The 72,089-nt window shown below is 36.7% G+C and overlaps 1 protein-coding gene across 2 annotated transcripts; it reads left to right on the top strand.

The window, feature by feature from the left end:
* Positions 1–32,724: 32,724 nt before the first annotated feature.
* On the top strand, positions 32,725–69,069 carry CRISPLD1 (cysteine rich secretory protein LCCL domain containing 1). 2 transcript variants are annotated; one of them, XM_086884402.1, is made up of 15 exons: positions 32,725–32,829; positions 33,672–33,994; positions 50,533–50,651; positions 50,758–50,890; positions 52,334–52,449; positions 53,332–53,432; positions 54,525–54,704; positions 54,797–54,857; positions 54,983–55,049; positions 55,660–55,790; positions 58,721–58,764; positions 58,851–58,923; positions 60,991–61,066; positions 65,450–65,580; positions 67,481–69,069. In XM_086884402.1, exons 2-15 carry the CDS (start codon positions 33,737–33,739, stop codon positions 67,530–67,532), a joined length of 1,542 nt encoding a protein of 513 aa, XP_086740528.1. In that variant the 5' UTR covers positions 32,725–32,829; positions 33,672–33,736; the 3' UTR covers positions 67,533–69,069. The 2 variants fall into 2 exon arrangements, with proteins under 2 accessions (XP_086740528.1, XP_086740536.1); XM_086884410.1 differs by having other exon boundaries at positions 32,760–32,829; positions 33,672–33,866.
* The last annotated feature ends 3,020 nt before the right edge of the window (positions 69,070–72,089 follow it).

Here is a 72,089-nt window from a genome sequence, read left to right as displayed (position 1 = left end):
AGTAAGAAAGTTAACATGCAAATAGGGCTTAATGAGGGTCTTGGCTGTGAGACTTTTCCCTCATCCCAGGCACCATTCCATTGTTAATCCTTGCTCCTGCCTAGCACAGGATAAGCAAGTGCCTTAGCTCGTGTCCCCAAGAAGCCTGATCAATTCTTCACTCACTGAAGGCACCTCTGTAGCAAGTCTGGTAATTCAGCACAGCCTGCCTGGAGGGCTTTTGGGCTGCTCACCCTTTTACAAGACAGAGAACAGCCCACTGCCCTGGCATCTACAGGGACCATGGTACTTGCCAAGGATGTGCATCAGTCACTGGTCACTGGCCCAGAGCATTCAGAGTGACCAAACTCGAAGCTCTTGAAGCCTAGACAGAAACAAGAGGCATTGAGTCCTGTGCACTGAATAATAAACTCATACATTCAGGCTGTCTTTCATGCAAAAAAAAGCAAAAAACTTCTTTCTCATGGTGTATTTGTGGGAACCCAACACCTCATCTCCCCACATCAGCCTGGAGCCAACAGATTCACTCCTAGCAGAAACACACACCTTCAGAACTACCATATTCATAGATGCATCTACACTGTTGAGCAGAAAACATAATTCCAAAATAACTATTTTCTTTGGATCATGCATTTTCAAAGTACCCAAAGAAAACTTTTGGAAATGTTTTGCTCAGACAATACTCATATTTGGAAAATATATTTAAAAAACTCTTTCTTTACATCCAGAAGAGAAGCTAGAAGTTTTTGGCAGTAGAAATGGCCCCTTCCTCCTCTCCCATTACAGCAAAACCCACAGATCCAAAGATTTCACTAACCAATAGGGAAACAGCCTCTAATTGTTTTTATGATACTTTGGCCCTCTTTAAATGGCTTATTCAAAAGGATTAAACATAACAGCCTCACTGCCTGTGTTCTCCTGACAGTTAGGTTATTTCTATTTACATGTGCTGGAGGCTGGAACATGACCAGCACAGTTTCTAAAGGCAGGTTTCCTTTTGCTTCCTTCAGAATTTCTTCTGGATTGAGTAAATGGCTCAGAGGTGTTTTATGATGTTTTATATTCTGTCTTTTAAGAAGGAAAGCACTGAACTGCCATGTATATGCTTAGTCTTTGTTGAATTAAAGTGTTTACTTAAAAATTTAAGACTGCATCTGGGTGTTCTAGATCAGGATGAATATCATATTAATGGAGTAGGTAAGGCTGGTACCATATTTGAAATAAACCTAATGGCCACATAAAAAAATAAGGGCTTATGTGCATAAGCCCCCATCTGTAAGGAAAGATAACCTCTCCCTTAATATAAATGTATTTTCTGTTGGTTTTGTCATAGGCCTAACTATTTTTTAACAGACTTTGGGATAATAAAATCAATTCTTGAGCCATATCTACTCTACTACAGATGTAGATAATGTTAAACAGCTACCTCAGGTATGGATAACCTGGAGGTTGAAACACAGAAGTCACAAAACTATGTTAAGCGGCCAGTAAATGAATGTACATTTCTCAATACAAGCAGCTGCAGCTAGATGACTTCATTTAATGCTCCTCCTCCCTCAGAACTCACCCAGGCAGTCAACAGCTGATTTATATCTATCCTTTTTATAACTCTTGGGATTTTTCAGGATTTAGCTAAGTTCACACTTCAGTCATATCCTTTCATAGAGCAGGGAAGAATAGACAACTGCATTAACAGGGAAGTTAAAAAGAGCTTGCAGGTAATTATTCTACAGGCTCCTGACTTTTCTACCCTTTACAAACAGCAGTTTCCGTGGCTCATCAGAATGAAATCTAAGCACTTTTTAGTTTGAGCCTAAAAGGGTAAACTGAGTTCTTAAGGAATCAAATTTTTCATTATAGGGCAGACACCTTCCTTATCGTTTGTCTACACTTCAATGCCAACACTGATGCTGTTAAAATATCTAGATGTTTTGCTGAAAACAGTTCTCCCTTAATAATAACTTAAATTAAACCAAGACAGAAACAAAGCAAAGGGTAATTTCATGCAGTAAAGCTGACCAATAAAATAAACAATGATAGACTTCTGGTCACATGGCAACTAGGCAGGCAGGCTTGGCTGTATTATGATCATCTGTTCAAGGAAGAACATACAAAAAACAGCGTGAGAATGAACATAGTTTACACCTACATCAGGAGCCTTTTGTAAGCAGCCTAAATAGAATAAGTGAGGATATATAGTACAGAATATATTATTCTCTGCAAAATTGATTTTTCTTGTTTTTCAAAGTCTGGAACCTCTGTTCCATGAGGTTTTTGAACCTACAGCAACTTTTTAATTTATATATGTGACCTTCACATGTGCTCAATGTTGCCATTAGAGAAATCCACTGGTCTTTTCCTTTGTGGATAAGGAATTATTTAGAGTAAAAGGCGCTGTTTATTTTCAGTGATTAGAGGTTTCTTACTCAGAAATGTGACAAAATTTAATTGAGAAGAAAGTACTGATGTTTCTCCAAGTGTAAGAGTGAGAACGAATTCCAATGACAGTTGGTTTGGATATTAGATGAGGAAGGGGAGATTTGTATGGGTTTAAGCATGTGAAGAAATGGCACAGCCAATTTGCCATGGAGAAAAAAAAAAAAAAAGGTGGAAAAACACCAGGGAGTAGACTTGGGACATGGACCATAAAGATTTCCTAATACATATTACTTCTTCACCTTGATGAATGGTACTTAAGTGCTGAGACCTAGGAGCAAGAGTGGTCAGAACCATGATTTGGATGACTGAGAGCAGCATGGGACAAATCTGGTGCACTCACAGTAGCAGAGGCAGGTGCTCTGCTGTGGACCTCACTGCAGTGACATGTAATATATACTCAGAAGTAAAATAAGCTGTTTGAGACTAGAAGATCAGGAGCTGCAACAGACTGTGCCTGAAAAAACTTTGAAAAACAATCCAGAAATCAAGAGTGGGAAATTCAACATTGCATAGGAATACCGGTAATCCACACAAAGCTCAAACTGCTGTTTATGTAACAACATGAAAGCAACTAATTGTTCATTACACTAATAAAGTTGAGAAATAATTTAGTTATTTTTCATGACAGACACTCACTGATTTTGAAACTTTTCATGTACAGTCCAGGAACATTTGAGACAATTTTCTACTGTATTTCATGCAGAGGTTGATATGGTTTTCTAAATGCCTATGCAAATAGAACAAATCTGTTCCTTAAAAAGGAAAGTGCCTATTTTTATGCAGTACTAGTTACAGCTGTGATAATATTTGCAGAGGAAGGAAGAAGGGAAGGAAGGAGGGGAGGAGGGGAGGAGGGAAGGAGGGAAGGAGGGAAGGAGGGAAGGAGGGAAGGAGGGAAGGAGGGAAGGGAGGGAGGGAGGGAGGGAGGGAGGAAGGAAGGAAGGAAGGAAGGAAGGAAGGAAGGAAGGAAGGAAGGAAGGAAGGAAGGAAGGAAGGAAGGAAGGAAGGAAGGAAGGAAGGAAGGAAGGAAGGAAGGAAGGAAGGAAGGAAGGAAGGAAGGAAGGAAGGAAGGAAGGAAGGAAGGAAGGAAGGAAGGAAGGAAGGAAGGAAGGAAGGAAGGAAGGAAGGAAGGAAGGAAGGAAGGAAGGAAGGAAGGAAGGAAGGAAGGAAGGAAGGAAGGAAGGAAGGAAGGAAGGAAATCATGTTTCTATTTCAAAAACCTGTAAGAAAGGTATCCTAAATGTATTAGTATATTAAAAACCCAGTGGAACAGATTTTACTGTGTCTGTCAGATGCTAAATTTTCATTTTAATGTACTTCAACCCTCCTACTTTCTAGTGCTCACTGTCCTAATGCTATTAAGCTATTGACAGTCTGCCCAGGGGACCTTTAGTACCAATACAGAGTGAAATTTCATCACTTCCTCTGAAGTAGTATGACTACTTCTGTTCAGTTTTATGCCAATTATTTAAAGCAACCTGCACAAGTATAAATAAAGTATTTATCTTAATCTATTTAAATTTAATTATAGAAGACAAAAAATCTGGTTTTGGCTCAGAGGGCCAATGAGAATGAAAGAAAAAAAAAACCCTTAAGTACACAGAACCAAAATTAATCTTATTCTAACTGTCCCACCCAAAACTGGATTAGGTGCTTTTAAAAAAGGCATGTTTATCAGAAGTTCTTTTGGTTTAAGCATTTAATCTAGTTTTCAAAGTTCTTAACACTGATGCACTTGTGAGATATTTTATATCAAATGCAAATCTTTCCCTTGAGCAAGACTTTTGTCAGGTGGGGGGAAAGGGATTTGAGGATGCCAGTGGTGATTTTTTTGTTTCTTTGTCTCTTTTTGGTTTTTTGGGGTTTTTTTTTTTGTTTTTTTTTTTTTTTTTTTTTTTTTTTTAATTAAGATGATGCTCAGAATTTCCATAGAAGCCCATGGGATTTGAGCTCTCTTTGCTCCTGGCAAAAAGTGCCACTATTGTGTGGACTTAAATTTCAGTTCTGCAATGTTTCTCACTGGATTGTTGCCTATAATACCCTGGAAAGAGAGGTTTCATTACAAAAAACCCAGTTTTACTCTCAACAAGAATCTATTTAATTTTGAACATTCCATTTTGTGGTGGTTAGTTTTCATAAAAAGACCTTCAACAAGTTGCAATAGAACTTGGTATTACAGTAGTTCTACTTGTCTGAGTGCTGTGTGCAATTCTTTATCTTTCTAGGCTATTTTTTTCTCTTTTTTTGACAGAGAATTACCCAGTATTGGAACTTTTATTTACTTACATAAATCATAACTGAACAAGAATTTTCAATAAGTGACTCAAAATCTGCATCTTCTGAGAAGCACTTCTCAGTTGTTGCTAAGATTGGAAGTTGCTGGATATCAGGTTTTCCTTGTGTTGTTATCTCATAATAATATGTGCTTTGCAATATCTTTCTCCCTCTAGTTTACTCTAAGTCCTTTCCTGTATCATTTCCTGTTCAAGTTTTCTTTCCTGTTAGCCTGTTTGGTGTGACCACCTCCTGGTTTTTTCATTTTTTGATTTCCCTCATGTTGTCTTTCATCCTGTCTAAAGAGATATGTACATCTTGACAGATCCTTCCCCAAAGCCAAATTTATACCTTCCAACAGGTTTTTGCTTATCTTTGAATCCCTGACTCTAATAACTTTCTGATCTCTTACAATGGAATTGACCAAAGTGTCTGAGCTTTAGTCAAAGATAGATGATTCGTTCAAGAGCTTTTGAAAAAAATTTCCTCTGTTTCTTCCAAGTTTCATAAAGTATTGTGGATTTCAAACCATTTAGGTGCATTATTTTCTTGGGAGTAAAATATCCATCAAATTTCTGGATGGCAGCCACGTAATTTTTTTCTTAACATAATTTGGTTGTATATTTTAAATGCAGATTCCTGCCTATCTCCTAAACTGAGAGGTTTGCACATAGATTTGAGCTGTTCTTCTACACCCAGGAGAACTGATCAGCCACAGGAACTGTGATGACCAAACTTGAAATAGGAAGAGAAATGGTCTCCTCAGGACATATTTAACCATAAGGAAAAATATATTAATATCCATTTCTCACAAAAACATTGCCCCTATAACATTAGCAGACATTTCCCCCTGATCTTGGGGAAAGTATGGGGTCAGCATAGTGCTCAGCCAGTCATCAACATCAGGTTCTGGCAGGAGAGAAATCTCATCTCTAGGCCCCATGATTCTAAAGGGGAAAAATGAATGAATGAGTCTGATTTATGGTATTTTATATTTTTGGGTTATGTTGAGATTTTTGGGATTATTTTAATTATTTTCAAAGCTAGCTAAAAATATCTAGCCTTACTCTATAGGAAGTAAAAGATTTCAGATAATAATATCAGTTCTAAATTTTAGAAAGCAAGTAAAACCCTCATAAATCAAACCCTCACACATGGTATTAACTTAAAAATTGACTATAGATAGCTTTTACTCCTAGTTTTTCAGCTCTCAGGGCAAAGAAATTTGTATCTTTTGAGCTTCATAGTAAAATCTGGCTACACTGAAAATACAGTTTGTCTTTTTTGCTACTAGTGCATTTTTTCTGGAAGTTCTGCAGAACTAGAGGTTTCTGACTAGTTTTAGATCATATGTAAGGCAAAGGGAAGCCTCAGATTTGATTAGAAACAGGGCATAGCAAACTCTGAGAATGAAGTGTGACCTCGGGTTGGTTGAAATTATGAAATGGAGCACATAATAGATGTCCTTGTAAAGTGATATCCCAGTGTCTGTAGATCCTAGATAAGCTTCTTTTCGTCTTCTCTGTAGAAGGAAGTAAAAAGTCTTGTGTGACATTTCTGCTTCAGAACCTTCTCCACAAAAAATGGCATGCTTAGTTGTAGGCAGGCCTTGAGAAATATCATCTGATGTGTTTAGTAAATATGTTAAGCAATGCTCTTTTCCTTATTGTACCCAGCAAAGTGCAGTAATAGAGATCGGATTTTATTACAAAATACTTTTTAAGTGCTATGAATTTTTAATAAGAAGTGATCGAAAGTAAAAAGCAAGAGTAAACCAGATGTATTAAATTTGCCTAAATTTCAGCTGGTTAAAAGACTGTTCTGCAATATGGAAGTCTGTCGGGAGAGGGAGCAATCTACCCACGGACTTGTAGCATTTCACATTCCTTGCCTGCGTTTTAAAACCCATCCTATTTAACAGCTGAGGCAGGAATTGGAATTTCTTTCAGAAATGTGGCACTTGCCACAGTTTTCTTTGTGTCTAAGAGCATGAACACATAAGTGAGAGAAACAGGAAATCTTTATGCAGGTGAAGAAAATAATTTGTGAATTAATTTTTGATTATATCCTGAAGAAATGTTTGCAGCAAATAGCAGTTTTGAAGGGTGGGAGGCCTGGAAGGCAAAGCTGAAATTAGTGGAGCAGAGGCTTCATGGTTTTCTGTAGACAACTCTCTAACTGTTTTACAATCCAGTTTATGAGGTCATGCTAAACATAACAAAAAGCCATCTTGTCTTGGCAAGTTTCTTGTGCAAAATTCTTTTGTGGAGAAGAAAAATTGCCCTCATATGAATAAAGGCAACATCATTCTAAAATTTAATGGCAAGAGGAAAATAATGAGAGTTTTGCATTGCATTTGAATATGTTTCACAAGATACCTGGGAATTAAATGCAAAAACATTTTAAATTTCATCACATACAGACTCTGTTCTTCAACAAGCAGCACACTTCACACAAAAGAAATGTGTAAAAACAGCAAGATGATCATAATTGCGAATCTTTTAAATATCTTTCCTTGCTTGATTTTTTTAATGTTGTAAGTTATATTTGTATTTTTCTGTTATTGAATATTTGTCTCTTATGTGAAGAGCTTCTCAAACACACATGCAAGCACATTGCCTCAAGTGACCCACCCTCCCATCAGGTTAATATGCACAATTTTTCCACTTGTATCAAGCAAAATTATTCCAACACTAGTCTGAAGGGTTTCATTAAAAACATTTATTGGCAGGCTAAATTATTAGCACACTTTAAAATGCAGAATCAAGGATGTGACCACGTATTTATATTTAAACATTTATTTATTGATGGCTTTCCTAATGATGGATGAATTGCAATTCTTACTCATGTGAGCAGAAGTCTGAAACTTTTGCCGTAAAATAGCATAATTCATATGAGTAAATGCTGCCTTTTAGAGCCCTAAATTCTTTATTATGTTCCCAGTCTTGGCAAAGTTTACCCAGGAAAATAGTCATTACCCAGCATAGGGAGTACTTCAAAAAGTGTGAGTGTTCAGAATGTAAATCCTCTGTGAATCTTAATTAATCAGTGCAGAAGAAATAACTCATACTTTCATAAAATGAGACCTCTAAGGTTTTGAACTATCTGTCTTAATTGTCAGCAGATGAAGGAATTTGGTGCTGCGCAGAATTAGCCTCTCATTTAGAAACATTTACATATCAGATGCATTGATACTATTAACTAGGACTGAAAATTGCTAGCTTGCTGCCCAGGAGAGCTTTTCCTGTGGGTGAAATAAAAAAAAATATCAACAATCAAAACCCAAACCAAGCTGAACTGAAACTAAACCAACAAGCAAACAAACGACAAAGAAGCACGCCTCCCCGGCCAACAAATCAAACCAAAACAGCATCCTAAGATCCAAATCAGGATAACAGTAATTTTCTTCTCCCTCATTCTACAGCCTTAGGCTGCTAGCTCAACAGCTAATTGATTTACACCTTGCTAGCAGGGTCAAGACTGTGCTAAATGCTCCTCATGCACCATTGCCTTCTGCCATCACAACAGCCCAAGGCAGGAGGGGTTGTAGCTTCTGCCAAGTAGAAATATAGCACTGGGTGCTCACCCTTCACAACCTCTTCCTGGGCTTTTTCCAGATGCAGCAACACCAGAAAGTGGAGGAGGCAAAATTAGAAACCAGAAAGTGGAGTTCTAAACCAGATGATGGTGGGTGAATAAAAGGCCAAGAACATCACGCAAAAAAAAAAAAGTCGAGTACAGAGCAAATAATGTCAGTTAATGAATTAGTTTGGAAAGGTGTTATTTGTGCTGTAGGAGAATAACTGAAATTTGGAAAAAGGCACCACAAAAGAATAAGTTACATTATCCTTCTCAGTGTATTTTGAGATGGCAAGTGTTAAAAACTGTCAAAGGCACTTGTTAAAAGCAAAGTGTCTTTGCTTCCTGTTCCCTCTTCTCTCAGAAAACCTGTTATCCTCAGGAAATACTCTACACACCAATCCATTTTTAACTTAAAAATCTAATCATTGAGATCTGACCTGGGAGAGCTGATTGCTACTTGCAGTTCTTTGTTATCACTTGGTTGCCAGGTTCCTGATAATTTTATCATACTATATTATTTATTCACTTATATTAAATAGTTGATATAATATTTAATATTTCAAATATATTAAAATGAATTTCATAATGGATCCCTTCCATCTGGATATATTATATGATTCTGTAAACACACAGATATATTTTGTGTCTTATTTATTAAAATCAGCCATCATTTTGAAAAGGCACATTGCTGGTTGGTCCAGGGATTCCTCTTCAGGAAGAATGTCTTTGCCAAAAACTTATCTTAAAAATCAAAAAGAACTTGTGATAGATGTGGAGGAATAAGGTGACCTAAAGGAATTTACAAAAGATAAGGAATGTTTAATCTGTCTTTGAACTCAGCAGGACAGGTTTGGGCAGACATAGAAAAGAGGCAAGATCCACACTCACAGACACCTTGGCTTTGATTACGGATACACACAGGCCTAACTAGAGATGTCCCACTGAAGTCACTTCCTAAAATTAGAAAAATGCCTAAATTCTCTGACAGGCCAGCTCTTTGAATGTTAATTTTTGCCATAAAAGTCTGTGTAACCAAGCCAAATAGAACAGCATTCAGGCATGGGATCAGGAGAGAGTTTAAAATAAAGCTGCAATTGCACTCATTTAGATAAGATGCCTTTTAATCAGCCCAGCCTGAATGGAAGTTTATTATACCTTTCCCCACCACAATTCTGGCAGCTGGGACAAAGATTGGCACAGGAAACAGGTCTGCCAAGGGAATGGGCTAGGTGTTGTATTTTTCTAATATGAAAAGCACAAAATATATTTTTCTGTACAAATAAAATTTGAATACTTTGAAATAATGTACAGATTTTAGATAAATTAAAGGTATGTATAGCTCACAGAATCGTGTGATTGTATAATCTTTCAAATTGGAAGGGTCCCATAAGGATCACAAATGAGGAGGTCTGTTTTCTGTTAGGGTTAAAACAAAGCAGTAGAAACGTTTTTTAATTTGGTCTCCTAGTATATTTTACTTGGTTTCCTATGTTTTTTCATGTTTTCTTCTCGATCCAATGAGCTATATGACTCATTGCTATCTGAGGAACAAAGGACATGTTTCTAGCACTCAAACTGTTCAGGCAGGTGATATATACAGGTGCTGTCTGGGCTGTGTGTAAATGTTTGTGTGTGTTGCATGTGCATACATGTGATTGTGTAAAGTCCTCATCCTCCATACCTCCTCAGCTATTATCTATCCACTGACAAGGACAATTTCTTTAGGATGCCACTGAGCATTTACCAGAGTCTTGGGCATGTGGCAACCAGGACAGAAGAATATCCTTGTGATAGATACACAGACACACAGATAGAGGAATAACTTATAACAACTTTGGATTGAAGAAAAACTGTGGCAGAACCTTTGAAATCTGCACAACTTGCTAACAGAGCTACTTCTGTGCCTGATACATTTCCTTTGCGAGCCATAGCTCAGCACTGTTAACACACACTTTTTCTAAAAGTATAGACAAAGCTCTCTGCTTTGGGGGAAAGATGTCCAGGTGTTATCGATAGATACAGTTTGAGGCATTTGCTACATTTACTCTTTCTCTTCAGATTGTGCTGCTGTCCTCATCCCACAAGAGCTTATTGAGAAATAACTAATCAGCACAATTTGCAAAATATTTGTACACTCAGATCTGTTCTGACAGGACTTCACTGATACCATGATTCCCTATGATCTCTTACAGAAGGCAGTGAGGATGAACAGTAGTTTTACCCTTTGCTTAAATAGTCTGGATCTTACCTAAAAGAGACTGAAAGAACCTCCAAGATGATGGACTGCAAAAGCCCAGAATAATGAAAGTTCATATAATTCCTTTCATAAATTGCAGAAAGTCTGACTAAATATATTTTTCCCAAGAACTTCTACTAAATATTTACTTTATTCTCTAATGTTTGTGGTTAAAAATATTCTTTTGATTTGCAGCCTTAGTACTGTCATAGTTAATTTATAACTTTGTCTTGCTCCACCTCTGTCCTTTAGTTTAAATAGCTGTATTATCTTCCTGATATGATGAAAAAAAACACCTTAAAGATATTTTTAGACAGACTGTCTCAACCTTTGATGTGTTAAAAAACTATGGTTGCTGTCACTTACCATACAAAAGGACTTTATTCTTGTGGTCTTCCTAACAGAGCTTCTGTGCCTTTGTCCCATTCTGAATCCTGCTTCCCTAGACATGGACAGCTACTGTCACACATGGAGCCCTACCAATGATTCATAAAAAGGCACTATTCTTTCACTCCTTCTATGTGGATATATCCCTCTTTGCCTTTTTCACAGACACATCACATCTGATGGATCAGCATACACAGGTTTTCCTCCTCTTCTGTCATTCTCAATGATTAGCTCCCAAATTTATAGCAGAGATTCCTGGATTTAGTCTCCAAGTGCATGACCCTGTACTTCACAATCTTGAATTCCTTCCCATCTGTAATACTTGGGTCCTCAAGGTCGTTCAAGTTTTGTTCTAATCTCTTCCTTATCCATCTCAAATACTGGTTTCTTATAAAGCACACTGCAACACAGCAGGCTGTCCTAAAGTTTGATTATACTTTGGTCAAAGTCCTATTTGTTTCAATGCTCTCATTTCCCATTTTCCATCCTGTCTTTGGCCTTATGCTCAGTATAATTATTCTTACTGAGAAGGGAAGCAAAATATTAATCTAGTCTGAGACTATATTTTGATTATCTTTAAACTGTACCTAGTCATCACAGCATGGCATAGTGATTCTTTATTCCTTGACCTCTTTTCCCACACAGATACATGTCTAGGAAATCTGTTATCTGTTCCAACTATTTTTTGTTGCTGTTGTTTTCTTTAAAGACACAACTTAGTTTTGCTTTCAAAAATCCTCAATTCATCTCAGTATTTCTTGGCTTTCTAGGAAGAGGCTTCTTCACTGACCTCTCTGCCACATGATTAATCTTAATATGCGCCTTTCAGGTTTCATGATTCTTCTTCAATCTTTTACTTGCCTGCAAGATCCTCACAGCCTTCACAGACAAGATCTCTGGGGTTTCTCACCCATTTCCTTCACCTCTCAGTCCAGCAGAGTCCCACATGGGCACGAGTCATTGGCAGCATTCATGATGGTTATGTTTGGACAGACCTTCCTGAGAGTCGTGAGAGTCCATTTGGTGCATGAAGGATGTTGAGATGCATTTGCAGCCTGCACTAACAATAGCTACAAAACCTGCAGGTGTAAGATTGCAGGTGCAACTGAGCCAGAGCAAGGGGAAAATACTGTCAGAGAAGCTCTGGAAAATAGCAAAGACAGGGCAACCTGAGCGACTGCAGAGCTGGAAGTCAAAAGCCAGCCACAGAAATTGCAAATAAGAAGTCCTCTACATTACATGGGATAAGGCATTTAGGCAAGTATGCCACACAGATTTGTGTGATTTCTATCATATCTAGTTTTATCTGATGTGTGATTATTTTGAGTGTAATATTTATTGCTAGAGCTTATTGTTATATAAATATTTCAAGATTTTGTTGTTAACTTTTGGCTTCTTTTTTTTCTGGTTGTGTAAAATATAATACTCTTGGTCAATGCATTGTTCTTGTTATTAATTTTAGGACACATATTCCTCAGCTGCCTCTCACTCTTAAGTACCCCAATCATCTGATCTTCCTTCCTTCAGCTGTGAACTAAACCTAAGACTGATCTCATGTAAGTGTCTTCCAAATGTATCCTACCTCTTTTAAAGATCTTTTGATAAAAAGTTCCCTTTTTGATACCAGAAGTCCCATTATTCAAGTGCTCAGGAGGGTAATATCTCTTGTTTGGTGTACACCTCCTACTTGTTCACGATTCTTTCCTTTCCTTTATGGAATGCCTTTCTTTACTCAAAATCCAAAAATCTCCCAGGACAGAAGGAACTTGATACAACCTCCCTGCTGCAAGCAGAGCCACTTGGAGACAGTGGCCCAGGACCATGTCCAGAAGGCTTTTGCATATCTCTAAGAGGGAAGGCTCCACAACTCACCTCGACCACTTCTGCCAGTGCTCAGTCATATTCACAGTGAAAAGATGTTTCCTCTTGTTCAGAGGGAACTTCCTGAGTTCAATTTCTGTCCATTTTCTTTGGTCATGGGCACCACTGAAAAGAGCCTGGATCTCTCCTCTCTGCCTCCTCATTTCATGTATTCATAGACATTTATAAAAATCTCCTGGAGAATTTTCCAGGCTCAAGAGTCACAATTCTCTGCACTTTCTCATAGGAGAGATGCTCCAGTCCCTTAATGATCTTAATGACCCTTCACTGGATTCTCTCCAGTATGTCTGTGTTTCTCTTGTATCAGGGGTCCAGAACTGGACCCATCACTTCAGGTGTGGCCTCACCAGGGCCAAGTAGAGGGGCAGGATTACCTTCCTCCACCTGCTGGCAACACTCCTAATGCAGTCCAGGACATCATTGGCCTTCTTGGCCACAAGGGCACACTGGCTCGTGTTATTGTCATATCATGTACTTGTCGTAAAATCTTTTTTTCTTTTGCATTCCCATAAATTATTTGGAATACTTTCTGAATTTTCTTGGTTGAATTCCTTAATAGTTCATCACAACTTTCCCACCCTTTTTTAAAATTTAAAATTATCTTCTCAGTGTCTGTGTAATAACTATATTGCTATCCATTTTATCTTGTTTTTTCCTCCAATGGGAATTTATGTCCTTTTTTTTTTAATTGCAGTCAATCTTAGTTAAATGTCCGTTTTGAAACTACTTCAGTAGTTCATTCATCCTGCATTAATGCTCTTCCCATGCTTTTTAAAATCATAGTTTTAAATTTAATAGAATAAGTAGGAGTCCAGCATCTTCCAGATTTATTTTTAATGGCCTGATTCAGGCGATGTTTTAGGTTTAGAACACCTTGTGAATTAATTTGACTATGCTAGAAGGAAACAGTATTGCCTTTACTTGAGTATTGTTTAACTGATTTCCTTTCCTACATATTTGGCTTCTGTCAGTGATGAAAAACTGCCTGCAAATACATTTTTCTCCTCTTTTAAATGTAAAAATGAGAAAAAAAACTTAGATGTTCCTATACGCTTTCATTGTGAAATAATTTATACACATCTAGGCAATCTCTTTCTAAAATAGTAATTACTGTAAGTGCTTGTCTTTTCAGAGCTTATTCTTTCATATAAAAATAATTTTCTATTTTCAGTTTTGGAGAAAATGTTTCAGGACTTTATATTTGAATGTCTGTAATCTGCAGCTCTGATTATTTGATTGTCCCTTCCACTATCACTGATCCTGATTTTTTTTTCCAACATTAACATATCACTGAATTGCCAAATTACTTATATATCTTAGCTTCTGTAACAATGCTCATATTAACCCATATAATCTGCATCATTCCCATTTTAGTAAGGCTTTAGTAAGCTTAGTAAGGTCTTACTGAATTTTAGTAATTATGTGGTCAGGTCTGATTATGTAAGAGAGAAATACCAATTATGTGAAAAAATCTGAGATTTAATATGGAAAAAAAAAATAAATAAAAATCATAGATTAAGCAGTTTGAATTGTCAGCTACAAGCTCATGAGCCACACCGAAATCTCAGGGACAATCTTGCCCAAGGCAAGACAAGACCTAAAATGCTGTTGCTGTAAGAGGTATATTAACTATCTCCATTCAGGCATGATTTCTTTAAGAACTTTTACAGATAATACATGGTACTCTGTGGAGGACAAGATGGAAACATTGTCTGTAAAACTCATGTCTTTTTTCAGGGAAAATAGTGAAAGTAACTCAGGTGCTAAATTTATACCTATGGGTTTTGCTACACATTATCAGGCCACACCAGAGAGGCAAGGGCCTAACGAGGACCCTGACAATGAAAGGGATATATGTATACCCTTACACATAAAACGAGAATGGGTGTTTATCTATGTTATCTAATCAGTTATTGCCAGAAACCATTTTGGCTGCTATGCAGTATCTGTGAAATTATCCATAAATTTCAAAAGTTCACAGTGGAAGTACATTATTATTGGTTTGCATTCGTGTTGAGCATCTGTTTAAAATGTTTGTTATCCATTTAATCAGGAAGCAAACCTCCCTCCTGATCTGTGAATTACTCATTGGTCAAATGCCAAATCACCATCAAGAGCCAACAGCAAATAATCTACATGATTAGCTTTTAGCATTTCAGGGGGTGGGTTTTAATCTCAAACAGTGAGTGCCATATGGCTCATTGCCTTGTTGTATGATTCCTGGAGTGCTTTTCAGAAATTAGCATCGCATTATATTTTTATGGTACAATTACTTTCTCTTTTTTTTTCTCCTACATCTTAGGTGTCTAAACTTCATTGCATACTATACAGAACATAAAGAACAGAGAGATCTACTTCATTACTGCCTCTCTGTAAATAGCCAGCTTGAGTGCTTCAGGAGGAACAAAAGGGCAAGGCACCTGTATATACTCCTCAATACAATTTTCCAGGTTTTGGCCATCTGTGTCTCGTGGGGTTCTTCAGGAATGAGAGATGCATTTGTGTTTGTTCTCTTTTGATATTATTTTCATGAATTTTTATACTCTCTTTTTGAGCCCAAAACAACACTTGTCTGGTGGTGTCAAATTTTTTTGATGATGATGATGATGATTATCCAGGGTGGAGTGTGCCATTTCCTTCTGATTACAAAGAAATTACATATATACAAGTTCAGTCTGAGCAAACACTGTACCAGTTGAGAAGAAAATATATAAATCAGAGAGAGGCATGTCTTTATCAAAGCAAGAAAATATTAAAAAGTGACTAGTTTGTACTAAGCTTAAAAAGTCCTAGCTGTATCAGCAAGTAAGGAAATTTGGTTAAGAAATAACAGTAAATCTATTGGTCGATAGTTCTGCTAAAGGAACATTTAAAGTCCTTTCAAAACTGATGCAATTCTGTATTTGCATTTGCAGTTTCATTAAGAAATTAATAAATGGAAATAATATTTTGGTGCAATGCACTTTCCCCTTGCAAAATCCAGAAGTTTAACACTGTACTTTGTGTTTTCTCAGTTACAGATGTTGATGTACACAAGTAAAATTTAATCTCTGTATATGTATTTTTACTTCACTACCCTCCATATTCCTGTCATACCCACACAACAGCTTTTAAATCTCAGGTTAAATGTTTTGTGTATTTACAGACTAAGTAACCAAGACACCAAAATAATACAGGAAAATGTTCTTAGCAAGAGATGAATTTTGTAACCAAAACTTAAAACAACAGAAGACTAGAAAAAAGGATCAAAACCTTTATCAAGTTAGTAGGCTGTTTATCAAAGGCTTATTGCTCTATTCCTATGTCAGAAGTCTTCTCCATGGATATATATATATATATGTAGATAGATAGATAGATAGATAGATAGATAGATAGATATAGATACATATAGCTATAGATGGAGATATCAATAGATATATATAGATAGAAATATATATAGATATAGATATAGAGATAGAGATAATATAGATATAGGTATAGATATATTAGGAAGAAAAAAGGCACAAAGATATCTTATTTGCTTACATGATGAATATACAACATGTTTTGGGCATGAGAAAAAAGTTACACTGAAAAATTAATGGCTTTGTTTAAAAATGTATCTTATATTACCTTCTTGTAAAGAACATGATGCTGCAACAATGGACAAAATAATGTAAGAGCACTGAATTTCTCTGTGAGAAACACCTGTCTGATTTTCTTCTGATGTTTATCTTCTATGACATTCATTCTACATTGGATACTGTACCTCCAATTCTTCTCTCATCCACAGTAGCATATCCCATTGCAGAGCTGCCTGGATGGGTCAGTCACCCGCCCCTAATCCTTCCCCAGAGATGGTGCCTCAGGGTAAGAGACAATGTGATGCTAAAGCATGCCTGGCATTATACACAGCCAAGGGACTTGTAGGTCCCTGTGTTCATGAAGTTGTAACAGATTCATGACCCAGAATGTTCAGTCTTATGCGTAGGAACCCCTGGGAAAGTGAGAACACTATAGAATCAATAAGTGCAGCTGCTTCTCTGGGAAACTTTGTTTTTCCTCAGATAGAGCAATTAAATCCAACATGTCTTCTTAATATTCAGTTTTCTACATCTGTTTTGGAGTGGATGTCAATGGGGTCGTCCTCTGATGCTGTAGGCCATAAAATGTCATGTTATCACAGTATTTTAGCTGCAGAGATATCACTGCTAACTCCTGTAGAACTAGGGTGAAAATGTGCTCTCACTTATATTTAACAACTCCAGCATCTGAAAAGTCTATTTCTTCTGCGTAGGCAGCTTTTTGTACATAGTTCCTTATTTTATGAATGCTAGTTTTGTGGTTGTGCCACCGTGGGGCTGTGGCTGCCGTGGTGATGCCTGTTTGTCCTCAGTGTCCTGTGTGTCTATTTTCCCACTCACACAAGCAGCCTGATGTTGCGGTGGGGACAGCAGCCAAGGGCTGGTGTGTAACATCCAGTATACAGAGGGCAATTCTGTCTAACTGCTCCTCAATGTATTAACCTATAATTAGTCCAGAGCCAGTAAGCTACAGAAGAAGAGAAGCTTGAAACAGAGCATTGAGTCAGATGGAAAGGATAGTTCAAAGCTCCAATAACCTTTCTGAAAAAGTTCACGTTTCCCTTTGTACAAGCACAGAAATAGTTTGTTTTCCAAATAATATCCTTTTGTATACCCATTCACTTACTACTCAGCAACTTTTCACTGGTGTGAGCTACTTTTACACTTTACTCTACAGGCTGTTTTGGATTGGATTACAACTGTAAAGCTGCTGATGGTACTTGAGCTCAGTGTTTGTTTGGCAGAAGTGTGTCCATGTCTTCCACACAGAGTCCCTCATGCTTCTGTTGCAGCCTCTCTGTAAGCAAGAGATTCTCATAAATTATCTTGTATGTTCTTCATTTCTGACTGATGTTACCCAGCAAGTCAGGGTGATCCTGGCAGCCACTGGAATCACAGTTTATCAGCAGCCATGTGACAGATGATAACCCACTAAGATTTCCTGTAACCTTAACTAGGCCACATGACTGAAGCCAAGTAATCTCTTACTTGTACTCTTCTTCATTATGGCATAAAGAAGAACTAGAAGTAAGTTATGCCTTTGTCAATACCAAAAAGAAGAAATGATGTTGCTTAAATTACTCACTGCATATAGAAGCTATCAGAAAACCAAAGAAAGTATACAAAATGAGGTGCTTTCACATTTTATTTGTTAAATAACTTCTGAAGGAAATTGTAGATGTTAATAGCTACTGTTATTTATAATGGTAGGAGTGAAAGTGCTAGGAATTAGTCCACTGGCAAGGTAAAGAAGATGAGAAACCAAGACAAAGAACAAAAAACAACAGTCTTTTCTTCAAACCATTACTCAATGAAGACAAAATTACAAGATATGTAGCAGTCAGTACAAAATGTGGATTGAGGTTTACAGATAAGAGAAGTTTGGAAGTATCACCAGAATCCATGAGAACACAGCTAAAAGAAGAGATACAGTTAAAGTGTCTTTGTCAATACTTTGTTAAATGAGACCTGGCGATTTTCAGAGACACTGAGAAGAGGTTATTTGCACCTCCTGACTTCAGGCATCCTAAACTGGGAGTCTGGACTCCTGTACAGTCAATGCAGGCTGCCTTAGAGGGCTGGCCAAAATCAGGATCATTAACTTTGATGTTCAAAGTCTCCTTCACAATGGATACAGAGGAAAACCATCCTTACTTAGCTACCTACCTCAAGTGTTCCTAGTAAGAGGTTGTAAATAATTTCTATCAGATGCTGTCACGTTAATAGTCAGCACATTTGCTAATGAAGCAGAAGCCACATTCCAGGTATGGCCATTTGACCTTGTGTTAGGAATATGTGTTCTGAAATTGTCACTTCAATTCACATAATTAACAAATGGATTATTTGTGTTATTGCTGATAACTAGGTCTAAATAAGGTTATTGAAATAAATTGACTCTGCTGTGTGAGGAGAGTGAAAACCATGTTTGCCAATGAAAACATTAATAAGTAATCAAAGGACAGAATAAGATTTAATTAAAAAGGCATATAAAGGAAGGCAGAAAGCCAGAATAAAAAGACAGAAAAGTAGCACTAACTAATAAATACAAATGAGGTGTTGTATTCAGCAGTCCAGGAAGGAAAAGAGACAGACAGAGACAAGAGTGTTTCACTTAATTTCAAGTACAAAGAATTACCAGCTATAGTACAGCCCTGACCCTTTACTCCAGTATAATATTTTTTGTTTTAGGTATGAAAAGATGATGATGCAAATCAGAGTTCTCCATTAAATTGCTTAAAAATTGGCAAATTGTTAAGTCCAGATTCTATTAATAGTTTTCTGATTGGTACATTAATTCCAAAAAATCAAACATCTATCTGAAATTAGATCTGCAGAGATCTAGGATAGTCTTTTAAGTATGGAGAATTATTTCACTAACAAAATATTATTAGAGATTTTCTTTTAATGGGGAAAAAATGAGGTTCATTAAAATTGCTTTCCTCACCAGGAGAACATGGCCTAAAAATAATGTAATTTAATTAATTATGGGCTGTTTTCATAATCTCATCAATTTACCTGTGCCACATTTATGTTTCTTTTAGTGGATTGAAATGCTTACCAAAGAATTTATTTTTTATCAATCATGTTTTCAGATTTTGGTAAGACATCTAAAGATCTTCTTCAAAGACAAATCAGATTTGAAATGGTTACAATTAAATGGCATACCTGAACTAAAAACAATATAAATATTGTAACAAGCATATCAGTTTGTTGCTCTTTGTGTATGATCACTGAAGATACTTTCAGACAATGAAAACATGAAAAACACAAGGTAGACTACAATTTTAAGTTCCTTACAGAGAAGTTAAATGCTTGCTCTAGTTCTTCACTCACTGATATTCCACAGTATGTTTAATAACAATAAATTAATCAATCAATCAAGGACATTGAAATCAGGATCCATATTATATCCTGTAGCCAAGTGGGAGACTGAAGAGATGGGACTGTCACCTGAAGGGGAGGGGTGGGAGGGTGGGATTTTCCTAAAATCCTTTTTGTTTGTTTGGTCTGTGAGCATCCCAGGAAAGCTGAGATCCTTGTGTCTGACCAGTCTGTCTGTGTCCCATTATGGGCACACTCCAGTGCTGGATCAGAGGGTGGTTTGAGTATTATGTTCAGGGTCACAGCACAAGAGGCACCCCTGCAGAGTCTCCACTCTTTGTCGAGTATGTCACCCACTGCCGGTGACTGCCGTGAACACTCACTGTGCCTGGAATAACACACTTGATTTATTTACACCCTGTTAGCAGAAAAGTGTGACAGGTTAAGGTGTGAAAATTTAAAAATTTTAAAAGGTTTGAAAAGGTGATAGTATCTGTCTGCAAAAATGTATTCAAAGCAGTATGAAGACATGCTCTAATCACCAATAAAGTTAGCTCTAGGTAATAATTTAGCCAGCATAGAATATGGTTCTTACCCAGTAGACATCCCAGTGGGGGAGAAGAGAGGTTCAGCCCATCAGCTGATCACAGAAGTAACAGTGGAGTCTTCCCTAACTTCTCCCCATTCTTAACTTACTCTTAAACTATTTCTTTATGTTTAGTTGGAGGTTGAGTAGCTCTAGTCATGCATTCCCTTGTTAATGATGGGTGTAAAATTCTCTTGGTTCTAAAAATTATAATCAATAAAATATAGAGCACGTGCTCAGTGAAAGGCAGTTGTACCTTTACAGTGAATAATTTGGGTGTGTGTTAGTCTAATAATTAGATTATAATGATCCCAGTTCATCCAAGGAGAGCCATTTCATCCCAGTTGATGGTTCAGCTCCATACCCTCCCTACAAGCGATGCAGCTTCTACTTCCTCTCTATTAAATATTTTGTAGCAGTGATATTAAACTGATATTGTACTGCATTGCTACTTGAGGGGTAAAGATGAAAGCAGACATTGAGAGAAAGAAAATACAGGCACTTCTAATAATCATTAAAAATCATTTGATTATTAAAAAAATTTAATAATCAAACTTTTTCTGAAAAATGTGTGTAACGGGGCCCAGCTGTCTTCTGTCATTGCTATATTTGGCATTTATAGAAGGAGGCATGTCTTCCTGAGTTTCATCCAGTGGTGTAGCCTGACCTACCATGTCAGGCTGGGGGAGTATGAGGAAAAGACAGATGGAGAGAAGATGAAAAATAAAGTCAAGGGAAGGGGGAAAAAATGTTGAGGAATTGAAGTAAGAGAGACAAAGAAACAAATACCTGCTCTGTTACAAGAATGAAAAGTGAGAATAAGAAAGGCAAAAAGGAAGATTTCAAGCTTGTAAAACAAAACTGTAGAATGAAAGAGACAGAAAATTCATTCTAGCAGGCAAGAACTGGCTGGAACAATATTGTGGTGAGCAAATAGTGGGAAATATTTTAAACGTGCTACCTGGAGAAAAATACAGAATGTGAACAAAGAAAGTGCCCAAAGTAGAGGGTATAGTATTGAATGTTGCACACACAAAACAATCAATACATTCCAGTAAAACTTAGTGGACTCTTTGTATTCTGTAGATGGTATGTAACTGTTTATAAGTTATTTATGCAAGCCCTCTGGAAAGGTATCAAAACGTATCAGTCCTGGTTAGACGTATTTTAGGCTCTGTCATGGGTAGATGGTTGTCTACAAGTTCTGAACCAGCAGCTGGTCTTCCTGAGGGTTCTTCAGGACAACTAGATACTTTCCACTTTCATAGGAGATGCAGTTGCAGGAGGCAATGTGCAGCTTGCCTTGGCCTGTGTTACCAAACGTACCCTGAGATAAGGGAAAATGTTGAACCACCAGAGGTCCAAAGCACGGTTTGAAGAATACCTGCAGTCCAAGAAAGAATCAAGTGTTCCCAAAGAGATTTGGAAGTAGCATCTCATGCAGAAGAAAAGGCTGGGTACAGGAATGAGGTATCTCTATGAACTTGCAAAGGTGCTGGACTGAAGAGAGCAGTCTGGAAGGGTATGAAAGTTGAATAAGCAGCTGGCTGTGGGAAATGCGAAATAGAATAGAAATATTTTCACTGCGATATTTTAAATAACTCTTCTACACATGAAAATATATACAGTATAATTAAGCTACTTATTACAAGCTTTATAATTAGGAGGACTTTGGGCTTTAGTTTCCTATCAGAAATCCCTATAGACATTGCCAATTCCAAAACATCTTTCTGCACTTAATGCTGTTTACTTTATGTGCCTTTTTACCTTAAACTGTCTTAAATGTTGAACAAACTGCTTTCTTAGCATTTTTTAAAGAAGCATGATATTTATTACACATCTGGAAATAATGCATTATATAGCTCCCTCAGAACATATTTTCTAATATATATTTTGGGAACCTTAGAAATTTCAGTTATTTTTATCATGATATGTTAAGTATAGATGTTGAGTCTTGCTGACAAGTCATTTTTCAAAACCTTATCATATGTCAATGAGTGGGTGGTCCTGATGTCAGGAAGTGATTGTGAAGGGAAACCTGGTTGAGGTAAGAAAACATGAAGAGTTAAAATCTGCCCAGAGACAAGTGGGTCACCACATTAATGTTGTGTGGCTTTTTATTATGATTGTATAATTTTGAGTATTTGATATGGCATTATTCATACATAGTAATTCCATTGTAAATTCATGTGATATGAAATATTTAGGAGAAAAAGGCTACAATATATAAAAAATGTCATCCACAAGTTTTCACCAAAACCACAAGGATCAGTTTTCACAATCTTCTAAAAAAACTTTCAACTTCTGAGAATTTTCTGTGAAGTATTTACCCCAGGCATAAGAACCTTTTAAGAAAACCTCCTTAATATGCACCCTGACAACTCTGCACATAAGTGGCAGTATTTTACTGTTTTACTATTTTTCAAAGTCCTATTATGAGACTTAAAAACAGCACAAACCCAAAACCAAACTGCTGTACACCTCTTGCAGATTATAAACCCAAAAGTGCTAAAACGTCACTTTCCTAATAACAGATCTGAGACAAGAAATTTTGTGCTATTCTATTACAAGACTGACAAGCAATAGCAAAGCACTCAAACACAGCAGTATTTTGATTTGCTAACTGCTATCAACAATATGTCAGGAATAACTCCTTTTTTTCTTCCATTACTGAGTCAATATGATTTGCACAGAGGAAATAAAGAAATCAAACTTTGCCCTTTTTAGCCATGTCCTCACGTGTGGGGAAGTTGCAGATCTGGTGGTAACATCTGTGACATTGCCAGCTACACACCTCCATAGCATGGTCATGCTGTGACAGCCACAGTCACTTTGGCATCCTATTTGATGTGTGCCAAAAGGATGATGTGAGGAAGCCTTTCAAATCCCTGCCTCCTGCAAGACCCAGACCATGAGTCCTACTGCAGTTTGAACATTTCACACCTCCTCCCTCAAATAGTACAAACTAATGAAAATAAAGCCACATCAAATTTCTTTCCCAAAGGAAACAGGCTTCGAGTAAATGTTGTTATGTTGATTCCACTTGGCTGCACTGAATTTTATAGCATCCTTTGGAGGATCATTTGCAAAAGACCATATGGCTCACAAAGTTTTTCCTCAGATAGGTCAGGTACTACTGCAAAGATGCCAAGATCCTAAAGCTCTCCTCATCAGTAAAGACCTGTCCCTTTTTCCCTTTTTTCAAGGCAAGAAGGGACTGTGGTGTGTAAATATTGCAGTCCATACCCTCTGTAACTGTCTTGTTTGCACATATGAATACTGCTTCTTTAAGAGAAACAGACACTGGCACCAGTGTAAGAATGTATGTTTTAATATTTGCACACACAGATATCGGTCTGTTCAGAGCGAAAAGGCTGAAGAACAGGCACACACAACTGGCACAAAAGGGGAGCTGACCTTTCAGTATTTACCCTGGTGGTGTTTGCAGTGGCACCTACCTGGCTGACGTTGGCGACGCCGTTTTGGAAAGCGCCAATAAGACTTTGCAAACCTGAAAGCTTCTTTGCAAAGCTTACTCTATACTGCTTGCTTGAACTTCCTCTGCTGGGGCCCCGCATTCTGTAAGCAACTAATTATGTTTTATAACATAAACAGGTCGGTATTTTGATGTGTATATCCTGCACTCCCTTAAAGGTGCTATTCCTTCAAAGCAGCAACTCAAATCCTCACATACCCTCTTGCTGCTGTAGCTGTAGCAGTAGCTGTGTGGATTTGCCTTCCACTGCAGCAGCTGTGGATGCAGAATTTTCCCCAGTCCTTGGCTGTGGTGCTCTGTTTTAACAGTGGGTTCAAGGAAAGAGGAAGTTTGGATTATGGGATGCAGAACATCAGAACATGGAAGACTGATGAAATGGGAGCTTCCTAGGAAAAAGCAATTCTCTAATAAACATCCCTTTATATTTTTCAGCCACCTGTATACCCAGGCCCACACTGCTGCTGAATGTAGGATTTTTTTTAATGCACAGACTTGTTATACAGGCAAAAAAGGTGGTAAATAAATGACATATTTGTTTAGAAATGTGTACAGTTATTCTGAATGGTGAGGCAGAAAGTTAAGGAATTGTAAAGACATTGTTCCTGAGGAGTACTCATATTTCCCAATATGAGGCAGGTTAGCAAACTCAGTAACAAAGCTGAAGATAAAATAAAGGGCTGGGTCTTGCTCTGAGAGATTACAGAGTCTGCTTGCTTGTGGGTGGAAGGACACAGCAGACATGTGGAAGGAAGGGGAAGTGTGGGACTGGGATAGAAGAAAGTAGAGAGGAGAACTGGCTGATTTCCTTCAATTAACATTTGACACTGTTTAGTTTAAAGAAGAAATGAGGGAAGGATGCACCTGCACCACCTGCATTGGAGGCACAGAACTGAAAGCTGCTGCTGCTGCTGAGGGTGACAGCCCATCCACATCATGGTATCCTTGCACTGGTTTTAGTCTTCCATGTTAATATCTGCATCTCCTTGATATTACCAAATGTGCCACATGAATCAATTCCCAAAGCCACCATTGCCTTAAAAAAGACACTGCAGAAGAGACCTCTTCCTGATGCTGGAAAATAATTTACCCAGCATGAGGAATGAGTATTTAGAGGTGCTAACAGTCAAGGTTACACACTGAATTGTAAATGACTGGCAAATAAGCTATTAATTAAAATAGAAATTGATTCCATCTTGTGGGATTTAAGGAGAAATAAGATTCTCACAAGGTCTCTTTTGAGTGCTCTTTTAGTACAGCTAAAGGCGGTATTTTAATTTTCAAATAATCCAACCCCATAATTAAAGTTACATTTTTGCCACAAATTTTAAAATATTAATGAAACTTGAATAAGTCTGGCTGAAGTGCTCCCGGGCAAAATATAGAAATATGCTAATAACCACCTTCTTCAAAGTTCTATTTATGAAAGAGCCATATTCCTACTGACAAAGTTCATTGCCTTCATTGTCCTTCATAATTCTAATTAAAACTTCCTTTATGAATCAATTTTTAAAACATTCCTTCCTTTCATGAGCTTGTGGAAACTTATATTTAATTACATTTATCTGGAAATTTACAGGGAATAGAATAATAACAAAAATTAATAATATTAAAATCTTTGTTTTAAATATTGTGTTGATTTTTGTCATTTGCAAAGAGTTGGTATTGAAAACTGAGGTGATATGTAGGATGACATAAATTAATCCTTAATAAGTTGACCATAACTGCCCGTACTGGTATAATCTATAAAGACCCTGTTTTGCACAGCAGGGTAGGAGTGCTTTATATAGAAGAAAAAAAAAAGGATTACGAACAACCCATAATAGCTTATTCATGCCAACATAAAAACAGAATTAGATATTCTTACTGATTTTGCCCACATCAAAAAGACGTGATTAAGACCAAACAAGGTCTGAGACTTGTAAATTATACTGTTTTTTACTGCCTGATCTGATAATGAATATCGGTACCTCCACCATGGCAAACAGATTTTAAGGACCAGGATGATGTGAGAAGAAGAAGATGAATCCAAGACAGCAGCACAGACATGGCAGGGTCTCTTCCAGGGTGAAAATGTGTTCTTTAGAGATTATTCCTGACCAGTCAAAATCCTCTGATTATGTTGCAGGAAGCTGTGAGTAAAGAGTAGCAGCCTATGTAGAAGCAGTTCCATATGTCCTTTTCAATATGTGTCTGATTTCAAACCAAACAAATGACACTTGGGGATGTGTTCCAGTGGTGGACTTGGCAGTGCAATGTTAACAGTTGGCTCGATGATCTGAAGGGTCTTCTCCAACCAATGATTCTGTAAGTAGGTACATTACAGGGACAAAACAGACCCAAGCATTTCTGTCAGCAGGAAGCATTTATGCCTTGCACCATTTCTAGCTCTGGGGCAGGGCAGTGCTATTTCCTATACTTCTCATCACCTCACCCATGCATATCTCCCAGCTTACTTACAAGAGCTCGGAACCTGCAGGGTTTGGAGTGCTGATATTTGTTCAAGGTACCTCACAGTGCTTCATTCCAGTGCTGCGTAACTGCTGCTTTTGCCAGAGACAGGGTGATAGCGCTGCTGAAATCTGACAATTTCACATGAAATTACAGTTTGTTACCATCTGCCTTACTGCTACCATGAGGGACAAAGCACACTAACAATAATAGGATGCCATGTCTAACACCAATGTATCCTCACCTTCCTTACAGATAGCAAAATGCACAAATCACATGTAGTCATGCAGTAAAGGTCAACCTGGAATTTGCTGGCATGATAATATTTGGAATCCTAAAATGGTGGCTTCTAGATAGACACAGCATCTTCTTCACTGTCAGTGGGACACTCTAGTTTGCTCAGTGGTCAAAGTAGCTCAGCACAGATTGTCTGCATCATTTTTCCCACACAGTAAAGATCACCAGTCATTTCTTCTCCAAGATTCCTGACCACTTTCAACATGGAGTAGAGATGAGGCCCTGCAGACATCACCATGGGTAACTGGTGAGGCTGATACTTGCAGACTGTGTGGCATAACTGTGCACAGTTTGAGCTGCACAGGCCATGCTGGAATTCTCCCCAAAGAGGTCACACCTCTTCCTGGCAAGCTGCTCTTGCACAACTGTTCACTGGGTTGAGTGATATCTCTCTTCACATTTCATATAAGAAAAATAATAAAATTTGATACTAGGTTTTGTTCCAAACTTATCCTGAAAAAACTCCTCTCTTGAAGTACAAGTTAGTTTTTGGCAAAATGCTCCAGCCCTGTCTCTGCAGCAACACTGAACAAGGGCAACACTTAATTCAGTTAATTTCACAGGACAAATAACTGGAGACAATAACCTCCAACAAAGTTCTCAGTTGTATTTCAAATCAATCAGTGGCAAAGGGATTTAGAACAAAGTGTTTTGGTGCTTAAGGCTTGAATTTATTGGAGCTGTCTGGGTATATCTGTCTAGGCAGAAAAAACAACATGCTCATAAGTCCCCTAATCCCCCCCCCAAAAAGCATATGTTTGTGAGCTTGAGAGTGAGCATAAAGTGAGACTACATCAATAAGAATATATATGGTACCATAAACCTGCCCCAATTAGTACTTTATTTCAAATACATTAAATGTAAATATTGTTTTTCAGTGTGACTTCATTTTACCAAAAGTGCTCTCATCACTGGGTTACAGAGGTGTTACTGCACATCCTTCTGGCTCAAAGTATACTTGATTATTTTGTGAAATAGAAGTGACAGAGAGAATGTTGTTCTGACTCACTGTAATGTACAGGATGGGGAAATTAATCATGGGCAATCTGGCCCAAATTCTTTTAGAGAGGGGTGGAAATGGAAGCCTACTCCTTCAGATGCTGGCTGATTATCTCTTGTGATACTGTGTAAAGGAAAAGGCAGTATGCATTTGTCTTTTGTTTTATTTTATGAACGACCATATTGAAATCATGATTCTATGTGCTAAAATCTAATGTCAGAGACTATGTCAAAAGAGTCCCATTGTTCTTTATTTCAAGAGTTTTTGTTTGGTAAACAAAATGCTTTTTATCTTGATGCACTTAAGACGCAAGTGGAAAAAATTAACCAGTTTTATAACAAACTTCAATTCAGAAATCAGAACGATTTCCTGTATCTTTCTTATAAAATGTATCTTCGGAGTAATTTAAATCATGACATTTTTCTTTTTAATGATATCCTGCCTCCCATACACCCCAGCTCCCCAGTGGCCTGCTGTTCTGACATCCCCATTGGTTAAACTCTTTATTGGATTTCATACCAGTTGAAGAATGTTAATTGATGATAACTTTTGTTCATTGTTGATCTTAGACAAAATCAAACTAAAAAAATAAACTGTTCTTAGTCTCAATTAGAAGCAGAGTAGAAGCTCCCCTTAGTAGAAATAATTGTTTCCAATCCCCGTAAATACACTAGAATGCCTTTTTCAAAGTAATACAATTATATAAAATAATAGTTCTATCCTCATGCAATCACTGTATTAACATTTTAAAATGAAACTTTTTGAACTAGTAAAAAAATAGTAAAATTCCATCCATTCATAACAAGTATAAAAATCTTATGTTCAACCAATTGTTCTAGGAATCATTGCATGACTTTACTTCAGAGATTTCATGTATCTATATATAGCAATTTGTATTTGACTTTTACAGAACTTTATGATTACTTTTTCATTTACTTTTGTGAAATAGCTGGTGAGGATGGTGCAGAAAAACATTTCTGCCAATCTTGTTCTTTATCTTAGCAATGGATAGTACATGATAATAGATATGGTTAGTGAAAGCCAGGAACTGTGATGACCTACAAGAACCTGTTAAATGCTGTTCTTTTGAATATTTTTTCTGAGAGACCAATGGGAAAACACAATCCTTGTGAACTCTGCTGGTACAATACCAAAAGCAATGGATACAAAGTTTTCTCTATGATGCTCCAATATCTAAAGATGACCTACACTCAAATGAACGTCATGTAACACAAACTACTAGGGAAAGTACAGTAATACAGAAAGGAAAAGGTATGGAAGATAAAGAAAAATGCATGGAAATGCTACCTGGTAAATGCAATATGTCCAGGCACCTGTACAACTGCTGATAGGTGGTATGGGATATTAATGAATATTTTTATTCTGGTAAATCTAGCCAGAGGAAAGCTATTCCCCGTTGTTTTATTGTGGGTTTTTTGGAGTTTTTTTGGTGTTTGTTTTTGTGTTTGTGTTTTTTTCCCCGAGTTCTGTCTCTGAATTAAAAAGATTTTGAAGCATCAGAATAATCTTGCATATTATTGTAACCACACCCAGAAGAGCAGAGATACTGACCCCCATTATCTCTTTATTTTTTATCCTCCCCAGAAGTTTCTGTTTGTTTGTTGTTTGTTTGTTTTATTTTGTTTTTTAATCATAAAAAACAAAAACACAGTTTGGGACAGTTTGGGTAAAAGCTTAAAGCAGTGCTTTGAGCAGAGTTCATCCATTTTAGTCACCAGCCTTCACATGAATACATTTACCTTCTCTAGTTCAATGTATATTTAATTTGGAAAAAAAACCCCAAAAACAAAACCAAAAAAAACCAACAGATTAAACAAAAGTCACCAAAACCAAAATCAGCACCATGGCAGGCATACTAGATCTCAGAAAAGGAGCATTCAAGAACCTGCTCCACATTAGGAAGAGATTAAATCTGAAAACTGCTCTCTCACCATACACACATCTCTCTTGAAATGTCTCCTGCTTGGCCATTTTTGTGTGAGTCTGAGACAATTGGCCACATTGCTAGTTCAGACAGACAGATGGGGTCCTGATTTGGGACTCACTGGAGTTTGTGTGTCTGACAGCAGTTTTGTGATATATGCAGTAATGTACACCTCCAGGGCTTAAACTTCAGGTGTACAGCAGGTCTTTCTGGCAAAAACACTTTTTTATTATTGATTATTAGTTGCTTTTTTAGTCACCATCAGGACCAGGTAACAACTAAACACTGTTTTTGTGGGTCTAGGTTTTGGGTAAAAAATAAGATGTTCCAAAATTGCTGTAATGGATCAGACTTTTTAATGGGTATTTAGTCAGTACAGTGCTGTGATGTTATCAAGCAAAAAATCACAAGATGGATTAACTAAAGACACTTAAAATCAACAGAAAAATGGCCTGGATTTGGATTCTTCCTTCTGTTTTCAATTAAAACCTCAGCTTTTAATATTCCTAGAATTCCTTCTGAATTTAGCAGATTTGTTAAAGATTCTTTATATGTATTGCAAGTCTTTTCTTGCCGTCTTTAATTGGCAGTGTAACTCTTTCTTAGCCCAATTATCAGTGTATTTTTTCTATTAGGAAAACAAATTGATGATGAAGTAAAATATCTTTTTTTTCATGCCCTTGTTTATTTACAATGATTGCTGGAACTTGCTCTCATCAAATGCAGGAAGATTTAGACAGCAGAAGATACCTTTTCCCCACACAGTTTGAATTTCTTTTAGCCAAAGTTCAGACTAAAATCTTCCTTTCCAGGATTTTCTTAGTGTCATATTCTCTGTGTTTGTGCAGCATGTACCTGGTGACTTCTTACTAATTTCTTTCAAGTGGGTTTTTGGTTGCAATTTTTGTTGTTGCTGTCACAACTCTTCGGAAAACTGTTACTCAGTCTGTTTGCATATGCACTGTGCCTTTGGTAAGGGAGGATATTTAGTTTTAGTTTCAGGAGATGTAATGGTGCTTAACTGTTTATTATAATAATTTTAAATTATGCATCACAGTTATATATCCAGTGGCAGAGGCTTAAACCAATCCAGAAAAACAAAAACAAAAACAAAAAAAAAAAAAAAAGAAAAAAAGAGAAAAGAGCTTCCCTCATTCTAATTAAGAAAAGAGATCCAGCAATGTTTAATTATATTAATACACAAAAATTAGTAGATGTGTCAAAATATTGTGAAAATCGTAACACTTTTATGTGGCCACAAACCATACAGCCATAACTCAAACTCAAAGGGCACAGTCATTGGGTACACAGGGTTTATTTATTTGCTGAAAAATTATGAGAACAAAAAAAAACAAGAACCCCACAATTTAAATGAGGCCTACCTGTTCTTTTATTAGTATTTATTTTAATGAACATAAAACTTTCATCTTAAAACAATGTTTTCAATTTGACAAAGACCAAATATGATCAAGTTCTTTCTAGAAGTATGATGAGTAGTCAAAATCAAAGACAGTAAGTGATTTTTGACCTATATTCTGTTTGAAGCCCAGCAACTATCCAGTGCTGATGAAAAGAGCCAACTTTCCAGTTGATGTGAACCCCATAAATATGCTCACTCTTTTAACATTTTTTAAGTTTCTTTTGTGCAATCATTACTGGGTCTAATAATAAAGCTATTCTGCTGCTTTACAATGAAATAACACTTGTGCCAGTACACAGAATAAATGTCACATACTCTTTATTAGGTGATAATGCTAAGCTATGCCTCGATGGTACAGAATCTGCATCTTGACCTCCAGAGGCCTAAAGAGGATGGAAACAAGATATAGCAACACAAAACAATGTGAGTATTAAAAAAAAATCCAGATCTGACATATAGATTCCATCAAGTACTTTGCATTTTTTGTTTCCTTCCCATTTCTTTAAACTCTTCAGCATGGCCAGTCTGTAAGTATGGCTCATTCTTCTGTATCCAAAATGACAAGTGGCAAGCTATCCTGGTGCATAAACAGAGAGAAAACTTGCATCTAGTCCGTGTATCCAGCTGCACACTGGCATTTTACCTCACTGTTTTGTTATTAAAAAAGTTTAGTGTCCAATAGTTGAGCACAGAAATCCAGTTCCAGGATTGCAAGAAAAAAAGTGATAAAGATCAACCAATACGGAGCATAAGAGTTTTTGCGTATCACGGTGTGTGAGTAAAAGAGTACCTATAGCATCCTGCACTTAGTTCTAGAGTCTTTTGGGAAATTATAACTAAAACTGAAAAAGAGAGAGCTCAAGAAGCAGCAGTGTGTTACTTGCATGGCATTGTTTCTCTTGGGCCCATGAAATTTGGAAGCATTTATAGGGCTGGTCTGAAGCCAGCTGGATTCTGATGAATTTTAACCTCAGCCTCTCAGTTTCTGAAAACGAAAATACAGAAAACTTTTGGAAGCTGATACAGCAGTCCTGTGAAGACTGGATGTTGGTCAATCCTGCCGTTAGCTCAATGTAACAAATTATACTAAGTAAATGAAACGTCAACCCCATCAGCTCGTGAAAAATTTCAGTCCAGAAGACTTCGATACAACAGAAAGTATGTATCCGATGCCTATTCTTGCTTGGCACAGAAATGAGCCGTTACAAACTTCTGAATTCTACTTTGTAAAGAGAAGTCTCATGTGGCTGGGTTTGAATCCACAATAAAATTCCCGTCCTGATACCTCCAGCCATATTCATATGTTCTGGACTTTTGCGGAGCTCACAGCCTTTTCTCTTTGCTGCGTCTCAGCGGGAGCAGGCCGGTTTAGCATCCTCTTGCCTGCTGCCAAGGATGCAGGCGGTTGGGGACCGGGCCCCCTTAGACTCTTCTGGGCGATAGCTTTTGCAGGACCGCGGCCAGCTTCTGGCTGAGGCTGCGCTCCCGGCCAGCCCTCGCTGCCCGCCGGACTGCAGGTATGGCCCCTGGAGCTGGTGCGAGTTCCGCCGCCCCCGGGTGCCGCTGCCGGGGCCGGGGCCGGGCGCGGTGCCCGGAGCGCGGCCGTCCCGCCCCGCGGGGTGCCGGGGAGGGGTGGCCGCCGCACGTCACCGCCGCCTGCCATAAATGCCCGGCGGGGCGGGAGCCGTGGGGAGAAGCGTGGAGCGACTCGGGGCGGTGGTGGCGACCCGGAGGCGGGCGGGGGAGGCGGCGGCGGCGGCGGCTGAGCTCGGCGGCAGCCCCGCTGCGCTGCTCCGCTGCTGGACACGTCCGCGCCCGCCGCGCCGCTCCCAGCGCTGCTCCGCCGCAGCCGGCGGGGCGAGGCCGTGCCCCCCGGCCCGAGGCGGGCGTGGCGAGGAGGCGGGCGGCGGGGCGAAGCTGGCTGCGGGGAGAGCAGGCGGCCGCCGCCGGAGGGGTAAGGGCAGTGGCGGGGGGAGCAGCCTCCCCGCAGCCCCCTCCCCGCGGCGGCGGGAGGACGGGCGGCCGGGCAGGCCCCGCGGAGAGCGGGGCCGGGGGCGGGAGGGGGCGGCGCGCAGGGGAGCGCTCGGCGGTGCCCGAGCGCCTCTTTGTGTTTCCCTCGCAGCGGCTGCTCCGCTGTGGCGGGATTGGCGCCCGCTCACCCGGGGTGAAGGAGTGACCTCGGCTCTCCTGCCTAGAGCGCTCAGTCGTTGTTAGAGTATCGCATTCGTGGAAACGGTACTACTTTTTCTGAGTTTCGGTGCTTGGAAAAGCCCGTCTCCCCCGCTCTCGTGTACAAGATCGATACCTTCGGTTTCATTAGGGTTTTGGAAATCGTCAAACAAAAGCTCTAATCAAAGTCATATTTTGAAATGCAGTAAGAGGGGATACTTTGTATCAAGTTAATTGTGGATTTCAGTTTACTTTTTGGCAATGACTGTGAGCCTTTAACCTGCTTTTGTTAAGTTCCAATACTGGAAGACCTTATCTACAGTCTAATCTTCAGTGATGTCTGGCTCTTTTTAAGTAAAAAGCGTGCTTTTTGCATGCAGGCACTGAAATGTGCATGCCAATGTAATATGTAAAACCACTTGAACAAACTGAAGTTAGTAAGGCTGAAGATAACCTCTCTTCCCAAATCAACAGTGTGCACTTTTAGAGTAAAAAATGCAGCATCCTGCTTTCTCCCCCTAGAACAAAAGTTACAAAATCTGTATGAACTAGAGATTCTGTTGCTTCGTAAGGACAGGCCAGTCCTTCAGTCTACAAATTACATTACTCTCTCTTATGCATTTGCAGCCAGCAAACCTGGAAGAAAGACTTTGTCTTGGAGCTAACTCCTGAACATTTTGAGATCATTCATCATGAAGTATGTAGTACAGGAATGGCTCAGAGTAACTACCTTGTTATTCATAGCTCAAGCAGTTTCTGCAATGGTTCTTCCCAATGCCACGCTCTTAGAGGAACTTTTGGAAAAGTACATGGATGAAGATGGTGAGTGGTGGATCGCCAAGCAGAGAGGGAAAAGGGCTATCACAGACAGTGATATGCAAAGTATCTTGGATCTTCATAATAAATTACGGGGTCAGGTGTATCCACCAGCTTCCAATATGGAATATATGGTAAGGAAAAACGGATAGTGACATGCAGAAAAAATGTTTTTAGAATAGTTGTTACCACTTTATAAAACAGCATACTTTCAGTCTTAGTTTGCTTGTTTCCTCATTTAAAGAACTTGTCATTGTTTGTCCTTTTTTTTTTGTACAGGTATGAACTGTGAGATAAAGATGCTTGTTTGTGGATCAAGTGTCATGCTCTACCTATATTAATGTGTTTAATCTCTCATAGATCTCCTAAATTTAAGTGGCAGTTCCTCACTGTTAAGGGCCAATTTCCAAAATTGCAGTACTCAATAAAATTGATTATAATTGTGACCTAAAAAGTTACCATCTGAGAAGAGTACTGAACTATGAAGTTTCACAATAGCATGCATGTGTATTTTTCCCATGCTTCTAGGTTGGATGGAATTTATGAGCAAAATGAGAGTTTTACAACAAGAAAGTCTTCTATTTAAGTTGGCATGTGTTACTGGAGGGCTGCATATTTCTGTGTTCAGATTAATAATGTAATGCATAATATCTGTTTATTTTTTTTTCCTTAAGAAGCATCTGTGTTTGGACTATTATTAGTGGCATTAAGTTCCATGTTTCTGAACTTTGTTTTTATGCCATAGTTCAAGGCTATTTCTATCTCTCCTTGCTAAGTAGATCAAATCAGATCATTAGAGCTTTTAAGAAGTCCAGAGGTTTGACAAAAAAGGGCAACTTCTATTTTTCTGCACTTTTTTCCTGTATCCCCATGGTATATTGTTGACTTATCTATCGATGCACCAGAGAAATAGCATTGTATAGGTTGTATAGGTATAGGTTGAGTTGTTTATATCAAAAATTATACAGTTTTTTGGACGCTTTCCATGACAGAAGTTTATATTAACACATTTCCAGATCAAAATATCTTTCCTAGACTGGAATGGTTTCAACTCTTTCAGGTTGGATATTTGGTTGAAGTGAGCATGTATATGTCCTAGAAAAATCATGCTTGCTTAAACCATCAGTAGAATCATAGGATGGTTTAGATTGGAGGGGACCTTTACAGGTTCTCTAGTCCACCCCCATTACAGGCAGTTTAACTTAAGTTTACCTATCTGAGTGTCACTCTATTATACTTATATAATTATAATATATACTATAGACTAAGTTAGAAGAAAATTAGTTTGTGGAATCACAGGATATGTTGCCACATATCATCTCCAAACAAAGGCATAATAATACCTGAAACCCCTTTAACCTGTTCAGTTACAATTGTCTGCAGTATTTGTAAACTTTGTTTTCTTTTGTGACTTTTTCAGACCTTGTTATAATAGAGGTTAACATTTTGTTCCCAGTCACTCAGGTTGATTTTTTTTTCTGAAAAGCTCAAGAACAAGCTATTAAGTCTTTTTGTAAAAGAAGAATTAGGAAAACTGTTGCTTTCCTGTGTTAAAATACTGCAAGCATTTTTCTTGAGATTCTGTGAAAGCGTAGCTGATTTGTAGTTATGTGCCTTTTTCCATTCCTAATGCCATACTACATTTGCCTGTCTTATATATCTTGGAAAGGAGGATTTGGATATATTCACAGAAGTAAGGTTTTTAACAGATATATTCAAAGATTCCTCCAGCACTGCACACACTTGGGCTTAGACTCTGTGTTAGGTCTACATCTGGAAGAAGTTTTTTTGGTTTTGTTGTTTTTTCTGTGCTCTCCAATGATGCCTGAGCCAGAGAGTACAAGTAGCATGGAAAGCATGGAAAAACAATTACCCAATTTTAACATCAAGGATGTTACTCAGAACGGGGCAGCAGCTTTCAAGAGGGTGGGATTCAATTTTGGCATAATACCCAAGGGAACGAGGGATTAGGCTAGGCAAGGGTTTGAGACCTGTGAAAGCAAAGATAAAGTGTGTGGTCAGAGAGATAGATACCTGTGGAGGGACAGGGACCCATGGGAAGGGTGTGGAGAGAGCCTAAGTGGTCAAGGTGTTGAGAAATCGTGATGGAGAGAAAGAACATTTGAATAATAAATATGGTTAAGCTAAGACCAGTGACTGTGATTTGGATCAGAAGCTTATGGTAGGAGGTTAAGAGCACAGAAATTTGCTAAGAGTGGCTATTTGAAAAGTCTAAACCTGTTAGTAAGTGGGGAGGAAGACTGTATCTGGAGGAAGCAGGTGGGAGTCAGTATTGGGAATGGAGCCAGGAGAGTTTAGAAGCCTACTACATGCTTCTTGAAGGAACTACATGCTGCTTGAACAGAGCAAGGAAAGGACAGGAATTCTGAGTGTGTGCACATATATTTTTATGGTACTCTTAGAGATTTTCCTTTCAGTGTCTTACCAAAGATAATTATTAGTGCTCCAGAAGAGGGAAACCATCCCTCTAAATGCTTGCCTGATGTTTACTGAGATAGATGAGTGCAGCTGAAATGCTTTTGTCTACTTTTGATGTGGTAATATAGACATGCTGGCAAACAGGTCTCCTGCTATTGGCACAGTCGTGACCCTGTATTCATGATGAGACTGATCCAAGTACTTAAAGAATCAGATTTTGTTTTAAAAAATGTAATTTCGGTGTTTTTTCCATTCTGAGTCATGACACTGTCTCCCTGCATGGCAGAATCAGATGAGTACCAGTGCTGATAAAAGAGCCTTGGAATGCATAACTAAGGAATGGGTGGGATGGAGAACCACGCTGGGTAGGATCTATTGGCTTTATTAATCACTCACTTACAAAGTCCAGACTTACCTTTGAGATAAGGCCTGCAGCATAAGATCTTGGTTCTATTAAAGACAAACAAAAAAACAACCAAACAACAACAACAGCAAAAAAAAAACAAACCTAAGGAAAGCTAAAAATTTGCATAACTGAGCTGCACACTCTTGCCATATGCTTTGGAAAAGCAAACATTACTTGGCTGTCATAGTTCAGAGACCTAAAGTTAGAGTGCAGTAAGGTTCACAGTCGCTAGGTCTAATGAACAAAGCATTCTCATGGTTGTCTGGCTGAACTTCCTGGATGAAAAGTTCATCTTCCCAAGTACTGTGGCTCTGGTGGTGAGCAGTAATGGATTCCTAAGATAAGAGGATAAGAATAAAGCATGTGAAAAGAGAAACTTCTGCAATGAAGCACTCCAGCTTCCAGCAAACAGCAGCTTAGGGACTTCCTTAATCTGCTGTTGTTCTTTCTGCATCAGATGGAATACTCTCACATGGAATTCTCTTTATGAGTTTAAAAGCTTCTGAGTCCACTTGTATTTTTTAAATCCATGGCATCAATTTGCAGAGCTCTATAAATTTAATCAGGCAATGGGTGAAAAAATACATTTATTTTCCTTTAAACTTGCTCTTCTATTTGATGCCTTATTTTTATCATGAGAAATAGTAATTTCCTCAGTGATGACAAGGTTTTCAGCTGAAGAATCCTATTTCCTTTACTTGAAAACTGTTCTATCTGAAAAGCTGTTCCATTTTGCTATGATTCTCCTGTTTTCCTTTTAATGCAAAGGGGATAAACCAAACTGTGGATAGTCATGGCATACTGCAAATTGTTATCATTGTATTTATTTTCTTCACTTCCTAATAGTTTCTAACATTCTTTTACTTTTTGACTTAGTGTTCTACAGCTGACATGTTTTATAGAGCTTCATTCACAATGACTTCAAGATCCTTCTAATGTGATAGAGGTCATTTACTACGCTTCTGTGTATATAGAGTTGGCTGTTATCTCCAGCAATGTTCTTATTACTTTGTATTCATTCACATTGAATGCTATAAATAATTTTGTCTTCCAATCACTTAGCATTAATGAGTCTCCTGTCTTTATATTTTATTTTTCCTATCCTGTTTTCATCTATCTTAAATAGTGAATACTATACTATGTTATCTTTTCTTGTGCTGTTGTGGAGAAGGTATGCTACAGAGACCATGAACACATCTTGCAGGGAATCTGAAAAATTATTTTGTATTCTTAGATCCCTTTAAGTCATTTATCGCTTCTTTCTTTACCTTATGATAGCTTGATTTTGTTTTTTTGTTTGTTAATTTTTAAGTAACTTGGGAACTCTGTGGAAAACTTAACTGCACTTAACCCTCTTCCACATGTTGACACTTTCAAGGCGTAATATATGGAGGACTAATTATCTGTATATTTCATTTTTTTTTAGCTTACCCTATAATGTCATCCCAATGGAAGTTAAACCGACTGTCTGTGGTTTCTCAGGATCTTTTGAAGCTTTTAAAAATATTTTTAACCACGTGCTGGTTTTTGTTAATGCAATAACAAGAGAGATAGTGTACTGCACAGTAATTAGAAGTTCATTTAGCAAGTTCTTCCGTGTTCTTGAAGGATATTGTTTGGTCCTGGCAATTTGATACTGTCAGTATTTTCAGTTTTGGCTATTGTTTCTTAAGGCTGATTTGGATCCTCCACCTTGTCTTCTGTCTCTTTTACTGTATGGAAGGATTCTGGTGTGAGAACGTGCATAAGCTCCTCTGTAGGAAACAGTATTAGAAAAATTCATTAAACTCCTCTGCAGTGGCCTTACACAACCTTATGACTGCATGTTAGATCATTCTTTCCTAGACCTCCTTGTTCAAAGCTGAGAGAGTTTTTGGGCTGTTGACTTTAATAGAAAAAGAAAAATCTTTTTCTGAGGTTATGATGAACAGTGTGTTATGAAAATGCATGGCAGATGCATGTTGTGGTTTTTTTTTTTATCTAGATTGCTTCCTTTTAAAGAAAGATGCAAAGAACATTTCCTTTTTGCTGCGCACATGAATTTAACAGCACTGGAAAGAGAGGAGAGAGGAATGAGCTTTCCCTGCTCCCCTTCTAAAGCACCTGAACAGAGCTGGGAGCAACTCCTAATTTTTTTTTAAATTTTTTTTTTTGGAATGAACAGAAATTGCAAACTTTTTTCCTAATAATTTCATTGGTAACATTGCACCTTAGTAAATCTCAATATATTAATGAAAACTGATTTTCTTCATGATTATTGCAGTCAAGACTTTAAAAATCTTCATTATTATCTGGATAGTGGAAGTTGTTAATTCCTCTATATTTCAAAGAGTTGTAGTTTGCAAAATAGAATGGTTCACCAAGAAGAATATTCTCAAAAGTAATTTTGTTTAATGAATTTATAATGCACACTACCTTGAACTTTTCTTTTAGTATTTATTCCTTGATTTCATACATATTTTCCCAAACAAATAAGTCAAATGATTCATGTGAGATCCTCATTCCATGCATGTGCCTTTGCTGTACTAAAGAGTATTCAGGTTTCAGCTTGATAGATTGCAGAGCATTTCAACCTGGTATTTCTTGGCCCCAAGCCATGCACTGCATTTTATAATTACTGAAATTGGAGACACCGGTGTCTTCTAGGGCAAGGAAGTCTTTGCTTATTTCGTTATCTCTAGTCTTTTGGCCAGATCCTGCCAATAAATACCAGGGATGTCATTGCAAAGCCCATAACTTTCTTCTGTAAAGTTTTACATTGGAAAACTTGTGAGGAAAACACAGAGTTCTAGAGGTGCTTTTAAAACAGTTCAGATTTGAACATTTATTTGGTACAGTTGTGTGGTTCTTCAGGAAAATTCTGGATGCGTATCTGGCAGCTGTATTGGACCCATATTTTGTTCACAAAGGGGGGAAAAACATTTTTTTTCTTACTTTGTTATAATGTTGGTATAATACCTCTGAAGGTCTTAGTTTGAAAACCTTGATAGTGATGTATTGAAAGTGCTGACAAAATATAATTCCTTTCAAAACCATGACTAATTCAAAAATTCTGTGAAGGGCCTTATATTTTGGGAGGCTTGAAGATTTGCCTCTTCATTTCAGTAGCTTCAGGAAGACTTCAAAAGAAAAAAATTAAGGAATATTGCTTATTTAGATTTTTTTTTAATTTTCCTGTGGGCAGTCTTCTGTTATAGTTATATAGAAACCATTGGTTTCGGGTTATGTGAACCCAGTAGTGGATAGAGCTCTTGCATGATAATAAAAGGTTATTCATGGCATCATAGGGACTGAATAGAGATCAAAATAAATATTACTGCTGTATTGTGATGCATTTGGGTTCCATGGTCAGTTCAAGTCAGGGAGTAGCAGCTCCTCTGTATGTGTATCTGTAAGTTCCCAGCTGAGATTTTTTTAATTTTTGTAGTATTCCTAGGAGAATTGAAACAGCATTAGGAAACATAAAGGAAGACCTTGTAGTGGACATACAAGTTTTGGTGAATTCTTCTGTTCTGACGTGCCCTGTTAAATTTCTTAGACCTTTCTGACAAAATATTTTGATGTCTCTGTTTAGTGTATCTTACCCATCTTGCCAAAACTCTTTAGGGATGCTTGATTAAAAACAATTCTTATTCCTTTTGAGCAGAGGGCTTTGGTTTGTGGAATTCCCTAAGTGGCTGAAGAGCACTTTTGGGTGCCAAGAACAGAGCAGCTCTATTCAGAGTGAACCTGCCTGCTTTCCCTCTGGTTTTCCACTTTTCTGCTTCACTTCAAAGATTGGTAGAAGTTCTTCAGCTTCTTTGCCTGTGCTCAAAGGCTACTGACTCTGCATCAAAGAGCACAGTGACGTTGACTTATCCTCTTATTCTCCCTGGCAGTTTTAGCAAAGGATTGTGCAATGTGAAGTGGCCAAGAAAAAAAGTGGCATGACTTCTATTGATGTAATGCCAACAACAACTAAGCAACTCCAAGTAAAGAAACTGAAAGTGGAAAGCAGCAAAAAGGCTCACTGTCTCAAAGTTTAAGGGAGCCTTCCCAAAATAAAATAATTAGCAACACAGGACAGGCACTGTTCATCTTTAATTTTTTCTGTCAGAGAACTACTTTGTCCGCAAATTAAAGAAGATCATTATTTCTAATAATATATATTATATATTAAAAATATTAATCAGTCATAGCAGAATCTAAGCTTAAGTACAAAATATGAACCGAACACATAAAAAAATCAATGAGATTTATAAAAGTAGCTCCCTGTTGCCTGTCATCTTCATGATATTTGCCTCGGAATCTTCCTTAACTGATTTTTTTCTTTTTAAGTGAGAAAAAAACCCCAACTTATTTCTTAACATTATTTCAATGAAATGCTAGATATGAAGTTATCCTGTTCTATGTCAATATAATCAGCCTTAAATTTGGCATCAGTGACCATGATAGAAAAAGGATGATTCATTCAAAAGATATCCTCTGATAATACAAAGATGGATAAATTTCACCTTATTATGGAAGAAGATCAGAGATTCTTAAAATGAAGCTGTTAAATCCAGAATTTGGCTGCCTGATACATATCACAGTAGATTTTTCCTGAATTTCCTGTTGGTCAGGGATTCCTTTAATACATTTTCCAATGTTTTTTTTAAGATTTTATATGAAAATATTTCTTGACAGTAGTGCCAGGTCACATCATATGATAAATAGATGCTTTCCGGCAGTAAGTTATATTCACTTATGTCAAAACACAGTGGTCATCTTTTAAAAGCATTTACTTTGACACGTATTTGAGATACCACGGCTAATTCCTGTTCAAAGTCCAGGAAATTCTGTAACATCTCTAAAACTGTTGTATGAAAGCAATCAGTTACAGTGAGTTTAACCTGGTAATCACTACTAGGATTTGAGGTAAGGACCTGTGCTCTGGTCAGTTTGTGATTAGCTATAAATATTCATGAATACTATTTGCAATGAATGCGTGCAATTCATAATTTGACAATGGACAAACTAGAGAAGTCAAGATCACCTTTCATGCTGTTGCTTCTCTTCCATTCCTGTTAGAATATAGAAGTAAACAGATGATTTTTAGTCATATTCTAATAGACAGCCTTAATGCACTGCTTTTAAAAAGTAGCAAAGTAAATGCAGTGTTTCAGAACACCTTGGAAAGCTGAATATTCCAGCAAGGTTTTTTAACATGCTTAAAGTACACAGAGAATTAAACGTGATTACTCATGTCTGCTGGTTCCTATTCCTGGTTTTACTTCTTCAACACAAAAAGCTCAAACACATGAAGCAGTAATAAGGAGATACTTCTAAATATTGGTGCAATTTTTTCAGTGTTTGGGAACAATATTTTTGGCGTTATACCACTTTCCTGTTTCCAGGCAAAAGCCACAGTTTTCCTGCTTTTTACTCTTTTCCAAGAGAGTAGCTGAAACCTCAAGGTCTATTCAGGGATCTCTGCCCGGTTTAAAGCTCTATAAACTCCAGTCTGCCACATGGTAGCATGTAAGTTCCTTACCATTTCACTTCTAGCCAGGTAGTAGTTTTCCAGCAGAAAATGCCTCTTAACTTTCTTGGTAGAGGAAAGTTTTAGCTATTCTTTCTTTGTGCTTAAAGAATGTATTGGTACTAGTTAGTATTGTTGGGTGTTTTATTTTCAAGGGAATTCTGCCTGGTGTTGCAGTACTCCTGAGTTTTTGTGGTCACTGCTGCATGAGGGATCTCAGGCTGTGGGGAGGCCACATTTTTTTCTGACTTAAATGACTGGAGGTAAGCATCTCAGCTGAGTGCAAGTTATTTACTTTTCAGATGTGCTAATTATCATTAGTTTTCATGGACTTCCTTCAGCTTCTTTGATGAAATTGCCTCACTGAAGCAGGACTGAAAGACAAGGTAATGAAAACTGCCAATGCCTGTAAATCAAGAAGAGATCTTGTCAAATTAATCCATTTTATTTTTTAATGACCCAGTAATTTAGGGAAGTATTAGGTGCCATATTTTGACTGGAAAGTTCATGATGCTCTCTACCTTAGTGTTTTTGTGAGAGAAAATTGACAGAACCTCCTTTTAAACAGGTGGAAGATTGCAGGTGTTGGAGCCTCCTTGGTTTTGTGTCAGCAAAGAGTACACCTGAAAACTTCAGTATATAAATATATATATATATATATATATATATATATAAAATGTGGGCACAGGCAGGATGGGGTTGTTTTAAAGAACATGATCCAAATTAGAACTTGAGAAGTAGAAGTAATGGCCAGGGATCAACGTGATGAAACTTAACAGCAAGGTATGGAATGAGGAAGAAATTAAACAGGTGAAATACAACGGATAAAATGTAGAGGTGGTAAAACTGCAATATAAAGATGCAGGAGTTGCACTGACTTAAAAAATATTATGTGGCACCAATCTGTAAAAGGAGTTGTGTGTGAAACTGATGAGAACTTACCTGAAATGCAAATGTCCGTTTTTGGTAATTTTAAAAGAATGGTGTACCCATTCTAGAAAGTATGTAAGAGATTAATAAGATTGATTATCAAGACAGAATATGTGATTTTTGAAATGATTCAAGGAATGAAACAGCTTAATTTGGTTAATCTGGGAAATAAATAAAGGCAGTTTCATGAAAGAGAGAGATTTCTTTTTATGCGACAATAAAACATCAGCTAGCATTGCAGGGCAGGAGGTTTAGGTTGCATACCAAGGGACTCCTCTGTACTCTTACAATCATAAAATCCAGAAGAAAATGAAAGTAAATAGGTTTTCTGAAAATACTGTTACTATTTCAAATTATAAAAATGTGGATAATACACATATATTTGCCTCAGTGGAAAAGTCTAGACTACAGTCAGGATCAGCCTCTGGAAGTAATTTTTAACTGTACCTTTCTGTTTCTCTGTGTTGATACCATGCTGGTGATTTCTAGTTTTCAGCTGTATTTCTGTCAAATTTGCTCATGGCATTTCTCATTCTATGTTTCATCTTTCCTTTTTTTTTCCTTCTTGGTGTCATTAGTCTTAATACAGTGGATTCTTTTAAAAAGTAAATAAATACCCATACTGTACCGTGCTATTTACTTTACCACTCTTTCCCTATATTTAGAATGTATACAGCAATGAGGTATTTATACTATGCCATGGTAAATGTTTGCTTTCAGTGGTGCCCACTGTACTTACTTTTCCATCTTTGCTGAGCTTAAATTTTAGCTCTTCTTTAATTTCCATATAGTCCCAGTCCATATGATTTTTTTCTCCCTTCCAACATATGTGAAAATATCTCCAATTAAAATGTTACCTCTGTTGAGGTGGGTTTTTTTTTCAAATTGCTTTTACTGGAAAATGTTTTTGGAGCTAGTGTCCTTTGCAGTTCTGTTGCAATACCTTTTGGTGTAATAGCTGGACTCATGCTGGTGTGGCTTGGATGAGAATGCACATTTTTGATTTAACACTTGCTCAACACAAATGGTGGGATTTATCTCACAAAACTGTTGATGTCTGTGGTGTAGATGTCTGCATTTAGCCAACCTCCTTTAATTAATACAGAAAAATGAGAATCTCCAACACACAGTTTTTCTCAGTTAAAGGTGGGTGGCTAAAATTATCTCCCTCTATAGATGTCTATTTGTCTATATAACTGCAAAAGTCATTTAGATAATTAGCTCAGATATAGCTATCTGCTTTGAAGCTGTTTAAATTCAGGTGATTCACCCCATTGATGCTGATGACTGTTGATGAATTTTAATTTAAGATGTTGTAGCCTCACTGAAACAGCAGCTCCTCCAATAAGCAGAACATTGGTTTAGGTCTACACTCTACCTGAACCCCGTGTTGACAGAGGATAAATTACAAAATTTGTCTGTAAAGCTAAACTGGCATTAGTTTTGGTTTGTTTTAGTGTGATAATTTGTGAACCAGAATCAGGCAGAGTATCTGTATTGTCTGCAATATCCCTGCTGCAGAATGCAGTGCAGTCTTCTGGGGTAGAGGAAGAGTCAGCTGCTGGAGGCAGTAACTGCTGCTACCATTCAGTTTAACCTGCTCAGCTGGGTTTTGGCTTCAGCCAGGGTAGTGTTTGAGAACATTTGTGAACACTGAGTGTCCCATATCTGTGTGTCTTTGATGGTGCACTAGTTTTAACGGGATACTGATGAAAGAAATGTCCGTGTTGACAAGTGCTGTGGTGCCATTCAGATTTGTAGAGCAAAATAATTGATGCTGAGAACCTGACATTCATACTAATTCCATTTCAGGGTTTGTTTTTTTTTTTTATGCTCTGTCTTTCTGTGTGGAATGAATACCCATGAACAACTTCAAAGTGCACTCTAGCAGTGTTCTGCAAAACAAAAGGAATAGTTTCAAGGAGGATCATACCACTGAGCAGTTTGTGATATTTTCGATGTGTGCCTTGTCTCAGTGTAGAAAGCCAACTCTGATACCCTTTCCAAAAGATAGATCTCATGTTGTTTTCTGACAATGGCAGCTATACTTGATAAACAAGTTGAATTACCTTGCATGTAGTACCAAATGATTCCCAGTCAAAATGCTTGTCAGACCTGGGAATCAGCTGCCTTGTTGCGCTTTTCATCTTCTTGTGCTCATTTCAATACCCTGTATTTACCAAGGAAATCTGATAGAGCAAAGTCATTGAAACCTGGTCACATCAGAGCATGGATGAGGAAACTGATGGATGAGAAATCAGGAGCTATGCACACCTATATTTCAAAAAACTATAGTCTCCTTTTTTATGAAATTTCCAATATTTTTAAGTAAAGGTGTTTGAAGATTTGATTTATCCTTTGGCAAACAAAAAGAATCTTGCCTACAGCTATGCAGAGATTTCTTTTCAACTTTACCATTTCTTTCAAAGAGTTGTTTTAAAAGTGTCCTTAGTTTAAATCTGTAAAATACCAACTTTTTCTGAGTAGTGTGGAAGAACTTCTTGAATTAAGCTTAAAGCTTAATTCAGGCCAGCTCAATATATATTTCAACAGTCAGATTTTAATATCACTAATGACTTTGTGGTTAAAGTTTGAGAAATGCTTAGTTCTGGTAGGATGTAAAATAAATAGGTTGCTGTGACTCTTTATATTCTTCCATTTTTATTCTGGCTTCCTTTAAAATGCCAAGCATTTTGGCATTTTAAAGATCACTAATTAATTTTGTATTTGTTTGAAGTTCTTCATTGTTATTTGATCTGAATGAACATGAAAACTTAGCTGTTTATCTTTCTTTGTATATGGAGATACTTTCATTGTTTGAAGCACAAAAATTGCTATCAGTGAAACGAGGGAATGCTATTAAAAGTGCAAGAATAAAATTCCTGTTGCAGTAAAGAGGTATGCTTTAAATACTTAGGCAGATTATTGTACATGTTTGTTTCATTTAGCCTGCTTTGTGAGTGAAATGCATTATATTTAGAACTAATCTGACACCATTAGTATGAAAAAACTTTAAAATAATCAGTCTTTTTTCCTGTGTAGTAAGATACGCAGTTTTTCTTCATATAACTTCAATTAGAATAATTTAGGAGAGAAATTTGGATCTCCTGTTTTAATTGCTGAAAGAGAAGAAGAAAATTCAAGACATCTGCCCCTTCATCCAAGTCATTGATAAAAAAAAACCCAGTATTGGGTCCACTATTAAATCCTGGGGGACACTATGTGTGACAAGCCTCTATCTAGACCCTGTGCCACTGATTGCAAACCTCTGGGATCTGCTGTTCAGCCAGGTCTCAGCCCACCTCACTGTTCACTCATCCCGTCCACAGTTTCTGAGTTGGCCTATGGGCATGTTGTGCAAGACAGTGCAAAGAACCTTGCTGAAGTCAAGGTAGATGATATCCACTGCTCTCCCCTCATGCCTGGTAGTTGGCTCATCATAGTGGGAAATCAGGTTGGTCAAGCATGATTTACATTTAAAGAATCTGTGCTTACTATGCCTGGTCGCCTTGTCCCTCACATGGGTAGAGATGGCCTCCAGAATGGGGTGCTCCATTGCCTTTCAAGGGATTGAGGTGAGGCTGATTGGTAATTTCCTGGGTCCTCACTTGTGTTTTTTGAAGACTGGGGTGACATGTGATTTTTTGCAGTCCTCAAGCACCACTCTGACATCCACAAGCTTTCAGACATGATTGTGAGCAGCCCCACTGTTGTGTTTGCCAGGTCTCTCAGCACTTGTCAACGCATCCTGGTAGGGCCCATAGACTTGCTGATGTCAAGTTTGGCTAGATGTTCTCCAACCCAGTCCTCCTTGACAGAGGGAATGTCTTGATTCCGTTACTCTGGTCTCCTAGATCAGAGATCCCTGGTCTTGTCAGTGAAGCCCAATGCAGAGGTGTTCAGTACTGTCTTCTCTGGGTCCTGCTACCAGGGCTCCCCTCCATCTAGTAACAGTTATTGATATATTTGAATAAGTCCTTCATTTTGTCCTTGTTGTCCTTGACCACATTCTTGAAGGGCCTTGGCATTCCTTCTCTCATTTTTGTTTACTCTGGCAACCTCTCTATATTCTTTCCAAGTGGCCTGGCCCTGTTTCCATCTCCTGTGTATTTCCTGGCTATGGCTGAGTAATAACAGGAGCTCTTTATTCATCCACACAGGTCTCTTGCCCCTTTTGCCTGATTTCTTGCTCATCAGGATGCCTCATCCTTGAGCCTGCAAAATCATCCTTGGTCCTTGAATATCTTTTTCCTCTTTTTATTGAAGGTCATTATAGACATCCTGGAGATTGGAATTCCTTTTCATTTCTACATGAGTTTGATTTGTGATTTATGGCTTCTGTCTTGGTAGTTACACAAGTAACTGGGTCTTCTAGCACTTTTATCTCTTTTTCGTCTACTGGATGTAGGAGATTAGTGATGCTTTATTCACATTTTTTCTTTGAAGCCTCTGATAATCAAGAAAGTGTCTCTAATCTCTAGAAAATTCTTTGGAACTGGGACATTTGGACATTCTTCCAGAATGTTTTATAAAATTTACGTTCCTTAGTAGAGTTTGTTGTTTTTTTTTTTTTTAAAAAAATTAACTTCTACTGAATGCATTTCAAGAAGTGGAGGTTTTGATGAGAAAATAAGCACTGCACTTAAGGAGTTTTTTTTCTCTCTAGTGCAGTTTACACTTGACTGATTTTTTTTACACCTGAATACGTAACACTTTTGACATTTACTCCATCACAAGTAATAAAAATGAGAAAGAAATTAAGTTATGTCTCGGTAATCATAAATGAAGCTGCTTCAAGGGAAGTGCATTATGATGACGTCTAGAAAGAGGGAAGTGTGCTTATCTGGCTAGGTAAGGTAAAGGGAGTAAAGACAGTATTTTATACTGTGGATGAAGGCAGGGAAACAGTTAAAGAAGACAATTTTTTTTGAAGACCATATCCAATTTCAACAGTACTTAGAGTGTGGGTTGGGAGGATTAATGATGAGTTTAAGTTTTTCATCAAAAAGCTGTTCTTTCAGAGTTCTGGATGGCTCTGTCATGCACAGCTTTCATCACTCTTTAAGGAAAATTTTGTTAAAGGTAACTATTTCACAAGATTGAAGAGTTGATTCAAGGAGCTACTGATTACCTAGCTCTAAACATAAAAAAAACCCCAAGTATTCTTATTTCAGTTAAAATAGCTGCATAAAATATTTTTAAATTGGTGAGGTGAGAAAAATAGAACAATAGTACAATTCCTTTAACCATGACTTCTGTTTTAAGAGTGGAAAATGTAGGGGGATGCCTTACAAGAGATTATCTTCTGGCTTTCTGAAGGTCATAAGAGTGATAAGAAATTGTAGCTAGCCTTGGAGGTAGAAAGTTCTAAAACTGAGCAAGTGCTGAAATTTTGTTCTATCATTAAGTCTAAATTATTCTAAATTTGTGTTTCAGAGTCTAGTTGGCAAAACCATTCTTAATGGCAATTATTTGGGAAATATATTAACTTTATGGCTGGCTCATCCTAAGAGCTAAATTTACACATTATAATATTTTTAGATGACTTAATATCATACAATATATGCAACAAAGACAAATTGTAGTGGCTTTTATATTAAAATATTGTGGTCTGGTGGTTTTATGGTAGAAGATGAAGCAACTGTACTACAGCCAATATGAACAAAGTATACATGTGGAGGAAGTGTGTTAATCTTCATGTGTTTTTACAATGGGTACAATAGGGAGAAGAACATTTTATGGTGGTGTGACAAATAATGGGAAGAGGAAAAGAATTATACAAACTATCATATAAAACTTCATTATTTAAAATTAGAATATTTTCTTCTGGAGATTACTAAAAAAAAAAGTAAATATGGTTTATGACACAAAATTAATGGCCCAGGAGAGTGAATGGAAAATTCATGCAGTTTTCTAAAGTCAGTGGTCTTTATATACATAGGTGGGTTAAAAGATTTATTCTGTCATTATTATATGTTTGAGTATTTCTGTCAAAATAAAGGTTGTATTTTGAGTGTCAAAATATACCCTGTAAATTGTTTACTTGCTGATAATAATAATAGACAAAATGCTTTCCAATACATTAGAGACTTCTGAAGAAGAGAAGCTAGAACAGATATTCTAGGATTAAACTGAATGATAATAAAGTCTTTACATAATAATGGTCTTGCATAACCAAGGACATACTTGTTTTTAATGAGTTATCCGATTAATAATTTGAAAACTGCATGTCAAAATCCATAGAAAAATAAATTTTAGCACATGGAATTTGTCTGTTATAATTGTGTAATCTTTGGCTGTGTTGAGAAGTTTTCTACCTTTCATCTGTGCCAAAAATTAGTAGACATGATCTCCAGTGTCTGCATGGGAATTTGGATCTGGAAATATTGAATTACTGTTATTTAAATAGCATAGTCTCACTTTTTGACATTTGGTCTGAATGTATGATTAAATACTCCAAGTTCCATCAAGATGTGTTTGTTTCCTGGAAATATTCTAGTTTCCTAACCTGAGTGTTGGTATTAGAGAGTCAGGAATCTGGAAACTGTTTCTGCAGCTATCAGGAAATTGCAAAAGCCAAGAAAAAATATGGATATTTTGGACTAGAGTGATGGACCACTTTGAGCAAACCCCAGTTTAATGCAGTAAAAACTATGTATTCACAGTATGGTATGCCTTTTTTCAAAAGAAGTATGTCTTACTATGCTTTTGAAAAAAAGAATCTTGGATTTGCCTTTCAGCTGCAAGCCTATTCTTCTATCTCCCTTAAAGAATAAGAATTAAGGATAAACAACAATTCATAAGCTTTTTTTGAACTTCTAAGCATGCCTATTTGCTATCATGGATGTCAACCTATCCATAAAATCAATGAACCTTAATCTAGTTCTCATATTTTGTGTTTTAATTGTGTATTATTCCAACAAAAGGTGGTTATAGAAAAGGAAGAGGAAGTCTCATTCATTCCACATAAACTATTAGTTTAGACGAAATAAAGCCTTGTTTGAAAGCAGGTTGGATAATACCCTTTCGGTTAAGAAAAATTCCCATTACTGAAACAATCTCACAAGACAGAAAATGCACTTAATTTAGTTTGGAAAGTTGAACTAAGCCTTTCAGTTTCATATTTGTGCTTTATTCACTGCAGTGTGGCTGCACGTGGTTTCTAAAGGGAATGCTGTGAAGGGATTAAAACTTTTTTTCTCCTGGTGAATGCATTTTTCTATTTTATGTAACACAAATGCAGCACGCATATTTCAGTTCTTACTTTTCAGTCTTCTGCCTCAGTAAGAAAAAACTTCAAAAATTAAAAAAAATTATTTTTTTTTTATTTTTAAAAGAATAAGATACACACCAATTATCTCTAAGAGGATTTCCCTTTCTTTTCTTTTAAATTTCAGACATGGGACACAGAACTGGAGAGATCTGCAGAGTCATGGGCTGAAGCCTGTCTGTGGGAGCATGGACCAGCAAGCCTTCTTCCATCAATTGGACAGAATCTGGGGGCACACTGGGGAAGGTAGAAGATTTTTAAAAATCTAACAAAATTAGCTTGTTATTGAAAGGAAAAATGGTAGAAGCTTCAACTTTTGAATGATCTAATACACTGCTACTGGCTTTCCTAGGTACAGACCTCCAACATTTCATGTCCAAGCATGGTATGACGAAGTGAGAGATTTCACTTATCCCCATCCTCATGAATGCAATCCATATTGTCCATATAGATGCTCTGGTCCTGTTTGTACACATTACACACAGGTATGTAGGTGTGCTTGGTTTTGATCACCTATGGAAAAGAGTGGCAGAGACTTCCAGCTAGGTTGCTGTCTGGCACTTAGAGCACACTAAACTCACAGGAAATACCACAGCACAAAAGCCCCAAAAAGGCTTGTTTAGACCCCATAGTTACAATAGTTACAATATACTAGGTATTACAAATATTTAGATTTCATCTTCATAAATATCAGCAGGATTGAGGAAAAAGCTCACAAACCCTAGTGTTAAACTGAGTGTTACTGCTCGGTGCACTTTGCATAATATGGACAGCCCTTCCCATAATATGTTGAAGAAACAGCTCATTTAAAAAAAACCAAAAACTTTACTTAGGTGAATCCCTCAGATCAAGCACTAGTTTTTAAGACCTTGTTTTAACTTCAGGAAGTTTTTAAAATAACACAGTGATCATTTACTTCATACTTGTGAAATCTGTGTATCTAGCCTGAATTTTTGTTCAGGGGTACCACTCATGCTTTCAGCGAATGGGAAATACATGGTCTTCAGATTATACTATGGTCCACATATAATTTTTGATATAACACTGGAAAACTTAAAAATTATTAATTTTCAAACACTTATTTTCTGTTTACTAGCATAATTTACAGTCATATTTAATTTTAAAATAAAGTTACCTCTGTATTCTTATTTACCATATCTATAACCTGTAATTACATTTACCACTACATGCAAGATCAATACATATACACAGTTTTTGTGGTACTAGTTCTTCACAATATTTATTTCTTTCAACTCTTAAATCTTGCCAGATCTGCAAATTTGGCTTACCTTGAAGGAATAGATTTTCAACACCTGTTATATTTTTATCATTTGAACATTACAGACTTTGTAATTTTGATTATTTTTGAGATCTGCAATAAAAGGTGAATAAAGGAGTACAGCCACCTTAGATTGCAGTGCATGAAAACGTAGTCATTTAAAATCCATTACTTGAGTCTATTCAGTATATTAGTATTTTTGTTAATGTTTTTATCCGTTGTTACCTCCTTTTACTGCTGAAAAATAATTTATTGTCTAAGTTCAACCAATCCAAACCCCTCTGGGTCCTTAGGTTGTAGTAGGAATTCCAGCACACAGGACCATAACTTCTAACTCACAAGTATCAAGTAATTGTGGTTCCAAGAATCAGCTCTTCAGATCATGTTTTGTAAATGTTTTGAGACAATTTCAAATATATGCTTAGAGAATTTGTATAAAATGAGAGCCATATCTTTTCCATCAAGGTGAAACTTTTCTCTCTAATAAGGGCATAACTGAATGGCTTTTTGACAGTTGTAATTAGGCCACTTCAAGGCATTTATAACAGAGGGGAATACTTTGGTAATTTGAGTTTTGTATAGTGGCGATAATTTTGATTTTATGTTGATCATCTTTGGTTTTCATGTTTTCCTCATTTCTTTTCCATAGGTTGTTTGGGCTACAAGTAGCAGAATTGGCTGTGCAATTAATTTGTGTCATAACATGAACATCTGGGGACAGATTTGGCCAAAAGCAGTTTATCTTGTATGCAATTATTCTCCTAAGTAAGTATATTGACACCCAAAAATATCTTGATGGGGCAAGATACTTTATAATAGTCCAGGAAATAATCTGCAAGGAAATCAGTCTGGATTTTCTGGTTTTTGTACTGTTGTTACAAAATAGAGCATTGTTCCCAAACAGCCTTCAGCTGCACAAATACTCTTGTGAGATTTCTGGTGCTTCAGTTTTCTGGCCTGTGTTTTAGTGCATATACAGCATCAGAGACCTTTATTATAGTGTGATATTTTTCTGAAAAATAAAGGTATGTGCTCACTGTGACTTAAAGGAATGTGACTTACAGGAAGCCCATGGCTAAGATAAAATTTGATAGAATATTTCATCTAGGAGAGAGTGGTGCCTGTTCTCATGAAGTGGAGGAATTTGGTCTTATGCTGCTATGCAAGTCTGAAAAGATCTTACAGCAATTTATGTTAGTTTTTAATTTTTTTGCTTCATGGACTTCTCAGTGAGATCCTGTGTATTTGGTGTAGAATCCTAGAATCATTTAGATTGTAAAAGACCATTAGGATCACTGACTCCAGCCAGTTGCCTAACGCTGGCAAGTTCACCATTAAACCATGTCCTTGAGTTCCACATCTATACACCTTTTCAATACTTCTAGGGATGGTGACTCCACCAATTCCCTGGGCAGCCTGTTTTGGTGAAAAATGCTTCCTAGTATCCAATCTCAACCTCCCCTAGCAGAACTTCAGGCCATTTCCTCTCATCCTATTGCTTGCAGCTTGGAAATATCAGAACAATGTTATGGTCTATGTGCCTGCTGGTTTTCATAATTTATTTCTCAATATATTAAGTGCTGTTTAATATTAATAAATTAATACACTCATTTATTAATGCATTTTTTGCTATTTTTTTCTGTAAAGGGGTAACTGGTGGGGTCATGCTCCTTATAAACCCGGCCGTCCCTGTTCTGCATGTCCCCCTAGTTTTGGAGGAGGTTGTAGAGAAAACCTTTGTTATAGAGGTATGTACTATTTCACCATTACAACTATAAACAGGAATAGAAATGTAACTTTTCTTTCGATTTCTTTCCTTATTGTGCTTTAACATAGTGGAATAAAGTATATTATGTGTGTGCCCAAAGACCAGCTAGGCCCTACTTTACTATGATGAATGGGAATATGTGCTTGTGATACGTGGGATCACAAGCTCCTGCCAGAGGGAATGGAGTGCGCTGAACTCCTGCTGATAAGTGCTGATTCAAGGGTTTTCAATTTGTTCTCACAAATTTGGAGACTCATTGTGTGCTCTTTATGTGCCTTTCTGTAATTACACTGGAAGTCTATGCAGTCATTTGTTTATAGGGAAACATTATCTCAGTGACATGGTCCTGTGGTGTGTGTGAAAAATCAGGAACAAAGCTAGAAGACGTTAGTAATTAAAGAAAATGTCAGCTAGGATGATTATTAACTTACAATTTTTGAAATAGCATTTGTAGCATTGAAACACAGCGTATTATGAAGCTGCTACTTCTTTTTGTTCTACTCTGTGAACAACTCATTTAGCAATTTTAATTAATAAAGCTGCATGTGTATGCCCAAATGACTTCCTTATGCTTCTAAGTAAGAAATGTAGATACAGTTATGAGTGTTTCAGAATTATTTTCACTATATATGAATAGAAGGGTCTCATTTTCATGTGTATGTTACTATGAAATAAGCTTTAATTGCATGATATCTCTGAACTTGGTAAAACTTTGCCCATGTGTAACAGAGATTTTCTTTGTCCAATTGGTTTTCTGATGGCATAAAAATATTAAAACAGGAGCGTTAAGAGAAGTTTCGTACTTCAATTGTGCTACATTTGCTGGGGAAAAAAAAGTATAACTTTTCTCACTATCACAAACATGCTTGAGGTGTTTTATTCATCTTGAGTTCTCCATCTTATGAAGTAGTGGAGAGTTTTCCTTGCTTTCTTCCTTTTGTCCACCATCTTATGAGAACAAAGCAATTTTACATGGTAAGGGAAATGGTAAGGGATTTACATTCCAAACTGATTTTTTTTTTCTTTTCCTGAGAGATTGTATTTTTTTTTTTTAACCCATTTTCTGACACAGAGGATTCAGAAAGACCTTATTCCCCCCACGAACCAGAAGAGGAAACCAATGAGATTGAACGTCAGCGATCCAAAGTCCAGGATGAAACTGTGCAAAGCCAGCCAAGAACACATCAACCTTCAGCCTCCACAGGCACTGATGACAGTGAGAAAAATGAAGTGATAAGCACACAGCAAATGTGTAAGGAATTTACCTGATGTGCAAGTGGTCAACAAAATTGAATTATCTAGTATCAAATTCATTGCAGTGAATTTGCTTTTTGCTTGTTTTAGCTCAGATTGTTTCATGTGAAGTAAGGCTAAGAGATCAGTGCAAAGGAACAACTTGCAATAGGTATGGTAAATTTTACAGTTGTCATTTTGAGACTTTTCTGAAAGGCTATATTTGTACGTGAGCTGGAATATTTCCACTTTTTGTAATCCCAGGATTTAAAACCAAGTTGTATCTAATTCTCTTAGGTATGAGTGTCCTGCTGGCTGTTTGGATAGCAAAGCCAAAGTTATTGGAAGTGTACATTATGAAATGGTAAATACTTTTAAATTGGATTTTGTACCAGTACAGTGTTTAATGAAATGTCTTTTCTGTAGGCATACTAGTTAAAATCGTATTAAAAATAGATTTTGAGGATGTCAGCATTCACCAAAAATAAAAGCTTGCACCAAATGTTTAAGAAAGCATAGATGACCTAAATATGCATCAGCTATTCTGTGTGTACTGAACAAATGTACTCCATATTTATACATACACAGAAATGGAACTTTTTCTGTCCACATATTTACATGCAAATACGTGAAGGTGCAACTAAAGGAGGAGTACAGCAATTTGTGGGTGTGCTTGTAAAAATTGTTTCAGTAAGATGGGCCTGCTTATGTATAAGCTTAGAGTACTAGCTGAGAGTAATCCATTTACAAATGGAAAACAGCATAGGAAATGACAGCTGTTGTGACCAAGTACACTGAAAATGAGAATAGTTTATCTCTGAGTAGGGCAAAGTGGTGGTTTATTTGCTTGAAATAACACCTACATGAATCAAGTCAAACATAGGAGACTCTCTACCAAGTTTTTAATGACACATTGTCATTAAAACCTGTTTTTTTGTCTGACATGGATCTGCTTTTCCTGCTCTGTTTTTCAGCAATCCAGTATTTGTAAAGCTGCCATACATTATGGCATTCTAGACAATGAAGGTGGTTGGGTTGATGTCACTAGACAAGGGAGGAAAAATTACTTTATCAAGTCTTACAGAAATGGTGTTCAGTCAATTGGGTAAGTTTTTCCATAAAATTAAAAATTTAAATGTAAAATGTAAAAAAATTAAAATGTATTATGTTAATCTGTTTATTTTTATTTCATACAAAATATATCACATTTTTAATAACATTTTGCTATGCTTTTTTGTCATAATGAATATGAAAGTGCTATAAATAGGCATGTGGATACAGAGATATTGTATTCATTCTGAAACTTTAGCCAGTGTTTAATGGTGGACAGAGAGTTGGCACAATAATAATGGGAAAGAAGGTTAAGTAATTTACAGGATGACTTGGGCAGTAAGTTAGCATTTGTAGTTGAATAATGTTGGGAGTATTCAGTTAATTAATTGGTAAGAGTATATATTTATTGGCAAAAGCTAGCACATACTGGCAGAATATTTTATGTGTTTTGGACATGGACAGAGCAGTCTATGACAGTTAAGCAATAATATTAAAAGGCTGTGTTTGTAAATGGCCTCTTGTAGTGTGTGTATGGAAGAAGAAGAAAATACACCTCTTCCTGTACGGTTCGGTAATTTCATTACAGCTCCAAAGTTTACATATGACATTTTGCACAAATATTTTACACAATTTCTACATTGGCTGGTGATGGAATAATATTCCATACTGTGGAAACTTAATTTGGAGGTGTACTGCACTTCTGAGGTGCCTTCCCTAAGACTGATATGTGAAAGCAGCTCCAAATACTTGTAGACATGCTAAAATAAAACTGAGAAAAGCAACACACAGAAATGGAGAATGCTTAGCTCTTTCATATGTAATTATCCAATGATAGATAAACATCAATATTAATATATTTGAATCTATGATATTGTTGGTATTTTCAAATTAAACTTCACTATATCCTAATGTATTCTTTAGAGCTTTATATTGCTGTATTTATTGTATGTATGTGTATTATGCTGTATTTATTAATGTATGTATTTATTTTATGAATTTATTTCTGTCTAGAGTTAGTACATGTGTAATAGTGGCATGTGTGTAGCTCATAGGGGTACTATTGAGCTGAAAGAAAACAGAATTTTTCTGAATGATACATTTAGCTCCCATGTAAACCCAAGAGTCAAGGAGGTAGGTAATCATCAGAGGCTGTGCTCTCACTTGTGCTGTGCAAACAAATGACACAGGCTATGACACCTGTCATCATTTCTCTTTTCAACAGATATGTCTAACCCAGCATAGAGAGGGGCATTGACATGGCAGACTAAATTCAGTGGCCTATAATTTGGTCTACCTGGGTAGCACTTAAGGCATTGATATCAATCAGTTTCTTTGGATCATCTGATGACCTGACTCTGGTTAGATTTACCTGCCTAAAAATGAAGATAGAGACAAACATTTCTCTTTTTTTTTTTTTTTTTTTTTCTTGATACTTGCTCTGATACAAGGAGAGAAGTAGATATTGATTATAACAGTGCTAACATATGAGAAGCCAGCTTACTTACAAATATAGGAGTAGATAAGCTATAAAATCTCTGTGAACTGGAACCAATTTATTTCCCATCAGCTGAAATCTTTGTGCTTCTATGCTATATGGAACAAAACTGTATGATTGTCCAGCCTGCATAGTGTATTTAGCACCTATCCTCTGAGAACTGGAACTAAGGGCGAGTTATTTTGGCTATGGGATAAATAAAGATTATTTGCCAAAGTTTCAAGCCTTCAAAAGACTTCAATAAGGCAGGGGATATCTTGCAGCTCCCTGGCTCTCACCAGTGTCTGCAGATGGAGACTTGTATAAACTACCATTTAATCTACTCAAGAATAAATGAAATAAAGTGAATCTCATCTCTACTGCAAAACAGATTAGAGAATACAGAAAAGTGTCCAGTGCAGCATACAGCAAATGTCAGCTCCTTTGATTTCTTATCAGGATTGCAAATACCATTCTTTTTTCAGCAGTTGAAATTTCTTAGGATAGAGTACTGTTCTGAATGTCTCAACAAGTTAATCAACAATAGAATACATATTCCTGCATCACTTTTTGACACTGCTAGGGCCACAGAAGTCTGAGCTACATCAGTGAAAACAAATTGGAATCCAATAAATGAGCAGTGTGAAATTGATGGTTCATACAAGTAGATAAGCCAATGCAGGCAAAAAGTGGAGTCCACAGGAACAATTTGCTCCAAAGGTGAATAGGGAATAATTTCCTTGGTTTGTTGGGTTTTTTTTAAAATTTTTAATAAGTAACTTTATGGGTGCCAAAGGCACCATCAGCTTCTTTGTTACAGATGAAATATATCACAATCAGAGGCATATTCCAGGAGATAAAAGAGGAAGGAAATAGAAGATGAGGGGAATAAAATAAAAACATTCATCAATTTGTAATGAAACAACATAATCTATGTACCTGACTTTTTATACCAACAGGAAGCAGATACATCTGAGTGTCATATATTTACGGGGAAAAAAAGAACTCTTACATGTTATCCTGGGTTTTTAATGATGCTGATGATAACAGGAGATGCAAGATCCAAAAATAAAATTTAATGAAATGTTTCAGAAAGGCTGTGAGGAGAAACTCTTCTCAGTGTTGCAGTTGTTTATAGGAATGGACCTTTAGCAAAAGGTGAATGAGTTCTTCTGGCAGATGAAAGCTTCTGAGCAGCCCTGTGTTATTTTATGAGGGACCAATATTTTGCTTAATTGGTTCCTATCATGCATTCTCTTAGCAAACTAAACTCCTGAAAGAGTTTAATACACATTCCTATTTTTGAAACAGATTCACTGGGAGTACAAAGTAAATGTGTCATTGCAATAAATATATTCCCAGCTGGGGAGAAGGGGGTGTAATAAGTAAAAACTGACTGGGGACCTTCTCTTGGGTTTATTTCCATATTTTCTAATACAAATTATTCTAGCTAAAAGAAATCACTGAAATATGTTATTTACTGATAAATTCTAATATTTCTTCTTCAGAAAATACCAATCTGCTAACTCCTTCACTGTCTCTAAAGTAACAGGTTAGTATTTATTCCTTACAAGCCCAACACTTCTCTGTTTTTTCTGAATATCACACATTTACTTGTTTTTGTTTTATTTTCTTCAGTTCAGGCTATCACCTGTGAAACCACAGTGGAACAACTGTGCCCATTTAAAAAGCCAGCCTCACACTGTCCAAGGTAAAGTTCATAAAATGTTAATAAAATGTTGATCTGTTTTCTGCCACTTACTAATTATTTTAAGTTACATTAAGTTGTTGAGAAAGGAGTCAACAGTAGCTGTAAAAATGAAGTCAGAAATGTTCAAGTGATATTTTAGTCTTTGGACTCAGTAGAAGGCAAAGTAGGTAAAGATGATCTGCAGGATTTTTCATTAGAAAAATCTCTTTTTCTCATTAAGATCCTGTTGCTAATCTTAGTGAAATTATTACACTAAAGACTGTTAATAAAAGTACATTTGCATTTTTCATTGTCTGTTATTATAAATATACACCTTGGACAAAGTATGCTTTATTTCAATTTATTTACCTGTTAAACAGATAAAACAGAAGGATAAAATTCAGATAATTATCATAGAAGTTACCAATTTGCATGGCAGTTCTGGAGAAACTGGATAAAAAAAAAAAAATTAATATATCTGGTTTAGGTAAGGTCTGGTCTGCAGGTTGGTTTTAAATATCTGTGCCATTTCTTTGAAGCCTGTGTTTTAACTCTTCGAAAGGCACCTGTATCGCAATATTTTGATAAAGGAACTTGGTAACAGTCCTTAAAACCATAGATGAGTCAAAGGTAAATACACTGTACCATGATTTACCACAAATTAAGCTGAAGATATCCACAGGATTACTATCATAGCAATCCTACAGCCAGCACAGGAAACAAGTACAAAGCCAAAACTATTAGGAAAACATCCCTTCATGTGTAGCACTTGGGTCCATGGACTCACTTGCAGTTTGGCTATGAATCCTGGCTTTCTAGCTGGAAGATGTGGAGAAGGAAGCTAAGGAGTGGAATACAGGAATGGATGGATACAATCTCCTAGTTTCATTAAGAGAAAAATAGGTTATGTCTTTAGGAAAATGAAAAAATAAATACGAAGTTAAAAATTCTGATGTGTCAGCTTAAGGAACTTCACAATGGCAGTGATTCCTTCAAGATTCTGTGCATGCTCTTAATTCTGAAAATTAAATTCTTGGGAATTACAAGCAGTAATCAGCCATGGCATTGATTACACAACCTCATTTTTCCCTCTTACTCCCAACTCATAAATCAGCAGGTCTTCAACAGGCTTCTTCAACTTCATGATTCCTTCTGACAAAAATATATTGCCTGACTCTTGTCAGCATGTTTTAGCTACCCATCTGGCAAGATTCTAGTATGCCCAAGTGATTTGACTTCCCAAATATTGATTGGAGCCTGGATAACATTTTAGAGAAGAACACTTGCCCAGGGCTATCCCATGTAGGGTGGCACTATTATTCAAATTAAATAGCTCAGAGTAGACCTAGAGTCAGCTGATGGTTCTTCTTTGTAGCATATCACCTTTAGAAAATAAAATGCTGACACCTTCTATATTACTCTTAGCTTCTCACATGGTTTTCCAGTGCATTTTGAAGCTACAGAAGACATGAATCACAGAGAAAGTTTTCCTCAAATGTTAACAAAATACAATTAATAAAGACAGGGTTTGTTTCAGAAGGTTTCTGACCTCCCAGAATCAACTAGGAGTCTCACTACTTTCCAATGTTTTACATTCTAGCCACATATGTAATGCACAGCTTCATGATAAATTGCTAAATTGGCTTGTGTCACCAGGTTATCAGTATCAAAGCATCAAAGCAGGTCCTCAGTCAAATCTGCCTCTTCTGAGAAGGTATCTGACTGTACATTTCGTATAGGGCACTTAGAATCAGGTAAATTATAGAATAATGAACAGACTCTCTTCTCACTGACTTTACTACTTACCTCACCTATGCTGAACAAGAACACCATCTGCTCATCCAAAGGAAGGAAGACTAGACTTGTTAAAGTATGATTTTAAGCACTTCATTATGAACCTCAACACATCAGCAATGCTTTCACCTGTATGGTCAAAGCCTCAGAAACTGACAGCTTTTAAATATCATTATGGACCCATATGTACAGACAATCAGCTTGATTTATACTTAACAATGCTATCATTGAACATGATATATTAATCCTCTGATACTCTTCTTAACTGTGTGTGGTTTGTTTTTGATCTTTCAGGGTGTATTGTCCTCACAACTGTATGCAGGCAAATCCACACTACGCTCGTGTGATTGGCACACGAATTTATTCTGATGTAAGTATAGGGATTTACATTGTGTTAAAAAATTACATACAAAATTCCACAAAAACAATTATAATGTGACTATAAGATAGAATATTGATATACAGCTTTCCTGCATATGATGGTTTTACACAATGTTTTCAAAAGTTCTTTTTCAGAGGCTCCCATTTAAGTTAGTGGTCGTCAGATGCTGAAGATGTGGAAAGTTATTTGGAAACTCATTATAGGCATCACCAGTCTCTGGACCCATACTTTAAATTTTTTTTCAAAATTATCACTGTTGAATATTTGTTCAACATTAGCAGTGTATACTCACTTAAACCCTTGCACTTTAGATCCTGATGCAACCATAACTTCTGTCAGACTATACAAAAAAATATTGCTCTTAAAATAAATGTCCACAGTGACATTATTTTGAATATTTCTTATCTGTGTGGATAGCTAAGTATTTGCAACAGTATTTTGATATATTTGTGTAAAATATCTCACATTGTCATATTATTTTAACAGACTTTTTTTTCCTGTTTGTTAGTCAACTTTTTTCCCCTGTCTTTTCTACAACATTTTTAGTTCTGAGGTGGGTAGAAAGTCTGAAAAGAGATTTCTGATTTATGCCCCTCCTTTGTCATATCTGTGTGGAGAAGCCAGGATAACAGAGAAAGCAGTTCATATTTTTGGCAGTAAATTCTGGGGTTTAACAGTCTTATGGTTCTCATAAAAGTGTAGTATGGCAAACAGCTGAGTCAAATGATGATTTTTCAATTCTTTCCAGTTCTTTGAAATGTGTGAAAATAATATGCAAATATTGACTCCTCAGCATTTTGAAACTAAGTGATGTCCATTAGATTACAGGAGTAATTGTCTTGTCCTGAAAATGCTCTTGTCTATAAGTAGTACCATGGGTGTGAATAGTATTTCCAGTTTTGAAAGATAACTGATTTGTGAACTGGACCCTTAAGGTGTATAAAAGGGGCAGTGAAAATAGATTCAATGCAAGTCCAGTTTGTGGAAGATGATTTTCTTTCAGCTCTGTCGTTGCAATTATGGGCTACAGACAAAGTTTCCCAGTGAGTTAGAAGAGACTGTTGTAGGAGAAAGAAGATGTGCTTGTGTTTAACCTTGACAGAAGGAAATAATGTATTTCCTTCTCAAAATATGTATTTTCTTTGGCTGAAGTCCCAGGTGACTTTAATTAGTGTTATAGAGGTATACTTTAAAATTATTTTAGGTGTACTATCTATTAATTGCCAATAATGTGCCAATTGCACACATTGTATAGAAATGTGTGCAGCCATACTGCTTTTAGGAAAATCAGACAAAATACAGGACAAAAACAGAGATGGGAGTCTTCTTATCAACTTCAGATGCTGTCAGGATAGATATTTACACTGAATGTACTTGATTATGTCTTTAGTAGATTGTAGTACAGAGAGTATAGTGGTAAAGGAGATAAATAGGTATATGGAGAGCAGAATTAATTTGAATTTTTCAGTGTGTCTACCTTAGTTCTTCCAAGATCTAGGGACCAACAAATATCTTTTATCAAAAGTGTTTGATGTATTTATATAATTTTATACCATTTGAGGACCTTGGTCATACTAATTTTTGTTTCAATAACCATATATAGGAATATTCCCTGAAACTTTTTGTAAAAATATTCATAATTTTTCTGCTATGGTAAAATATAGAGAATATGATGTAGAAAGCTATTAATTATCTCCATATTTTTATAATGATATGTTAAAGACACTTGTGGTTTAAATGCCTTTTTTTTATTTTAAATAAAAGGTTTAAATGCTGTGGTAGATACTGGTATTTGTTGAATATCTGAAGAAGGAAAATAATTGACTTGATATTCAGATCCTATGACCAGCTAAAAGTAGTAACAAGTTTAGGAGTGCTCACACTCCTAATAAATAAATAAAGCAGGTAATAAAGCAGGGCTGTATAATGCTGATTGAAGGGTTCATAGTAACTTAAAAATACTGCCTTATATATCCTTTGGAATTTCTTCATCAAAATTAAAGAAGCAACCCCAAATCTTTGAAGTTTTCCAGAAAGTGACACAAGGATACTGATGTAAACCGCAAATAATATGGTGAAATTTGTGATAGACTTAGTGAAATCCTGTTTTGCTTAAATCAACAGGAGGCCAGCCTTAGTGGTTCAAGTAAGTGTGATCTGGATGACATAATATTGAGCATAGGAAATACTGTTGCATCACTGCTGGAATCTGATTCCATTTAGATGCATGTCTAATAGTCTTATTTCAAGACAATGGGAAGTTCTTGAGAGATAAGGATAAATAATGCTTTGTGAAAAAGAAAATTCTGTATATGTTTATAAAACTATATGCATTTATTTGTAGCTATTCCTAAAAACTAGTTCATAATTATGATTTTATACTCACTTAATTGTTCATTTATTCAAAAACTATGTGCATTTGTTCTCCAGTCTCATCTGGAATTTAGCATTAGAATATCAGTTTATTTTTCATCTGAAAATAGCCTCTGAGCTGGCTTCATGAAGCCCAGTTTTCTGACATCTCCTTTTCCACATCTTCCATTTAAGAGTCTTGTCTTCACCTTTGAAGTGCTGTGCATTGGCCCAGCCATACTTGATTGGTCCAGTTGTGGTGCCAGCCCTAACAATGGCCCCATGCTTTGCTGGAGATAGTTTCCAGCAAGTAGTCAGCCTCTCTCTCAAAATCTCCATCCCCTGACTTTTCCTTTCCTTTTTTACTTGACTAGAAACTTCCAAACAATGTTGAAACAGCCAGTATCTTTGCCATGCTCAAATGTGATTATGAAAGTATATCCCTATCTCGTGATGTAAAGGGTGTAGCATTTTGGTTACTATTACAGAGGTGAAAAAGCTGATCTTTCTTTTCCCCAATTGTACCTCTAGCCTTTTTTTATATCTCCAGTGGGAACTGAAAACCAAGTTACTGCTGAATTATTGTATTAGGAATGAATAGAATGACTAGTATTCTAGTTCTTCAGTGTAGTTAATTACTTGTAAATATCTTTTATGTCTTCTGACTGTAATCCTGTATTGCAGAGCCCATTTTTATCCCTGGGTATTTAAAATTGCTCATGACCAGTCTACTCTTTAGCTGCTCCACAGTATAGATAAATAAGGGGTCCTATAATTTTAACAATAAGGCATCTATTGGTGATCAGGGTATAAAAAAAGTTTTGCAACCTTGGGAGGAAGAAAAGAACAGCATAAATAGTATCCTTTCTGACATATTCACAAACTGTGCCCATCAGTGTGGAAAGAAAAACTTTAAAGCATCTTTGCAAAAGATCATTTGCATGAATAATTTCAGATCTTTACTGCTTTAAGTATTGTAACGTTAAAAGACAAATGATGTATGAGTGGACCTGGCAAGTCCTGTGCTCAGAATGAAAGCAGGAAAAGCATTGCTATTTTAAATTCCTGAATTTGTATAGCAAAATGAGATTGAAAATGGCTATGATAACATATATAAATTATTCCAATTATAACTGGAAAAAAATCAGTTTTTGTTTAAGTCATGACCTGTTTGACCAGCTATTTATATTTATATTGGTTTAATTTTTTAAGGTTGCTTGTGGAGAAACCTATTGCATTGAAAACTTCTCCCACCAAAAAAACTTGTCTCTAAGTGGAGATACACTGAAGCTGGAACTGCACTTTGCTATGCTATGTTTTAGAGATTGGGACCTACCTTCTGCAGTATCTAAGAAGTTTCATTCTTCTGACAATCAATAAAATGCTGAAAGAGTAATAGAGTACTGCAAGTTTAAATCAATTATTTAAATTACCGTTATCAAGACTGTCACTGAGAATTCCTTCTCTGGATATTGTTTGTTCCTCATGGGTTCTTGAGGGGAATTCGTGGCCAGAAAATAGAAGTTTCAAGCAGCTATAAGTGCTGTTAACTTCACACAGAACTTTCATGTTAGACCTCTATCTTCTGTCTGATGCTCACATTTTATACCCTTCATTTAATTAGCTTTTAGTGGTTACCCATGCCTGGATAGAAAACTGTGATGCTCCCTTTAATTATGGATCAGGTCACTGATATTTGAGGTTTTGGTTGATAGATCCTTTCATTTTGAAAGACTGAAGAATCAAACATCTTCCTGATCCTTGAACTGAAATAGCCTGAAATAAATGATTTTCGCATCATGGTGAAAGTGATCTGAAATCTCTTTTTGAATTCCTATAAAATGGCCTAACTTCCTAACGAAGCTGCTTTTAAATACTGTGAGACTAATAAAATTAGTCATGCAATCAATATTTTATGTTTCCTAGACTCGGTTTAAATGCCTCTACTTGTCTTCATCTTAAAAATGATGAAACAAAAGGATGATTGCAAAGCTGATCTTTCTCTTCACTCCTTCTCAGATCTCCAGTATCTGCCGGGCAGCAGTGCACGCTGGCGTGGTCCGAAACCAGGGCGGTTATGTTGATGTGATGCCAGTAGACAAAAGAAAAGTCTATGTTGCTTCCTTTCAAAATGGGATCTATTCAGAAAGGTACTGGGCCCATTTGCAAAGATTACACTTTACTCTTGACCTCCATAAGGTTCACAGTCTTGCATTGTGTCTGTTTGTCCCTGGGGCAGGGCCAGAAGCCAAACAGGCCACAAGGGGTGATTTACAGAGCTTGTGTAACAGCAGCTGCAGTGACTTTGGAGAAGCTGTGGTAGTGGAGGTGCCTGCCTCCTCTAAGCTCATACATTACCCTGAAAAGCTGCTTATGAAATAAAGTAAACCTCTTGTTTGCTCTGCTGCTTCTAACTAACACAATATTTAATAAGAAAATTGCATTTTCTTCCTTAGGGAGTTTTAAAAAATTTACATCCATGATGCAGGTTCATTGGTTCCTGATGAACTGCTCATTAGTGATTTACATGGTATCAAACCAGTGATCCTGAATCATACTTAATACTTACAAACATTAAAATTCACATCCATTTAAACATATTTTTGACATCCTTTTTTTTTTTAATAATTGGTTGTTAACAGTGTTTTTCTGAAAGACATGAAGATGCTGTGAAATTTCACTAGCTGTATTGAGTGTGTTTTTGCATTGTGTGATGATAACACATGGCTAGATGTTGCAGATTAAATTTAACCCTCAAAAGGGTTCTCCAGGTTCTGAAGGAAGAAAGAGAAATCACTTTAAAAATATTGTACCACTCTTTTTGTCCTGTAAAGCTAAGATTGTTTCTTAGACTGAAAAAAGATTGTTATCTAGCCAGACTACAGTCTTTTCAAGAAATTTGAGTTGGAAAAAAAACTCAAAAGGTTTCTGCAGAAAACTCAGAAGTAGGAAAATATTGAGCATTTTTGTCTTGTTCTTAATTGTGGGTAGGAGAATCTTTTCTCTCTCTCAGACCATTCAAATCTGGAAGCTTGTAAAATACAGATTTTCTCTGCTCAATGGATAACTTATTTTACATATTTTTTTGCTTTCCTCTGTGATCATTTAATTCCCTTAGAGTGCTTCCTTACTGACATTTTTGCTCTCCATATAAATCTTCTTGAGTAGAGAGGCAGACAGGAAGAATGTTGCAAATTTGATCATTATTTATGCATTGTATCTAATATGCATCTTACATACTATCAATAAATACAAATTTTAAAATATTTACGAATACACACACATTTGCATATAAATCATCTTAGTAAAGTTTTGGAAGTCAGCAGTTTGGAACAGAGTCCCATGCAAGTTTTCTGTGAAGCAGAAGACAATGAATTCTAATGCTGTTGTAACCAACCTGGTCTGTTGTGCCTTTCCTTGCTTCCACCTCCATTTCCCTTTCCTTCCCAGATAATCTTCAGACAGGGTTTGCTAAGGAAAAGACAATGGACCAGTAAATAGGATGTGCTGGTCCAACTTTTAAGGCAGAAATACTTATTCTAACAACACTTCTTTGGAATTGGGTATTTTTGAAGCCAGATGCTTATCCATTCAGAAAGCTTTGCTTTTGTTAAACATTAGGTCTCTGTAGAAATCTCTTCTTCATTGTATAGGCAACTAACCAACAAGTGATCTCCTGGGTCTGCAAGTTCTCTCCAAATACAGTTGCTAGAATAGTAAGCATTAGATGTATGTTTTCTCTATTTTCCAAACACTTTTTGTATTTTGCTTCAATTCTTTAAACCAGAAGTCCTCATCACAAAGGATTACTTGATTTTTTTTATGCTGTATTTTGTTCCTATTAAGCTGTTTGCGAAAAAAAAAAAAAAAATCTGAAATTTATGTATTTTTTATTTGTAGCAGTTTCAAAGAAATCCTAGATAGCTAAATTTATGAGTTGTAACAAGAAGTGCTGCAAGATACTAGAATCAACAATTAAAAATTTAAAAAGAGTTGTTATTGGAGTTTTATGGTCTTAAAGATAACATGAGAAATGTTTTTATGTTTCAGTTTACAGAATCCTCCAGGAAGCAAGGCTTTCAGAGTATTTGCTGTTGTTTGAATCTAGCAAGTAAAACACAAAACAGGCAAGTGAAACCAGAGCACTTGGAAAAGATTAATACAGGCCATTTCTTGTGATTCCTAAAATTTGTATAAAGCTGTAACATTATTGTACAGAAGATGTATACTGCTTTCCACCAAAAAGTTTAAATTACATATAAATCTTAATGAAAAAAAAAAAAAAAACGGTAAAAATAAACATGGGAGAAAAATTAATTTGAAAATCTATAATGATATATAACAATACTTTGAATCCTGTGTTAAATATTGCTATATTTTCTTAGCAGTTACTCTTTTACAGTTAATTCAAAGCTCATAAATGTTCTTTGTTTTCTTCATCTGAATATATTATTATATGGTGCTTTATATATGCCACTAACAGTAACCTTGAAACTATACCAGAGGGAGGCCTGAGTTTTTATTTTCAATGTTCATAAAAGAAGTCATCCCAATATTTTGATAACAACAATCATGCCTTAAAGTAAAATAAAAACATATATAACTTTTTGATGAGCTAAAGTAGCATTAGCCATGAAAGCATAAATTAAGAGCTAGATTGTTCTCAATTTCACACTAATCACAACAAGCACAAACACCTATTTTGAAATAAAATGTGAAATATGAAATATAGGAAGAAGCCCCAGGTCATGCTAGCATGCTTTCCTCTATGAAATATTCTTAAGAGACTGGGCCATTCATGTCTCTTATTTTTAAAATAGATTAATAAAATATTTATTGGATGCTGCTAAGCTCTTTATTTCAAATAAACATAATTCATTATAGCACAGTCCTTCACAGATACTCCACGGCCTTGGGATGGGTGTGTGAAACAGACATAGATTACCTTGAAGGATCTCATAAAACCTTTGTATTGACAAGTGCAGAAACCTGAAATTAAGGAATAAGCCTGCAGTTCTGCCCAAACACATGCTTTATTTTTGCCATGTGATTCCTTCAATTTACCTAAGTTTGGGTTCAGAAAAAACGTAGAATTGTACACATACAAAAAATTTTGCAAGCTTATAGCCTTGAGCTATACATGTTATCAATATGCTAAACATTAATATGGGAGTAAATGTTCAAAAAAACCAAAGAAAATGGTAACAAAGGCTAACCTTGCTCCTTGTGACCTGGCAAATACTCCTGCAGGCCAGGAAGTATAGTGGTACGAAGCCAAGTGGCAATTATGTCATTTGTTGCTTCACAGTTTTAAAGAATTCATTTATGGTGAACAGCTTGGTACATTAATTTTACCATATTCTGGTACATGAAGAACATGTAGTGGTGATACATATGTTTCTTTCTATGAAAAGTGTATTGGTGCTTTAAGACTGAAAAGCTGTTAAACTTTATTTTTGGTATATTTTGTTTCTGTTGTTGAATTTATTTCACTCCAACTTGTAAACTTATTCATATTCTTCATATTTCAGAATACTATATTCTGCCTTCTCTTTTGCTACATGTACTACCTCATGTAGTTAGGCAAGCTTTGTTAGTTTTTTTTAATCTGTTTTGAATAAAATTAATTTACATTGTAAGAATACCTTTCATATCTTTTTTTGTTGTTGTTTTTTTCGGTCCTGATTCAAGAGAAAGAAATTAATATCCACCCTAAATATATATCTTTGTTTTTCTGACCTAAATTTTGCAAGCAGCCATAGTCTGAGTAAACTATAAACTGTACTCAACTGTAAAGGCAGTTTAGACTCAAAACTTCCACTAATTGCATCACAAGTCTTATGGAAAAATCTCATTTTTTCAAGTTTTGACCAGGGTCAAATTGATGAGGGAGACAAAGAGTCTTTTATGTATAACTCTATTTTTTTCTGCAAGTGGTGGCCATTGAAAGAAGCTTTTATATAGATTTTGCAATACTGGCATTAACCATTTTTCAGGATTGAAACCAAAGTGCAAGTAGACTTTGACTGTGATGAATCTCCAAGTCAGCCAAAGGCTTGAGACAGACTTGCACCACCTTTTTTTAGAAGTAAAGAAGGAAGATACTGCATACCTGCAACTGGGATTATCAGAACATAGAATGCAGTAAAGCCACCCTTGAAATTAAGGACACACAAGGGAAGCTTCCAAAGCAAAACATTTCCAAACAGGCAGGATGTGCTTCCTTGCAGCCTGGCCTTGCCATCCAACAGCTCTCCATGTCCCCTGCCTGGCCTATGGTCCCCAGCAGCCTCCTCAGAACCCCTGGAAAGCCTGAGGGGTGGAACGTGGGTGCTGAGCCTGGTCCAGTGCTGAGCCTGGTCCAGTGCTGAGCCTGGTCCAGTGCAGAGCCTGGTCCAGCACTGAGCCTGGTCCAGCACTGAGCCTGGTCCAGCGCTGAGCCTGGTCCAGACACTGGGCAGCAGAGCTCATCCCTTCCTGTGGGCAGAGCAGAGCCAGCGGGGAGGGAAAGAGCAGGCGGCCAACCTTCAGTCATAGCCACAACTTGCTTATTTTGAGTAGGTGGGTGAATGGGGTCCTGCATGGAAACACAATTGCCACACCAAGTTTCTGCCCTTTCCCTCCATTTTTTTTTTTCCGGTGCCTTTGTTTGTTCTTTGGTGTATCTTTACTTTCTCTTTTCTGTCAAGTCCAGCCTGCACTTCCTGGAAGTTCCTGTGCAATGGGGCAGGGGTGGACCCTTGAGGCCAAAACAATAAAATTAGTTCTTGGTGGGAGGAGAAAGAGAGATATCTCCAACATTCCATGTATGAATAATTGCTGTGAGCAGCTCTACTAATCAAGAGTGACAAGAAGAAAGTTACTCCCCATCCTTTCTCCTCACATATTCCGTTGCCCAAATTTTTTCAGTTCTGTTGCTTTCCCACATGCAATGACTAATTTGTTCTTATCTAAATATTCCAGGTCACACTGGAGTTTCGAGAAATTTTCTTCTGTATTTACTGCAAGCAATAAGTCAATGAGTAGACATTTCCAGGAAGTTGTAGAGTGGGAGCTACACTTTGGTATTTCTTTCTGCAGCAGGAGCAACTGTAGGCCAGATGCTCTCAATTAATTCACACAAAGCCTGAAGAATAACTAACAGTATTGGAAAACTTGTAAAACCTGGCTGATGAAAAAAAATACAGAAAGGTCAATTTTTAAATTCTGAATAATGTTTGGTTAGTTAACCAACAGCTTAAAAATTGTGTTCTGAACTTGAAAAAAAAAAAAAAAAAAAAGGATAACCAGTAAGAGAGTAAGCCTTAGTTAATATTTAGCTTTCTTCTCAGGGAAGACCTAGAAGTAGCCAACAAGAATTATTCCAACTTATACATAACAAAAATGCATTAATATGTCAATACTGTTAATATATTAATACACTAATACTGTTCTAATATTTGTCATTTTTAATTTTTCAAAGGGCTCAAATTCCAAGAAATATGAGCCTGCTAAATATAGTAGGCCCTTAAAAGCATATATGAGGCAGCAAAGGGTAAATATGAACCTTTTCCTGCAATCTTGTGGTATTTCCCATTAAGACTTGCTTCATGAGGAATCTTTTCCAAAGAAGTGAATAGAAATTATTTGGAGAGGAGCCAAGCATAGGTTATTTGCCTGGTGAGCTGTTCAGTAAGGACCAGTTGATGCATTGCTCTGTTGTGCTGCATCCCATCCAGACAATGTAGCTGATTTCATAACTAAAGTGGTTGGACCCAAACAGATGATTCTTTTAACAGTTTCTCACCATTTTGGAAGCTATGGGAGGAAACTTTGGCTTTAGAGAACTTGGGACATACTGTACTAGCTGGACATGAGCTAAGGAAACTTCAAAAACATTTCCTAAAATGTGGATGCTGGGGAATTTTTATTAAAGGGTTCAGAGACTTTATGTTGTCTTGATTTCAGCATAGAGGACAGTCTGATCTAAAAGCTTTACATAAAGTGATTTTGAAACCAAACCTGAAACACAAGTTGGGATAACCTGTGTGTAAGTTTACAGTTTTTTAACTGAAGAAATAGGTTCAAGTTTCATGTAAGTGTCAAGTGTCAGCTGGCTATGGATTCTCAGTGGATTTGAAAGAGAAAAAAAAAATCAGCTTTTTTTGCATGTATTGATAGATATGTTCAGGACAACGTATGACACTTCATATGGCAGACATGTAACCAAGTTACTCACATTAACGGTGTCTGCTGTGTGGCAATTGCTTTGAAGTATGTTTTGAATTTGGTTTTAAAGCCAGATAACCCAGATTCCTGTAAATACACAAGGGAGTGTTTATTTCCTGCAATTTCTATAGTCATACAAAGGGCAAGATTTAGAAACATAAATATTTGGAAGTTACAAAGATTATTCATACAGTGCAATATTCTGTTCAGAAATGTATATAAATACTGTATGAAATACTCTCCTGTCACACTTCTATGGCTTAAGGGTTTTTATAGCATCTGTGGAACTCTAGGGAATTATACAAGGAGTGAAAAGCCTGAAGATTTTTGTTTCATTCAGTGTATAATATGCATCCTAGAGAGCTTTAGATATACAAATGACAGCACACTTTAACACTCAGAAAATTGCATATGATTTTTAAAAACATGCATTGTGAATATTGGAAAGGAA

The sequence above is a fragment of the Cyanistes caeruleus genome, chromosome 1 (genome assembly GCF_971803275.1).
Source record: "Cyanistes caeruleus chromosome 1, bCyaCae1.hap1.1, whole genome shotgun sequence".
NCBI classification, from domain to species: domain Eukaryota; kingdom Metazoa; phylum Chordata; class Aves; order Passeriformes; family Paridae; genus Cyanistes; species Cyanistes caeruleus.
This window is presented reverse-complemented; position numbering and strand designations above follow the sequence as displayed.

Bases quoted from the DNA above. Each gene is read 5' to 3' on its own strand.
- CRISPLD1 (XM_086884402.1), top strand. From the start codon at position 33,737: ATGAAGTATGTAGTACAGGAATGGCTCAGAGTAACTACCTTGTTATTC. The intron at 52,450-53,331 runs GTAAGTATATTG...TTTTCTGTAAAG, and splicing joins GTATGCAATTATTCTCCTAA to GGGTAACTGGTGGGGTCATG. The intron at 54,705-54,796 runs GTAAGGAATTTA...TGCTTGTTTTAG, and splicing joins GATAAGCACACAGCAAATGT to CTCAGATTGTTTCATGTGAA.